Below are 62,327 nucleotides of genomic sequence, written 5' to 3'. Positions count from 1 at the left end.
TCTCCGTAACCTCAACAAGCATCGCAAAGACGGTTTCTTGTAAAGAAAAGCAAAGATCCGCAACTGATATCTCGGATGCTTTAATAAAAAGTTAATTTATTATAATTCTGGTGAATAATTCATTAATTTTATATAAATTCACTCTATAAAATATTACAAAAATATTACAAAAATAAGAGTGACAGTTTCAATAAAAGTTATTAATGGATTAATGAAATCAGTTCATATAGTAAAAAAAAACAGATTTAAATAACAAATAAAAAATTATTAAAAAGTAAAAAAAAACTTTCGATAAGTTTTTTATATTTTGCTTCCACGTAAGACAAAATTCCAGAGAAGGAGACGTCCATGCCTTTCACGGTGTACGGCAGATCAACTAAAACTTTACCCCTAAAGTTTTTTGTAAGTAATTTTCTAATAATAAAAAAAGAATATACTCTATAATATAGTTATTATATAAAATAATCACCATTAAAAAAGTTACTTTCTGAAAAAATTACTCCTCATTATTATATAAAACAAAATATTTAACTTAGAAATTAGTAAATAACCATATTATATATCAATGATTAAGTTTAGGTTAATAACTATTCAAAAATATATTCAAAAACAGGGAAGGTACAATTAATTAATTAATCAGTAAACTATAAACCAACTAAAAATAAGCAAATATAAATCAACACATATAAAAAAGATCCTGTAAACTTATAAAAATATTAAAAATTACTTTAAAATTTTATTTTAGCAGTATAAAATTTGCAAAAATATTTGATAAATGGTGTAAAATTAAAATCTTATACTTCTTTAAAAAGTTATTATAACTATACATTTCTAGTAAATCCAAAAGTTATAAATATTAATAAACTTAAAACAAAAGACAAACTTTTTTAAAAGATATCCATATATTTAATTATGCAACAAAAAATTTCTTTAAAAAGATGCTTTTATAATAAAAAATAATAATTTGAGAATATAAAAAACGAAAAAATATAAATTAAGGAATATGAAAATAATATAATTATATGGTAAAAAAAAATTTTTTATATATTTTTTAAAAAAGAAATGATTTCATGTTGAAAATATAATAAGAAGGTTTACTTTATATGCAAAAAAATTTGCTTAATCAAATAACAAAAATAAAAGTTTCTTCTAGTTTCTAAAAAGAATGGACAAAAAAATATTTTGAGTGTAAAAGTTCAAGTTTTTAATAAACATTAAAAAAAGGAAAATAAAAAAACAAACATAAATTAAAAGAAAATGTTAAAAACAATTTAAAATTTAAATAATTTCAATAAAAATTGGAAAAAAGAAAAAAAATAATTATTTTATAAAATTAAAAGAAATTAAGTTCGTATATAGTAATAAAAAAATCTTCACTTAACACAAAAAAATTAAATAAAATTGCTACTGCACGAAAAAATTAATTATAATTAATAATAAATAGCATGTTTGATAAAATTTTCAAAGCTTTCGTTGAGCAGATAAGCTCCACTGGAAAACCCAGCTTATTTAAAAATTTAAAAATGTAAATATAAAATATTCAAATTACCAAAAAAATAACTGATTTGATATTATCTTAAAATATAGTTTTATTATTGTAATGAATATTAAAATTATAAAAAATGCCATAATAATTATTTCCTGAATTAAAAAAAGAACATAAAAAGATTCGTTCGAACTTAGGAAAAATTCCTCAGTAAAAAAATCCGTAAGTGGAAGATCAAGTTAAAAGTAACGAAAACTCAAAAGTTATCAATATTTAAAAATTTATTTTAAATTAATACAAAATGAGACAAAAAAGATTTCAAAATTTAACAAGCAACATGATAAGTAAAAATAGGACAACTCTGCAACTTTTAATAGCTGGGCTGGAATATAACAAGAAAGAAAAAATAAATAAACTTTTGAAAAAAACTTTGTTATTTCTTTAATAGATGAGCTTAAATAATAGAAGATTAAAAGAATAAATAAACTCTTAAAAAACATTTGCGATTTTATAAAGTTAATCTCAAATAATTATAAATTAACAAAATAAAAGAGCTTTTTGAAAAAATTACAATTTAAACAATAAAAGAAACTTTGTTAGGTAAAAGATGCAACTTTGTAATTGCCAATCTCAAGTAATGAAAACTATTATGAAAAAAAAGATTTTTAAAAACAATTAAGAAAATTAGCTAAACAAAAATACTATTTAGAATAAAAACTGATCTCAAACAATTTAAGCACTGACCAAACATTAAAAAACTTTGTGATATATAAATAACTGATCTCGAGTAAATAAAGAGCTAAAAATTAAAAAAAAAGTTTGTTTCTTAGAAGCTGATTTCAAATAATAGATAATTATAAAAGTACAGAAACTTTTTAGCTTCCTGTTCAATATTGAAGCCCGGAGATGGATCGTTGGATAATCGTAAGATCCGAGCAAATCGGTCCAAACAATTCCCAACGGCGATGTCAATTGTCTCTCCAAAAATACGATAACGACTTTTTGAATAGGAAATAACCTAAATTATACAACGAAATAAAATTCGTTAAAAAAAAAAGTAACAATAATTGTAAAGCCCCCCACCCCTAAAAAATCTTATTTATTGATAACTTTTAAACAAAATAAAAACGGTAACTTAAAAAAATAATAACAAAAGTTTTCTGCTATACTTGTGTGTTTCCTCCAGAAACATATAATATTATTGGATTAAGAGCTCCAGTAACTTTTCTTCCCATTTCAATGTCTTATAAAAATATAAAATATAAAAAGTAAGACATTACTATAAATGTTCTAATAATTTTCATTTTTAATAGCACTCTAAAGTGCATAACATATAATCTAAAAAGAATAGAATTATAAAAAAACATAAACTTTTGGGGCTCTTAATATCGAGAACGGGATAAACTAAAAGCAAAAATAAGAGCTAGGAATGCCAAAAAAAAATATATATATAAAATATAAAATATAATTAAATAGGAAGAAAATACGTCCAATGCAATGATTAACAGCTACTATCGGCCTCTTCCATAGTTGGCTTAAAGTACGGACAACCACCGCAACAGAAACTAATGGGCCCCCCATGCCTGGGCCTTTAGTATAAGCTAAACAATCCAAGTCCTAAAAATTTAATAATAACTATATAAAAAGTAAAAATAGTAATATTATCAAATACATATTTAAACTTTTGGTTTTAGACCAGCTTGAGTTAAGCATTCCTTAGTTAATTGTAGTACTTTTTTCCTGTGATGCTTAGCTACATTTCTAGGTTGAAAACCTTCCCCCGGAGGAGTTATGTACCTTTCATAAAAAGTATTAATTAATTGATAATAATAAGTCGGTAAATATAAATTTTAAATAAATAAATAAAAAATTGAATAGGAAGACAATATTAAAAAGCTAATAAAACTTGAAAGTTTTTTAGTTTTATATTTAGAGAGACAAACGTTAGACGCATGTTTGCTAAAATAGCATTATCTTTAATAATGCCAACACCAAGCTTGTTAGCGCTCCCTTCAAAACCGATAACTATCGGCATTAAAAATATACAAACCAAAAGAATTTTTCTTCAAAAGTTATTTTCTATATCTATAGTGAGACGGTGGCATGCCTCAAATTAGTACTTCGGACAGCATGACATTCTTTCCTTTAATCTTTTCAATTAATTAATAAATGGCATTTCTTAAAGCTTGGCAAACTTTGATTATATGAGCTTTATAAAAATATAAAAGAGTACATATAACCTTAGACTAATTGATAGTATTTTTTCACTATTTGGTCTCTATATATTTATAAGCTTTGGACCCTAACTTATTTAAATTACAACAAAAATTTATATCGTATCACGTGGTGATAATAGCGTGTGCAGTATAACTGGTGGTAAATGAACTTCGCCTACCAACGCTCTACTGGCCGTTGACACAGACAGATGCGAAAACATTGGTGGAAATTTAAATAAAGGTCTCGATGGAAACCATCCTTTCTGCACTAGCTTCGGCGCAGCCGTGATGGCTCACAGATGCTCGCCTTTTCGCAATTGTAGAGATGAAATAAAATAAGATTGGATAAGATAGACAATTTATCGTAGGGTCTATGAGTGAAACTACCAAGTTCTATGGTGTATTTATGATTATATCTATCAAGTCGGTTTAAGCACATTTACAATAAATTTAGTAAATCCAGTTTAAGATTATGCAAAGTTAGGTTTTTTAAACATTGTTTAAGATCGTTAAATATGTTTAAAGTATTCTCTCCTCGTTATTCCGCTGTTTTCGTGGTTCACTGTAAATTATGTCAGTGTATTTAATTATTTATATCAGTTACGAGTTTTACAACCCTTAATACATGCAGTTAAACTAGCGAAACAAGTTTACTAATTTAGCCGAAGATACACAAATTAAAGATGATTTACCACCGAGAAAGGGCGTAGCGATATATGGGAAATAAAATTACCACGAACTATTAAGGCCCCGTGAATTAACTTTTTTATTGAATTTCTTTTAAATTTATTTATTATTTATTTATTAATGATGGTCCCTGATTCTCGATCGAGTTAGAAACTTCGAATACTCGAGCTCTCAATCGAGAGACAGGGTACAAATAGCATCCTGGGAAATCATGATTTTTTTACAGAAGCAAGAGAAAAAAGAAAACGTGCTTAAGCGCGTCACGTGGGCTGCGATAACGTGCCCCGTCCCCCATGGCCCGTGAATGAGCCCGCTCACCAGCAGGCGATTAGTGTGTCGGGGGAGCCTGTCATAAAGGATCACAGCACGGCGTTGGAATGACACTGTGTTAAAGGGCCCAGCTGAAGGCCCCGGCGAAGAGCATCATTTGTCACAAACCACGGCGCCTTTGTCAGAGCACGCAGCAATTTTGTCCTGTCGTACTTGAAGTAGTGCCAAACGCTACCGCAGTGGGGCCGTAGGTCCTAAGCAGCAGACGTAGACGCATATATTATCATTATTGGCTGGATGTAAGACAAATATACAATTGCCGTTTGTATCACAGAGAAAGCGTGCTCTTGCTGCAAAGTAAAGGATAAAGCGCCTTAATTGCTACCTTGACCTTCGCCACTACATAGCCCACGTGGGTCCGTCAGGAAAAATAAATTTGTTGTGGATGATGATGATGACGCCCAGGTATTTCGCTTGAGAACACCATGGAACCTTCACGCCATTAAAGGTTAAGGCCACCGACAAAGAGACACGTTTCTTTGAAATTAATATATAGCTTTGCTCTTCATCGCAGTTAGAGTAACAACCTTCCAAGCACGGCACCAGACAGGCAAGAGCGCAAGATAGCGCTGCAGACGCTTGCATAGCAAGGCGGGTGACTTCGAAGTGGCACATGCGGTCGTATCATCAGCCTAGAGGGCGATTTTCGTGTGGATGGACCGAGCGGCAAGGGCACGTCGCTCTTGTAAATTGCAAATGACAGGGGCGAGAGAAGCGACCTCTGAGGGGCCGCCGCTGTCATAGATCGAAGCGGTGACCGGGTATCTCCCACGCGCACGCGGAAGGCGCGACTATTTCAGAAATGATTTCAGCACGTTATATAAAGGCTATGAGGGATGGATAACGAGTGCAGTTGGTGCAGCTGACCTTCATGCGAAAAATTTGATTAAAATACCTTTTCAACGTCATGAAAGACAGCGCCTGTGACCTTCTTATCGGTTAAAAGCACGAGTGGTCCAGTTAAGTGGAGAAGCCGCTGGGTTCGTTGAGTGCCCTTTCCGGAATCCAAACTGAAAAAAAACTCCGGAAAAGCTTTTCCGAGCGTTCAAGGGCCTCTTTAAGACGGGGCAATAAAAACGAGTCTCTCTCTGTTTGCCAGTCGCTGACAGTAGACTGATGGGTCGGTAACTTGCTAGATGGTGATTCCGGCTTAAGTGTTTTTGGTAGCATCACATCGATCGCCGTCTTCCTTCCAACCGGTAAGGCGCCAAGGTGCATCGAAGATTTTATAAGGAGATAAAGATATATAAAAATAGTGCGTCTCCCTATTAATGGCATTTTATTCCGCATCCCATGAATGATGCCATTGGGACCAGGCGCTTTTTGTTTAGGTAGCGCTTTTTGTTTAGGTAGCGCTTCGACAATTTGCGTGCATCTCGTCAGCATTAGCGAGATTAAGGGGTTCGTAGTTAACGGTAAGGGGTAAAGCTCAGCGGAGGGAAGGCATCACCATTAGCAGTTAAGTGAGCAGCTGGGTACCTTTTGGATAGTAAGCACGCGTTGGCAAAAAGCGCAGCTTTATCATCATCATTCTCGACCACTATGTATTCTTCACGAAGGGGCGATAGTGGTGCAAGCCCCCGATTTATTTGGATCCTTTTAACAAATTTCCAAAAGAAGAAGCGACTGCTACCGCCTGATTCTGATGTACTATGCAGCGTGCTCTTCCATTTATTGTTAAAATGGGCCATTAGCCTTTTTTTAATACACCTGTAAAGTCGATTAAGCGAAAGTTTGTCTTCGACGCCCTGCGACAAACATGGCTATTCGAATAAGACTTCGAAGACTTCGACGTTGGCAAATAAGTGCCTTTGGATGTTAGGCAGGCGATAGGGGGCGCATGGGAGGGAAGAGGTTGGGGGGGGGGCACGTCACTTTACGAGTTGACGTGGAGGTTGGGTGAGCCATGTTCAGCGCGGTTTCGAAATGGACAACAGCAATCATTCAGCAGGGTGGCGTGGACGGTAATGGCGGACACGGCGGGATAGTGGTTTCTAAAAACTCAGCATATTTGTCCCAGTTCGTAAAAATGCGGGTGATAGACTTTCGGTGTGTGTCTTCTCGTCGCCTATTCCAGAATAACTGGAAGGTGATCGGAGGATAGCACTCGTGGAGCGCTTCAATTGCCGTTGTAAAAGCGTAAAACTTCTAGTTGATGGCGGTATTTAGTACATTCCATTGTGTCTGTAGTCCCCAAATTTATTGGTTGCTGGGGACTTAGCACACACAGCCCGTGCTCATCAGCATAGGCCTCAAGGTATGTGGACCATTCGAGTTAGCGGTTCGACTGTTCCATCAAAGGTGTTTGCAAATGAGATCCCCGCACAAAAACAGCAGAGAAGTCACTCGCAAAGATGGCCTCCAAATTCGGAGGGCAGGCGGTAATAGGCTTCCAAGGGAAGTGGTAGACAGCGATGACAGACACGCGCCCATGGTTCGGTCCTACATAGGGAAGTCCCCACCGCCTTGAGACCTTGTGGAACTGGCAGAGATATCGTGCGATGTAGAATGCACCGTTGTACCAAGACAGCCGCGCTCCCACCGCGAGCATCGACCCAGCCCTAACGCAGACGTAACAAAGTTGTTACAGGTTAAATGCGACGTTGGAAAGGAAAAGTTGCTCTCGTTCGAAGGCGCACACATCAGCTCTTTCTCGTAGCAGCAGCTCCTCAAGCTCGCAGCTTCTTGCTCTAAACACCATTCTCTCTCCAGAATAATAATCGAATATAGCGGCGCGTCTTTGATTTAGAAACCGTTGCAACCAGATTCGAGTCCTTTCACAGTTTCAAACAAGCTGGATAAATTCGTCGTTAAAATGACTAACAACTGCCGTACTACCGGCTATGGTTATTGCTGTTGCTTAATTATTTTTTTTCCGCTGTGGAAACGCAGCCAGGAGCTTTAGAAATTAACGGAACAGTGGATGAGACTTGAGGCGGTTTAGTCCTCAAACGAGACCCGTAAGAGACCCCCGGGGGTAAACGGTAATTAATATGTTTGTAGTGTTTTAAGACAAAGTGTACTTTGCGGGTCGGTTGGCTGCCCTTCTGCGGTTAGTATTTGCAGCCTTGATAATTAGCGGTAGTGCGCTTCACTGCATTTTTTTTTTTTTTTGCACAAGTAGCAGGTATATCTCGTGCTTTCGTGAATGGCGCTGTCAAGTGGCTTTCTCCACATTTAACGCATCGAGGAGCCGCAGCACAACAGCTTGCAGCGTGGTTAAAAGCTTTAGCAGCGGTGGCACTGACCAACGCGACTGCTCTTTCGAAGTTTTTCTATTTTAGATCTGAATAGGGGAAATAATCTTCACCTTTAAAAGTTTTGTCGCTCCGTTCTGGGCACATGCACCAGCACTAATGGTAAACGGTCACTTATTCCGCTCACCTTCGTCAGTGTCATCCGCGTGCATCTGTGTCACTCGGAGGGGTGTGATACCTTGCGTGCGCAGATCCACCTCGACAGTGGAGATATCAAGTTCGCCTTAAATGTGCCCCAAATCCAAAATAACTCTGTGGCTTGTCTTCAGGTAGTTGATATGTAAAGGATAATTGAATTCCTGAGCTCGCATGATCGCTGTTACAGAGCGGTCAACGTTAGCTGTCATTGGAAATATCCTCCAAGGCTGGCCGCTCTTGACTGTGGAATAATCACGCCGTTAGTTTGCAAATGTTGAATTAGTAAGGGGCACTTTTGTTTTCCGCAAAGGGTTATAGGAGGGATCTCTCTTTTACGAGATCCCGTTTCATTCGATCGGTCATTTTTTCTTAGGAGCAGCGCCGGAGACACTATCCATCTCGACGTCTACGCTATGATGTAACTTTTACGAACTTTTCCAAGTCTCCGCAGATTGTACTACTCTCACGGCTCTTATTTAAACTATTATAGGTTATTTTACCAAACATGATTATTACTAAAATTTTTACCACTATATAAATTATTTATACTAGTAGTACGTCGCTCTGGGCTATAGTATTAATTGAAACGCTATCAAGGCGGGGAATTAATACTAAAGCAATACCAAATACTATTACTACTAAAACTTAACCGTTAAGAGTTTCTTTTTTGGTTGACTCTAAGTTCTTGCTTTCTTTTAATATTTTAAAAGTCCGTGGCTGATCTAGAATTAGTAAAGCCAAGTAAACATTACCAGACGTCATCACAACAGGCTCCTTTCGTCTCTTAGACTTTAGTTTTTCCTGAGTATTTTTTATGTGCTCATTAAGTTTAATTTCTGGTGAGTCTAACTCTCTTCTGGTTATTCATTGACAGCTAATAAGTTAGCTTTCAAGATCGCAGCTCTTCTTCAGTAGAGGGCCTAATTTTTTAAAACAGATAGAACGTAGACAAGCAAATTTAGACAAAAAAAAAATTAATAATAAATAATATATGATATTATAAAAAGCTTTGGCAAGTCTCTTAGCTGTGAGTAAAAAGTAGCCGAGGTACAAACCACGGCAAGGGACCCGCGCCTTTATTCTTCTTTTAAATGCATTTCCAGCTCCCTTTTAAGTAGTTCTTATGGTTATGCGTGGATCTATGCGTTTACTGCTAACTTATAGCAATGGTAAACTTAACTTTCTTCTATATTAATCCCAGTCGTTAGTGAGTTTAGTATCCTAACCGCCAGTTTTCGTTCCTCCTTGGATCTGTTCTGATTTTGTTTGAAATAAAGTTATATAAATATGTTATTAAAAATTCTTTCATCTGGTTTAATAACACTAAATTATTAAAAGAAACGTTATATCTTTGGTTCGTTACCAGTTAGTAGCGTCGTATTTTGTTTGGGAACTGTAAAACCTTGCTCTCAACCTCAATAATTATGCGGAAAACAATTTTTAATATATAAAAATGCAATTTGAACTGTTATTTTTCATTCCTTTTATCGCATTGGAGATGTAAGTTGATTATAGTGTTATAAAGATTCATATGACTTTTACAATACTATTTAAAGAATTGGTCGACTATAAAACCGAAACTTTCTCGCTTTAAAAAGACGCTTCTTACCATTTTTAGTTTTTAAGGCTAGTAACAAACTTTTTTATAAAACTGAAGGTAGACCATTTTATTAAGTTAAACGTTAACTAAAATTACGAATGTAAAGGAACTCAAACTTTTAACTAATTGAAACACGAACACTTAATTATGAGCTACCGAGTAAACTCCCGTAAACTTATTATGATAAGCATGCCCTCTTTAAAAAGTTGCGCTACGGTCAAACTTACCGGACGGGTGGTAAAACTGCATTTTTTTGCTTTATACAAGACTAAACCTTGTTCCATAAAAACAAGCAATCTTCATTTCTAGCTTTTTATAACTCAGTTATGCAGGATACTATATAAAGAATTATTTAATAACGCGTTTTATTAAATAGTTTAACTATTATAAGAAACTGTGTTCGTTTTTTTTACATCAACGTTTTCTTCCGATTTTAGTCACTTTACTAGTTTTTAAGTCGCTAACCAATAGTTATCGGCAAGTTTTGGTGTCATAGAATTGCTATTGTGTTTTATCTAAGATATTACCAGTGTTATGTCTATTCTTATCGCTACTCTTTTAAGTAAAGTTAGCTTTTATATAATTAATGTAAAATGTTAACTTATTTACACTAAAGAGGTACATGAACTTTGTAAAGACCGTCTTCAGGTCATTAACATTGTATAGGTCATCAAAGTAAATTAAAGGCCGGCTGCCCGTAATTTTTGCTCTGATGATCTTTTCTAAGTATATTTTTTATAAAAATAGACAAGTATGTAGCTCAAATAAAACTTTTTACTGAGTATATGCCTATCAATAAACAAAACAGGCTACAACTTTATAATTACTTATAGTACATAATTTTATAAAAGAAAAGTTAAAGTTTCAATTAGGTAATAATTAGTTGTTTAAAAAATTCTTATACAGTTAAGCTAAATTTTAAAAGGATAAAACAACAGAGAACGCATGATATCATAAAAACTAAAGAAAGGGAATTTATTTATTTTTGGAACTAAATTAAAAACAACCATTTTTTGCCAGTAACGCTCCTATGCTTTGAGAAGTAAACATAAATATATTCTGAGCCCTAAAACATAATTTCTATAATAAAGCTTAAAATATAATAATAATAAAATATAGTTAAACTTATAAATAAAATTTTATTCTTTAGCGATATAGTGCAAAATGTGGCATAATTATTGCGCCGCTAATATTAAATTTTCGTTTGTTTATATTTTTCGACGGATAACGGATGAACCATTTCCAAATGCTTTAAAAAACACGTGCTTTTTTGACGAATTGTGTTACACACGCTGATCTCTACGATTAAAAATCAAAATTAAATTTTTTTTTTTTTCAAAACTCTTAACAAAATAAATATATATTATTAATTTCTTAAAATTATTAAAAAACTCAAGAGTTTCTAAATAATGTAGAGTTTTAAGGTAAAAAGAAGTCACGTTGCTAAGTTTTTTAAAAAATTAATTATTAATACCGCCAGAAATAATAATTTTTTTTAACAGTCTCCATACCAAAAAGACAGTTGGCAGAACGAAATTAACTAAGATCGCCTTAAAGCTAATTTTATAAACCTTTCAACTTTCAAAAAATTTAATACGGAATTTTCGCTCTACCTTGTTTTAAAATTAAACTCTACATTTAAAAAAAAAATTAAATATAAAAGGTTCTTAAAACTAATTATTTGCAGAAAAGAGCGAATATAAAGTCTTTACCAGGGCAAGCAGAACAAACTGTTGTCGTTTTCCGTGATTTACAAATCGAGCATGTGGTACGTTTTGAACCCGAATAACTTTTATCGCCTTTATTATGAACTTTTTTCATAGGAGTTGTGATTTCTTGCGGAATGTTATCTTCCGGCGGCAAAATTAATTCTTGTTGGGGGAAAATGTTTTTCAGAAGATCTTTGTTACGGTTATGTGCTGGTGAAACTGAATCAGTTAATAGTCTCGTTTGTCTGGAAATGGAAGCGAGGGGGATCTTTTCTTCTTGCGTCTTCAAGCCTTAAAAATTAAATATGTATTAAAAACAAGTTCGAATTTTTAATAAATTAAATATAAAAAATTATTAATTTGTTAGCTAAAAAAATTAAAAAGAAAGTTTAATAAATTCGCGCCATTGTAATAACTTTAAAAACGCTCGATCTAGTTAAGTATAGATTAAATATTTAAACTAAAAAATAATGAAACATACAAAAAATAAGTAAATCATGTATAATGAGTATTTCAATTTTTAATATATACATATTATTCAAAATAAAAACTTCTCTATAAATTAACGTAAACCAACTTAATAAATTATATTTTTATAATATAATTACCAATAAATGAACTTAATAATATACATTGAGATGATATATAGAGTCCACTTCACTAAGAATAAATAAAATTAAAACTTTTTAACTTTCTTTTATAATTAATTTATTGATTTATAATTAAATTAAGAAAAATTAAGAAATTTTATATATTTTTTCATTTTAACCTTTATAAAGATTAATAAAACTTTAATTATTAATTAATTTTCTAAAAAAATTAAAGCTTATAAAAGGTCTTTATAAATAACGTGAACGCTAGAAATAAACAAGCGCGTCAAAGATATTTTGTATAGCCTACTTTATTAAATTTAAAAAATAACCTACATGCAAAAATTCTCAAACTTAATAAAAGGAGACGTTAAATATAAAATAGAAGAAAATATACTAATAAACTCATCAAAAGAAAAGAAGTCAACCAAAAATTTCATTCGACAGTTTCCTATAGAAAAAAAGGTTAACTTAAAACTTAAAATGACTTAAAAGTGTTTAAGTAAACCTTCAAATTCCTTCCCAAAATGTGAAATTAAAAAAATTTCCATAAAATTTTCTAGTTCAAGTTTCTTTCTAAGATCAAGAAATTTCTTAGTTGAAAAAAATTCCACAAACGTTGCGTTTTCCTCGGTTTCACCTGTTTAAGGTTAAAAATTATATCTTTCATCCAACCCAAAATCGAAGCCGCTTTAAAGAATAATAATAATAATATAAATAATGTTTAATGTTGTGGTTCATAATTTTCATTTTTAACATTTAGGTTATTACGCAAAAAAATCCTTCGTGAGCAGGCCCTTTATTTGTTTATATAAATTTTTCAGTATATTTTAGCAGTTTCAAAAAAAAAAATTGTTAAAGTTTTATGAGCCAAAAATGTATAATATTAATAACTTTACCTAAATATATACATTGCTCAGTTTGTAGAAGAACGCTGATTATAGTTTTAGAAACTGCAAGCAGTTCGGACAGGTCGTTGACCAGTTTCGCAACAAATTTTTTTTTTGATATCGTGTCATCTAAAAAAAAAATCTAAATAACTACAAGGCCTTTAAAGTTTTTTAAAAAAATTGTTGAAAGATTGTTATTAAAGGAAATAAAATTTTCAAGTCTCGTGTAGACTTAGCAAAGAAATTTTAAAGTACTATTTTAACAACAGAAGACAACACGTTTTTATAACGAGCCGAGTTTAACTAATAAAAACCCCTGAAGCTGTAAGTGGTTTGTATAAGAAGGCATATCTCCATTATGATAACTTCAACCCGAAACTAGAAGAATGAGGACAGCCAAGCCCCAGTCGTCCCCCGTAAAACACCAGGCATATTTAACCTAGGCTGAGACCAAGCTACGCCAAGGTCAACTTTGTGGTTTTCCAATATTTTGCGACGGCGTAAAACTTGACGTACCCATACATATCTTTTGAATTCATCAAAGACAAATTAAGTTAACAATATTTGTAAAAAAGAAATATTGTCATCTCTATTTAAAAGAAATATTTTATATACTACTAAAAGACCATCGTTTGTTAGTACTGCAACGCAAGTAGAGTATATCTAATGGTACCGCCTCTATATACGAAATACATTCCTTTTACTGGCTTAAAAAAATATTTATTCGTTGTATTACTTAGGACATTGCAATCAACTGAGATTTAAAATTTTAGCACTATTTCCTTAAATATTATAAATATATAATAAAACATTTCTAAAAAATTGCAATTAAACGACAAAAGTGTGGTACCTTGGGTGGAGAATTCTCTTAACTTGATTTTAAGTTTGTCCCCCGCCAATGCGACTTTTCTCAATTTACTTAAGTAATATTATGTTTTAAAAGAGCACTAGTCTCTTTTAAAACCCTATAAATTTTTTAGTGGAGCTCGTACAGATAATAAATTAAAAACCAGAAAATATATTACACATTAAATATTAGTTTCTATCAAAACCGAAGTGTTGTACGTTGCCTGAGGCCTGCCTGGCCATATTAAAAGTTATATTACTTTTATAAATAAATAAGCTGGTTTTTAAGGTGTACGTGGCCGCTCTGCTATTTAAAAAATTTTTTTCTTTGTTTGAGGGACCATAGAAGATTTAGAATATTACTCTATAACGCAACTGTAAGCTAAAACTTTTAGTTACAATGACTTCAATAATAAGTTAAAAATAAACGTGTAGCTAATAAAAGGTAAATTATAAGAGGTGCCTTACGTGAACATATAATATAAGAGCCAGTTTAAATGATTAAATGATAATTATATGCGGAATGCAAGAAGTACTAAGGAAGCTTGAAACTACGTACTCGCCTAAAATAATATCCGTTAGGTAGAGTGCAATATAATTAAACGAAAGAGTTTTGGTTTATTTTTTCCATTATATTTCATTCAGTTGTTATAGTTTTAGTAACACAAGGATAAAAGTCTTTTTGCTCAAACCATGACAAATAAAAATGGTTTTACTTTTTATGGTATCACGTTGACAGTAATGTCTGCACCTTCAAAATTTTTATTATTACTTCATAATTTTCTACCAAGAAGTCCGTCTCGTTTAGAGAGGTTCAAGCTTCATTTTACCTTGCTTTACTGACAATTTTGGACTGACAAGTAATTTTGTGCTTTTATTATTTTTAAAACCGCTCACCAGAATTCCGTCTTTTCTCGAAAAGTATTTATCGTTTAAAAAATATTCCGTATTAGATGAGTATGTTTATTTTGGTAATGCCCTGATGACGAATGATAAGATCTCAAGTATGCCTCCCCTGTTTTAAATACTAACAATTAATAACTGCCTCAGTAGAGATAAGTTATAAAATTTTATAAGCAGTTTTACTAATTACTAGTAGGCATAATGTTACGTTAGGTTTGCACCATCTTTAGTAATAAAAAGATAACATTAATTTGTTTTTCTTTAATTACGCTAATGTGTACTATAATTTAAGAGAACGAGGTTAAATATGTTAAAATATATCTCTCATAGAGGAAAGAATAGATAAAAATTTATTTATTATAAAAATAAAAAAAAAAAATAATAGAAACAGTAGCAATAGACTAGTCAAAAGGTGAAGGCGCAATGAGGGGAATCCTCTATCTATTAAGAGCTTGTCCTAGGTTCAAATAGTAAACCGCCTTTGATATTCCAAATTAGGATTAACCTCTTCTGGAATGGAATCTTTGTCTGAGAAATAATTCCAATATTTAATTTGTATTAGGCCAATGTGCATTATAATTCCATATATGGTAACTATTATGTATTCTGTAAATTAGCCTTAATTGGGTTGTTATTATCTCAAAGTACGCGGCCATCAAAGACGCAAAAGATAGTCGGTCGGTGGGAATAGAGTCCAACGCGGCCTTGAGTATGTGCTTTAATGCTCTTAATCGCCAAGTCGCCACAACAGCTCTTAATCCCGGGTGTAACGAATTTACATATTTAACCTGTTAGAGTGCCCTTATTTAATTATTTCATTGACCAATAAATAAAAGTTAATTTATTTATCAAAATATGTATAGTATTCTCATGTTAGAATGCTTATAAAATCTTCAACTTTTAAACACTATATTATACTCCTAAAGTGGATGTGACAATGAATCTACTAAAATATCTCTAGTCAAAATGTTCAGCGTCGAGGGTACATCTGTAATAAGTGTATTAAAAGGAAGTGGCCCGCACGAGGGAAGGGGCCAGCAGCAATACTCCGGGGGCTAGGGCTTAATACTCAAGGCTACTTAGCGGTTTTCCGCCCCCCAAAGGGAGAGAGCCAGCGCCAAGTATTACCTCCGTTATTCCTCAGTTCAGTTATGCTATTTCCTCGACAGAATTACGGGTACCCTCGGCCCGGTCTGCTACTAACTGCTGGCGGAGAGCTCGTGTATATTTAATATTGTTTGATTTGATCGAGTGGGGCATGTTGTGCTCTTCAGGAAGCTTAAATATTTAAGAGTATATGGATTTATGATAACCTAAATTATTCTTATTTGGTTATTCACGATAAATAGTTCTCGAAAAGTAGTAAACCTGTAAAAGTGACAGTTAACAAAACACAGCAAGCAAGTTGTCCTTGAAGAAGACTTTTTAGAACCTAAGGCTCAATAAAAATAACAAACGCCGACAAAAGGGTAAATAGCTGGACAATAAAAAGGTTAAGAAGAGAACACACTGAAAAAAAAGTCGATCAGAAATTAGAAGTTTCATGGGAAACAAAGAAATAGAACTTAGGAGATCAAAGGTGGCCTTACAACAAGACTGTGGAAAATCTGACTTTCTACTAAACGGTTAATTATGCTGAATACGCGCACATCAAAACGTGCTATTTACAACTACGAAACTTATAAAATCTTTATTGCTTATAATATCGTGTATTAAAAACAATTTGAATATTAAGTTTGATAAATGACTTATTTTGGCGCTTGGTCGAGTCAACAAATTTGGATTACTCTGAGCTCTAGTCCTCCTTCGCTCATCCAGATTTTTAACTGGAGCCACGAATTCACTTACCACTGCAAAGATCACGACTTGCTAACGAAGTTCTCAAATTAAAAAGGATGATGTGCTACTCAACCAGTAGGATTCAAATATTAAATGAGGGCGCTTAGTAAATTACAAAATATATAATACTTGTTTTAGCTAAAATGCTTAATATGTTATTATAGGGTTATAACTAAATAGTATGCCTACCTATCAGAAAAGCTAAATTAGATAGTATTTTATGTATTTAAGGCTGGTATGAGTGATAGCAGAGATTCTGCGGAGTTGTTAGGACTCGACACCTTAGTGGCTGGCACTTCAAGAAAGTAACGCTTAATTTCCATTTTGTTTGTCAATCTATAATTCTGTTCTTACAGGGGCCATAAAAGATCTATTGCTAAAATATGACTTATACTTAGCAAACACAAAAAAATTGCGCTCTACTTATTATGGATGTAATACCTATAATCATAACTTTTCAAAGGATTTTAACGTGTTTTTTCCAGTTCTTAAAAGCTTAGCTCCTACAGATTAACTATCATCCCTTTCACATAACACAAAAAGAGAAAAGCAAGATGAAGTTCACTAAATTAACTTGCGACAACACCAAGGGACTGAAGCCTCTAGTCACCATAGTCTAATGGAAACACACACAATTAAATCTAGGAAGCCATGAGTTTGCACGCCAAGTATTCACGCCTTCCCTTTTTTGGGGGCATTGGTTACCCCTTTTAACAATCTCTTGCCAACCGCAGAACCCACTTATATCTGTGATGGTTCTTTACCTTTTATAAATTGATGGTAAGGACACTCTTATACAAATGTCTAAAAAAGACTAAGACTACGCATTTGGTAGCCGAGGTTCTTATCGGCGTTTTCCACAACCTAGAGATTTGTTGAGTGGTATAATGACTTTTCAAAACCAAACTAATTAACTGGAATAAAGCTTCATCCTTAATACATTTTTGCAACCTTGGGAGGAGCACATGTTCTGCGACTTTTCCTAGGCAGATAAGTTAGCTTATGGAGGATAATATTTAGTGTATTGGCTTGGGCTAAGTGTTTAGGTTTAAAAACTAATTCAGTCTGTTTTCATAAAGGAAATAGCTATAACCAAAAAGTTAATTATAGAGCTTTTGCAGGGTACTTAATTGCAGTAAGCATTAGGTTTTTAAGAGTTTTTATCAAAATATAATTGGGACCTACGCTAGCCTCCAAATGGATGATGGGCCTGAAGAGCGGTAAACAAGCGGTTAGGTAAAGTTCTATCTGAGTTTGTGTTCTTCACCTTCAGTACTGGTGTCGTGTATCTTGGAACAAAATTTTAGCAAAGGCGTTAAATTTTCAGTGTAGGTGTAGGCGGCCTCTTCGCTATTCATTATAGGACATTTTTACATTCCTTTTCCTGGTTAAAAACTGTTTTGTCAATTTCCACAACATGTCGGAAATGGTTTTCAATTAAAATTTTTCATTAAGCTTCAAAAGGTTTGTATGTAATCTTTCAACAACAGTACTGATCTTTGAAAAGGCCAAGTTATCACTAGGGATTGCGATACCATATATTGCCTGTTTAACGGCGTCTTTAAATATACCCAAAAGACTTAATAAAGAAGTTTTTGGAGAGAGAAACCATGTCAAACCCAGTTAAACAAGATGATTAGAGAATAACTTTTTCTACTTCTTAGATTATCCAGAAAATCACCTCCAACTTATAGTAAGACTAAATGGACGATAATTCCTAAAGGGTTGCGATGCGGTAACATATTTTTTTTATAAAGCTATAACCAGTACGTACACAAATCCTCGAAGTGATAGTTGTGAAATTGAAAAAAGGGAATAGTTATATGCCGTGCTTTTCCTGCCAATAGTATTGTTGCTTCTGCTGCTTCTAAAACGCTTTATAGTATAGGGCTCCGCTAATTAATAGGGGTGTCAACCTATTACTTCCCCAAGTCTTTTCATCCTGCTTCTTATATGGATACTTAAAAGAAGTTACAATGTTTACAGATTTAGCTTACCTACTTTTAGTCCGTATGCAAAGTTCTCTTATACCTCGCCATTCAAAAAATAGTAAAAAATGAGTGTGACGTTAAAGTAAGGTCAAAAGTAGTCTAAAGGTTTCAGAAGTTCTCTTTATTAAAATTTATGAAAAGATAAAGCAAAAGAATATAGGTAGTAAGTAATAAAAAAGGCAAAAAAAAGGTATGATAATAAATAATATTATAAAGTTTTTTTGGTGTCCCTGTTGCTCGATAGAGTCGTAAAGGAAGACTGAATTTACGAGTCCTCAACAGGATGACAGCGCGCTCATTAGCTTTAAGCGTGTGTTAAAGCAATCTATATATGTATTCTTAAAAAATAATTCTACCTCTAACCCATATTTATAGAGTCCATTACGCCGCCGGCGATAGCGTGTGCCGGTTCAGGTTCCGTGGTCGACCTCATCAGTTAGTAATCGATTGGAGAACTATTTTTATGGAAAAGCCTGGTGGTATTTATACTAAAAACCGGATCTGAAGCACAAATTAAAATTAATTTCGCCAATAAGCAATACCTTTTTTTCCATTATATTAGTTTCTTAAATAATTACCTTATATAGTAATTTTTTGTCATAATAATAAAACTAATTTGAAGAACCACAATTTCGGTATCGCGATTAATGAAATTCTTTTTTATTTATTTGGGAAATTAGTTTTAATTTACTTTTGTAGTATGATCTTTGTTATCTCATCCTATCAAACATTTCTAAAAATTAATTTTTTTTAGGTACCATTCATTTCTTAGATATGGACGTTGGGATTTTTGCGATTTCTAATGGAGTTGGCGAGTCGCCAAATAGGATGTAAGGTACTTCAAATTTAAGCTCGGCTGTTTTGACGAGTGGTTATTATATGTTTATCTTCCAGGCATTTAAAAGTTACTTAATTCCATTTTGGTAGTCTTCAAAGGTTTAGGAGTCTACAATTTCCTCAGGTAAGCGCACTTTATGTGGTAATCTAGTTATTGTAACAGAATCCGTTTAATGCTAATAACATAGTAATCCCATAGCAGACCACTATATGGTGGAGTCATAACAATTGCATTATCCTTAATTGCTTCTTTAGTTACTTAAATACATCCATTTTATTTCGTATATATTGAAAAGGAAAGATAAAGGGGTCACTCACCCAAAGCACGAGAAAGTGCCCCAAGGAGAATTCTACTAGCGTGGTTAGGTTTTATTCAATTTTTTTTTTGCGTTGGCAACGTTCTGATGAACCAAATGTAATAAAAAAAATTTTTTAGCGCAATTGTAAAGTGCAAGCCCTTTAAAATTTCTTCTATCTCATTTCACGGGGAAGAATACTGTTACATTCCTCTCCGTCGTCAAAAGTAACACCGCAAAGGTTTCTTTTGACTTTCCATTAACTTCAAAGTGTCCTTTAACCCTTTGATTTTCATAATGGCCTCTAGTAATGTCAGGTAAAGAATCCTCGTTTCTCTCTTCATTGATCATTTTGTTACTGGAGGACGTTTCAGTCATTCCTCCAGGTCTCAATTCATTGTTAACTAAAAAATCAGCTTCTTCCGTTTGGCTTTCACTGGCGCTGTACGAGGCTTCCGTCGAAAAGTTACTTTCGTGGCCCTCTGTTTCCGTGGTAAGTATTTCTTTAATACTCGAAACTCCTTTGAAGTTTCTGCTGTTAACTAGCCGTCTAGAGGATAAATAATAAATTCTATAAAAGTTTCAACCAGCGTTTGAAGTTGGCCCTAACAAAGTTCCTTTACTGACACGACTGGAGAGTTTACCAGGTTGAAGGTTATAATAGTACACCATAGACGCAAGTACTTTTAACCTATCCAAATTCGGAACTAAGACATAAACTTCTTTCCTAGCAAGTGAAGGCATGTTAAGGAGGTTTGCGACATGGTTCATTACTTCGACCCAAAAATGATTAGCCAGTCTTGCCCCTTCCAGCATTACCTTGGACATAAAGTTCAGTAATTCATTAAATCTTTCTGTAAGGGTATTGTGCGAGGGTGTGTCTGGTGCTGTGTAGGTGGGGTCAATGCACCTTATCTTGCACATATGGATCCAATTCCTTGATGTGAATTCCCCGCCATTATCTCTATGAATCCATGTTACGGCTACCGATTTCCTATAGTTTTATCTCCCATTTTGGCGTAAGCCTCAATCTTTCCTAAAAAGAGAGCCCAAACGAATCGAGTGCGTCTATGCACGATGGTTACAGTTCATTTTAATTCATTAAGCGAAGAAGGGTGTGGGCCATGCAAGACGGCATCTAGTTCTTCGCATGTATTCAAATGTGGATAATCCTGTTTATCTTTCCTTCAGACTTTAATCTTCTGAATATTGATTTCTAAGCAAGAAATGCACCTAAGGTCCTCATGAATGTTGCTGCACTTCGAGTTCGCGCCTTTCAAAATTTTGGAAAGTTTTCTTGAACCCAAATGACCTAAATTCTGTGCCACTCCACCTTAGATTTGGCTAAATTCACAAATCTGTGGCAGTATTATATATTCCGGCGTTCCCTCTTCTAGCAATTGTCTTAGTTTGTGAATCTGGTAATAAATTGGGGTTGGTTAGTAATATCGCTTTTTCTTTGTCAACTATAGTAACTGTTCCAGAATCACAAAATTTCCCAACGCTGATAAGGTTATTAGAGCATTCGGGTATAATTAAAGCTTTTCCGTCTTTAAGATGCCTTCTCCGTAAGATATTATGCTATTTTTTAAGCTTTTAAACGCTTCTTTAGAAGTTTTGAAGTTCTGCACCATCCTTTTGCTTCGAAATATAGGGCAACTGGGACCGAAAGTTAAAGTAGCGTCGGGCATAGGTAATGTGGGGTAATCGCTATTCTAATTGTAGGGCACTAATAAAAAGGACTCGGTTGGTTTTAAATGAACAGTCTCCAGGCGTAGTGCACTTATAACTGTGGTGTGGTAAGTAGTTTTGCATTGTCTTTTGACGTGACCAAATTTCAGCAAGTTTTGTCTTTGAAAAAACGTAGGTCCTCGTTATAGGCCGATTTTCCGGCATCCGCCGCATATATATAAGTATCTTGGTAAACAGCACTATTTAGTTAAGTAGCCAAACGACCACGCTCAAGGCGAACCGAATGGCAAATAAATTTCAGCGCAATCATACACTTAGCATAGAACTCGTTGTTTAGCCAAATTCTATGCTATTTATATAATTGCACTAGCGGCTCCGGAACAGTGCGACAGTGTTGTTTGTCATCACTCATTACTAAAACAGTCCTTTCGTTGCTTTCGGTGGCACTTTCTTGCATAGAACAATAGCTTGAATTAGCAACTTAGCTATCAGCTCCTAATGAATAAAGCTTAAGGTTAATTAGCCCATTCGCTTTAAAAGTTACGAAGCCCATAAGTCAATCATGTAACTACGTTTTTAGTTAACGAACACCAAGGCACCAGGCACACGGCATATTGCTAGTGATAATTTGCACCATAAGGTAGAGGTAATTTGGCATCTGCCAAGGGGCCTAAGCTACAGACACATTTTTACCCTTTTTAATAGTTCTTTCGAACAGTGCGTAACACAGCCAGCGACTCTCTGGAGTGACATAGACCTCTCGACTCAGAGCTCATATCATGAAGGTACCATAGTCACGATTCTTCGGGTTCCTTAGTTAATTAGCCAATTCTGCTACCAACAAGTTTTAGTATAAAATAGTATACTAACCATGATTTGCTAAGAAAATTAATTAACAAACAGAGAACTTTCTGAAACACCGTCGATAACCCCTCGAAATAGTGGAGGGAGATGACCAGATACGAAATATGCCTCCTTGCATGTGTCCTTCCGTCATTTGTATGGCACCCAATCAGCAACCCTAGATCGAAACCATCGGGAAGCCTTAAAGAATAATGCGCATGTAGACTCAATTTTTTATATAGGGCCAAACTTGTTTGAACGCTTTACGACATGAGCCTAGGGACCACAAGCAAAGCACGCGCCCTGGAAGAGTGTATAGTATTGAACGAAAGCCAAAAGATAAAAGATAACGCTTACAACCCAAGGTACCTCAGCCTTAAAGCACCTAATCTTCCCACCAAGAATCCGACCTACCTATTTGAAGCCTAAAAGCTTAACTTTAAGTCATGACCTTTGAAATAGCATAGATCTCTGGGATCAAAGTCCAAAAGCATCACAAACTCCTGCACTGATAAAAATAAGCTGGGCGCAGGAGAGAAAGTGAGCCTCGAAGGAAAGTTAATTAGTTATTATTTCATATGGAGTTTTGCGGAGCTTAATTATTCTAAATCGCTCCAAAAGTATCAAAAGGAGTATCAATATCCAGTAACATAAGGATAGCAAATTGGATAGAGATAAAGTACTCACCGGTAAGTAGTACCATTACATATGCCTCATTTCTTAATAACACACCAAAACCTAAGCCTTCGTAGGAAATTAATTACAACTGACACAGTACTCAACATAACTTCAAAGTAGCCTAACTTAACTTTAGTCGATTAAAGAGTACATGTATCTAATATGCAGATGCAATACTGTAACAGTAGCAGGTAAACTACATCTAAAATTGCCCAAAACCATTAGTAGTAGTAACGAAGCACCTTTTTCCACGTCAAAGTATGTTTCGAGCCTAGCAAGGCACTAGAAATTCAGCAAACATGTAGATACCATGAAAGTAATGTCGTTTACGTGTCACTCATAACAAGAAACCTTGGATAACCATAGCTTTCGTCCGTAACTAATCGCTTCTGTTAAGTTACCTATATTTAAGTTACTCAACCACCCTTTGGACCCGGCTGTGGGCTCGAAATCTTACTTGGGGCTTCCATATTAGGGATTTCAAGGAACCCTTCGTTAAAGGGACAGCTTTTTATTTCTTTTCTTATTTGCATTAATCGAGGCCATTTCTCTGTTTAGTTTCATTATAGCTTTATTAATTTTATTTGTATTCTAACCTAAGTGGATAACTAAAGTAACATGGTAAAATAACAATACAGTTTTAGACATCAGTCTACAGCCAGACGTAATATAGTAGGCATCTTGGTTTATACGTGAGCAAAATCAGCAAAAGCCTGCTTCGAATTGGGTCATGCTAACGGAGATCGAAATGTAATCAACAACGTGCGGTGTGAAATGGGACTGTAAACTTTACCATTAGTTGACGTTGGACTAATGCACTAACACAGTAGTTACTCAAATAGTCGGATAAGATTCTAGTCTACTTCTATGGTTGAGCACAGTATAATACAAAATGATAAAACTTTATGTATAAGCTACGATACTCTTATTATAGTTGTACTTAGTAAAAATACCGTAATCTAGATTGAGGTCCTGAACTCAGTCCTACAAATAAACTTAGTCAATAAAGATGAGAGGACCTTAATTCTTACTTGTTAGGTCTGGGCGGATGAGCATGTTAGTACTTTCTTTCATGCCTTGGTTTTGTTTCTTAGCGGTAGACAAAAGTAGGCCTCCAACATGATCATTAGGAAGTATGTTTTATTCTATTGATCTATCTGACTTTTATCTAGGTGGAACCTTACCTCCTGTTGATATAGTCTTAGTAAGGACCTACAGTTAAAACTTTGGAAGCATCTAAAAATTCTACTTAAACTACCTAATTATTTGTTAGAGTCAAATAACTTTAACTTCAATAGTTGGTTAACTTTAGTCAAGTAGTTAAATAATAACAAGGCTAGTAACTCCCTAAGTCAGTAAGCTTGGTCTAAACTGGTGTGGTAATTCAACCTCGAGAATTAGAGCGAACCACGCTGTATATATCTACATTAGCCAAGTTGTTCAAAATCAGCGTAACAACCTAAATCAGCTATTTGGTGGTATTAATACTAACCTCATTAATGTGATAGAGTTGACTAATAACTAACACGGTTAAACCAAAGAAAACAGTTGCCAGAGAACAATTGCAAGCTACCCAAAAATTGCATGTCTACTCGCTACGTACCAGTTTCCTTTCATTTTCAATCAACGAGCCGGTGTTCTCCCATCATTTAACTTTGCTACCTTAATTTGAGGGGGGCGTTAACTAGTAGTACTAAGGAAATTATCATGCCAAATTACATAAATTTTATTGGTTATAACACTTAATTGAGCTTCCAAAAAAAAGAACTCTTCTCTGTGCTTTCATTTAGCGGGTCCGTCTTTTAGCAAAGTAGTGAATCATTTTTCTCATCAGGTCGCTATTGTAAACTGCCTGAAGCCGTACTGACCTAACGAATCTCGTGGTAGGTCCATCCAGAAACGGAATGCATGTCCAAAGCTACCTAAATGAGGCTAATTTGCTGTTATAGTAAACAAACACTATAAATGACTGAAGTAAAGCAATGAAATCTTCTAATGGAATCGCTAACTCCTAGTGAAATTTGTTTTAACCAGTAATTGCTTAATTCCCTTGTACTGGCTAGTAAAGTCACCATGCGAGGTAACCCTAGTCTAACCTTATGGAAACCTTATCATAAAGATCAAAGGGGAAGTAGTATGTCAATTATAAAATGTTCCCTATAGCGTTACTTACCTTTTTATATTGTACTTAGTTCTAATTAAGCTAGAGTTTAGAGCAATGATTGAAGAATAATTCACTTTACATTGGTTGTAATAGATAAATTTGTTCAAAAAGCCTCTTTCCTTATTATCTTAATTATGGTGCTTACCTGTACGAAGCACCCTTTATGAACTAATCAATGAGCTTCTTCATCCTATTAACACTATTTAAGCAGGTTACCCAGCCACAGAGTGGCGAATTCTCTAACAGAGAATCTTGCTCAACACTATCAAGATCAGAGGATTGCTCCTATCTCGTTTCTCTAACTTAAACTAGTAAAATACCAAACCTAACACTGGCTCACACCAAAGCTCTGACTACTGAAGGTACGTAGCTGGAGTAGAAAGAATACTAGCCAGTACCGCTTATTCTCGTAATTGTAACTGTAACTGTAAAGACCTGATAATAAATAACGAATAAAACCATAGCCATATAGCTACCAATGGTATGAAAGTCTTGTACCGTATCCTGCTACAATTCTACTAAATCATAGTACTAAGTTCCAACTCTAGCATAAATTTAATATTTATAAACATAGCCAGCACGGAAGGTCAAAGAATTAATTAGGTTAAAGTGATACCCAAGTTAAGTGGAAGTGATTTTATTCTAGTACGGGTAACTATAGGGTTTTATCGAGCCATTTACAAATCAAGCGAGTTACTCAAGTAGGACTTATGTTGACTAGAATTGAACTAGTGTCAGACCCTTCCCTCCAACAGCGGATGAAATAAACTACACATCTCCAACACTGTATTTCCATAACGTCAGGGGTGAGACTCCTTTCAACTTCCCTATTAAATTCAAAACTAAGTTAACCATGTTTTAGGTCTCTTTTTCATAGCTCAGTACTAAGACTATTGTAAAAAAGCTAAAAACTCATCAAGTATTTTAGAAATTTTTTTAAAATACGTTAAGCCAATAAAAAACTATTCCCTAGGAAAAGTTTATCGAAAAAGGTAAAAATGAAAGTTATGTTTCTTCTCGCAAACTGTTCTATTAAATCCGCGGTCATAGCTTGCTTGAGCTAAAAAATTAATCTTCTAGCTACTTTTAGTGCAATTATGATTTTCCTCTTGTTTTTGGAAAATGTAGCCTTCAATGTACGCTACTCTGTATTTAAGTTTACGTCTTGTAACCTCTGAGAAGGCAGGCCTCTGCGAGTTTCCTAAATGTTTTGAATTTCAGGGTTCCACCCAAAGTGCACTTTTCTTTTAGCCTTCCAGGAGGCGCCTTCCGGCAAGCCACTCAAAAATCGGTTAAATTTTATGGTATCAGAAAAACAGTAACCACTAGCGTGAGCTTCTAAGCGATCAGTTAAACAGTGAATCTACCAAAAATTCTGAGACACTTTCTTCTGGTTTCATTTTTACGTCCAAAAACTCCTTTTTAAGCGCCGGTTTTGTTGAAGACAATTTAATGTTTAGAAAAGACTTAATTATTTTCTCAATAAATTTGCTTCGTTAATAGTCACGCCTTTTTTTGGTTCTCTCTCCTCTTTTCTCTCGTTACTTGCCTTACAACTGAAAACAAACTTTCGCCTATACTACCTATTATTGTACCCCACGCCAGCGCTTCCTTTGTCAATAAATTAGGGACATAAAGGATTTCCGTCGCTTCCTTTCTGCTTAAATAAGATCTGATTTGAAGTTCCCAGTTTCGATAGCTTTCGTAAGTTTTCAATTTATTAACTGCTGTAAACCCCATTTTATGGCAATACTACTTATTACTTTAAACTACTATCAAGACTTATTAAACTATTACTTCTTAAATTGGTAGAGCTAGGAACTCTTGCTCTGTCACTAATATTCCCTTTTAACTAGATGCTTACTAACTAGATAATTTAATCGAATATTAGGAAGAACAACCTATAAATAGTCAATATATATTTACGTGCTAATACTGTAGAATAGAATCAGGTTCTAGAGATTTATTAGTTGAGAAGCTATTGATAACTGATTGTGCTTCTTCGAAGCTTGTGTGATCCTTTAGCGGTGCTTGCTTACTAGAGGAGGATAAGAGTGTGTGAGGGTAGTTGTCCTGTTTGAAAAAATTGTTAAGGGTGGGTACTGGTACAGGAGACACTGCGCAAAGACTTCCCCTTTCTCTTTATCGTCGTAAACAGCCCCGGTTTCCGGCTTTAATGGGAATGTGCTATTTATGGCGATTCCCACACCGATTTAATGAATTGCCAATAAGGACGAGGGGCTGTTGTTATATCCTAGATCAGAAAGGATTTTCTCCCATTCTCGGTTCTGACGCGCGTAAGGCGGCTTTTTTTTGACAAGGTTGTTTAGGAATTTTTATCTTCAGAAGCAAGTTAACGCAAACTTCCTCTTTTGCTGTTTTCTGGATTGAAGATTTGTTCATAGTGGTTAAGGTCTTTTGGTATGATTGAATGTTCGCGCTTTCAAAGTTAGCTACTAAAATAGTGACAAGTGCGGATGATCAGATCTCGACGGGTTGCCTTTAAGTTTTTGTCTAGAGATTCTTAAAAAGTTTCCAACTGGTGAATCTACGTAATAAAGGCGGAGGGCCAACTTCTGGGGAGCCTATTTCGAGAGCTACAGGTAGAGGATCTGAGGAGGAGTCATAAAATACCGTCTGCTTAACTTCGAACAAATATTTTTTATAACTGCAATGTCTAATATATCAGCAGTATCCCACTTAGGAATGCGTGTTAAGTTTGTTAGACCCAAAACAATTAACCCCTTATCTTCGGCGTACTTGTAGAGAATATTTCTCCAGTAGGATCCCCTATTCTGCTATTCCATACTACTTTTTGCAGTTCAGATCGCCACATAGAATTACGGGGTCATGACAGCTCATAACGAAATCCTTTCCGTTATTTACTAAAGTCTTCCGGAGATTTATATGCAACCAGAAACAATAGCTTCATCGCCTTGACTATATAGATTTATTTTAATTGCAATTGTCTCGATGAAAGTTAACTGATTAAATAAAATCTCTGAATGGGCATGTTGTCTTCTGACCAGTACTGCTACACCTCCTTTTGGAGAGTAAATTCTGTCCTTACGGTATACTAAAGATATTTCCGGGTTTTAGGTGTGTTTCGCTCACAAGAAATTTATCGATTATTTCTTAAATAAAAAACTATTCCAACTTCTCTCTTTTGCACCGCAGGCCATCAACGTCCAGAATAAAATATGAATGTACTTCAGTGAGTTTTGCAGACAGTCATAACGAATTCAGAAGTTCATTAAGCAATTTGGCTATAGTAAAAGTACTTTTTAAATTTAATTGGTTATTCATAACTTTGCCTCCATTGCTGACCCTCTCTTTCGTTGAAGAGGTGGAAATAATTTAGTTAAGGGGTGCTCCTGGTGGAGGTACAGTAGTGGTGAGTGTAGATTGCATTATTCTTAAGTATGTGCTTTTCAGATAATATATACATACCCTATAGTCTGCAGTGTGATTGTCATGACAGTCAGCACATTTTGGTGAAGCCTCCGGCGCATTTGCGGACTGAGGTGCAGTATTTTGAGTTATGGCCGAAAAACTGATAGCGATGGCAATGACCAATCCTGGTGCTGTGACTCAGGCTTTCCACAGAGATTAAGAGATGACAAACAGATGTAACTTTCTAAATTAATACTTCAGATTTCCGTAGATGCACTAGAACATGTGGAATCGGTTTCTTTTCGTCTCTAATACTTTTCATTGGAGCGACTATTAATGGGTGGAATCCCTGTGGTCGTAGATGTTTATCGAACTCTTCGAAGTCCAATTCTGGAAATATATCTCTTAAAAGTACTCTAAATGCTCGCCCTTCAGGTGGTTGGTAGGAGTAAAATTCATTATCTCTGTCAATGAGAAGCTTAGCTTTTCGAAAGTTGTCAGAACTTGAGAGGAAAACTTTAATGCCATTTCAAGTATCCCTTGAGGTAACGTTGTTAATGTTACTGTTTGATAGAGGGAAACTACTCCTGGCCATTAATGCTTTTCACTTATAACTATGGGAGGGATGTTTACTTCTGGGGATATGTTAGTAGCATTGTCGCTGGTGGTGGTTTTGATACTATTTTTGGAAGTGTTGCCACTATAGTTACTGCCCCTAGTAGTGAGAGTATAACTGTTATTATTATTACTAGATTCCTCACTACTTTTGTTATCAGTATTATACTTATTACCATCGTTACTGTTACTATATTTGTTATTACAGCCACTATTTTTATTATAGTTATTACCATTAGTAGTGATTTCAATCTTACTATTAATGATAGCAACTTCGACTTCATCTACAGGTAAGAGCTCTGAAAACTTATTAGAATTGGGATTTCTAAAGCTAAAGAACCACCCTTTCGTTTATTCGAAGCATTAAAACAGGAGTTGTTTACTTTACTTTCAATTTCGGAAATCTTTTTGTTTGCAAAATTTAGTTTTGTTGTTAGTTCTTCAATGTTAGTTGATAACTTGACCACTACCTCAGGGAGTAGTGGGATGACATGGCAGTTCGTTCCCCCTAGTGATAAATATATAAAGAGGTAAGATATTTATAGCAAAAAATCCTTAGTGAAATGTAGAGGTGCACAGGTCACATCCAAAAACAGCAAGAGGGCTGCGCATAAAAGAAGAGTTCTCTCTTTATTTTATTTTTATTAATGACATGACAGTTCCTGATTATCAATCGAGTTAGAAACTTCGAATACTCGAGCCCTCAATTCGGAGTGATCGCAGATAGAGTACAAATAGCATTCAGGGGAGTCATAATTTTTTTATACATAAGCAAGAGAAAAAAAAAGGTGCTTAAGCGCGTCACGTGGGCTGCGATAAGGCGCCCCGTTCCCCATGGCCCGTAAATGAGTCCGCTCACCAGCAGGCGATTAGTGGCGGGGGAGCCTGTCATAAAGGTCACGGCACGGCGTTGGAATGACCCTTTTTAAAAGGCCCAGCTGAAGGCCCCGGTAAAGAGCTCATTTGTCACAAACCACGGCGCCTTTTTCAGAGCACGCAGCAATTTTGTTCTGTCGTACTTGAAGTAGCGCCAACGCTATCGCAGTGGAGTCGTAGGTCCTAAGCAGCAGACGCATGTATCATTATTGGCTGGTTGTAAGACAAATACAATTGCCGTTTGTATCACAGAGAAAGCGTACTCTTGCTGCCAAGTAAAGGATAAAGCGCCATAGTTGCTACCTTGACCTTCGCCACTACATAGTCCATGTGGGGCCGCCAGGAAAAATAAATTTGTTGTGGATGATGATTCCCAGGTATTTCGCTTGAGAACAACATGGAACCTTCGCACCATAAAATGTTGAGGGCACCAACAAAGGGATACATTTCTTTGAAATTAATATAGCTTTTTTTGCTCTTCATCGCAGTTATAGTAACAACCTTCCAAGCGCGGCACGAGAAAGGCAAGGGCGCAAGATAGCGCTGCAGACGCTTGCATTTATACTAAAAAGTTTAACTAATCTATGCAACTGTGATATGCGCTCTATAATAAGTTTACCGTTATTAAATAAATTATTCTAGAATATGCTCTACAATAAAGAACGAATTTGAAGTCATCAGGGGCTTACTGGATAAATTAAACCTTTTAGGTTTCTGGATAAAAGACCACTTTAAATTAGTTAAATATAGTGAACGACTGAAAAAAACTAAATTTCTTTAAGTACTTCCTAATAGCAATTATGGGCAACCTTTTAGCAGAACGTACATATAAATCGAAAGCTCATAGAAAAGATAAGCTTAAAAAGTCGTAATATCAGCTATGTTTTTAATGATAACCATGAAACAGCAACCACAGACTCGATGGTAAGACTGTGAGAACTCAATTTTTAAGATATTATTTAAAAATATAAGAAAAGTTATATATTTTTTTTAAAAAAAATATCGTAAAACATTATACAAGCGGTCGGTTTTATTGTTAGATACTGCATAGCGTATACCGGAAAAAGCTTATAGCAGTGGAACTGGGGATGCTAGTAAAAATCTTTTAACCTTAACTTAGGAGCGGGTATCACATTAAAGAAACAAAAATTATCATAAACACTATAAACCCTAAAAAAAAAGGCTATTGGAAATAAGTGAGCAGGTGCCTACTTTGAGTGCTAAAAAATGTTAATCAAAATATCTTAATATTAAAAAAATATACACAAACACTACCATATACATAAAAACATACACATACACTCAAACAAGAGTAAACAACACAGGAATAATGAATTAAAGACAAACCAATTACATAAGCTAATATTTCTAAAATAAACACTATCTACAATATTTTAGCAGGAATTATGTAACCAAATATTATGTATACAAATAGGCTAATTATCGATTGAATTTATCTATCAAACAAAAACCGAATTAAACATTTCATTTTAAGAATCTCAAATAAAGTTTAAACAAGCCTTTATTAGTAGAGATTCTTTGTTTAATTTTTTGTAAAGGTAAATCGCTTGATTTCCTTTGGTGAAAACTCCCAACTTTTTGTTCTCGCCCTCATCGTTGTTAGTGTTGTTACTTTATAAAGGTCAAAAGTAAACAAATTTGATACAATATAAAGTAGTCAACTTTAATTATAGGCAAGATAGAGCTTATGAAAAGGTTGCTATTTAGGAGCAACTACCAACATTGAGTAATCCAAGAGCTATGAATGGGTATTTGTGTTACTGAGAACAAGACTAATGGCACACTCGGATAATGGCATGATGTACTTGGACATATATATGGCAATTTAAAGAATTTTATTAGAATTTATGAGGACGAGGTTTTATTTACGCGACTATCGAAGCCGAGAGTGCGGGAATCGAACCTACGGATTTGAGTATGCCCTCCAATGCTCATAACTGCCGAGTTACGACGTCAACTCTCCGCCCCGGTAGGATGGTTTTATGTATTTAACCTGTTAAATTTCTATAAAGGCATAGTGTAAATATAGCAACTAATAACAAGTGTACCTACCCCATAAATTAAATAAAAAACCTAAATACAAAGACTATTTAGGATCTACCCTGGCTAAATGCCGGGAAGCTCTAGATGAAGCTTTAATCTTCTTGAAAATCGTTGGTAGCAGTGTCGAACTTGTGTACCCTTAAAAGAACAAATCGCGCCCAACTGGCGTTTTCTTTAGAGTTGCGGTTACTTTTAACAGCACAGGGTTGGTTGGGCATGCTAAGATGTGTTTGAAAAGTTTTTAGATAACTTGTTAAAGGTATTCCAGCGAAATTGAACCGAGTTTACAGTAGCCTCTTCAAACATGTAAGCAGGAAGTGGAATGATAAGCTAATCCTTCACGACTCCAAACACACTCTACGCAGCCTACTGATGGAGCACTTCAAGAGATTTTAAAGGAAATGACTTAGGCAATAGCGCGCGAAGCTAACTTTTATAATAGTTTTTATGCAAAAACATAAATTATTCTGAGGTATTTCAAAATAATGTGTATTCCGGCTGCTGGGAAAATTTCATAAAGTCATCTCAAAGGTTAGCAAGTTAAATGATCTGACGTAGAAAAAGACTAGGGGGAGTATTTGATGTCCCGTTGAGGAAGGGTATACGGACGTGTGATATAACGACAAGTGATGTCCAACCCCGTTTTTGAGCACGTGATTTGTAAGAGTTAGCTCCAATACATGTATGTACTACTCACGAGAAAGGCTTAGTGGGCTCAACGGGTAACAACCTAGACAAAAAAAAAGGAGAGAAAAGGGAAAATCTGCGTCCTTCATGTGGTATTTAATAATTTTCCACTATCCCTCAGCCTTCATTTTCCGATAGTTACACAAAAAATATGTCGACTTGAAATTTTGAGAGTGACCCCATATTAGACAAGCGGCTTACTTCTGGCCCTTTAATGATACTTTTGAAGACTGTGTTCATGTATGTGACCAACTCTGGAAATGAAGATCACAGAAATTCTTTTGAAAGTCTAAGTGTAAGTTATTATTTACCTTTGACATATAGTTTAAACCCTACTTTTATAAGATCTCACGAGACAGACCCGAAACAACTGGGTTGGCGCAACCTAAAAATAAGCTGGAGAAAAGGTGTTCTACGAGGGATTCTCAGTGGAAAATGAGAGCTAGAGCGGTTTCTGGTGTGGTGCCATTAATTGACATTAATAATAAGAAACGTTTTTACACTGCTGCCTTTATTTTGATGACGGTGATATGAGCCAACTTCCGAACATTAAAAATATTAGTACATCAAATAATAGTAGAGGGCATACGTTGTCCAAGATTGGCCGAGAGACTTTAAAGCTAGAAAAGTGGGAACATCAAAGAAGGGACGTAAAGCTTTAGATAGACAGGAGCTCACTCGAACGGCAGTTCGGCGTTCTGTCACTTTACTGTGCTGTTAAGTATACACCTTAAAGGGCACCGCTGCGTTTGTGGCTTCCTACTGTATTGGGAGATAATTCTCACGGATAGAATTGATTACTATGGTCGCCATCCTAAGAGGAAAAAAGGCTACTTCATACGAGCATCTTACTTGGCATTCTAATGAAGGCCCGTTAAGGAGCTTTTAAGAACCGCAAGTGAGAAATAGGTGTTTCCAGTGGGCTTACTAGTTTGATGAGCAGGTCTACTAAATTTACTAAATGCTTTAAATGTTATCGTAACCTGTACAACTCTAAGGTTAATACTTTTCACAAGTCTAGTGTTGTGGGAACCTCTTTATCTTTTTAAAATCTAATGCTAAGGCGTAGGCGTACCTGCTAGTAGTACCTTACCTTTGGAATCAGCATATAATTGACTTTTTTAATAAATTGGTGCAGGGCGAGGATTGCCCTTTAATCTACAACCTTCCATTTTACAAGTGCTTTGGTCAGAAAATGCCGGAAGGCTATGAATTAAACAACAGAATAGAACTCTACGACCGAGAACCATGAAAGATCCCATAAGGGCAATATTATATTAATTTTAAAGGAGCCGGATGTTACATACGAAAAATGCTTAAATCCTCTTTGAGCTCTGCAGGACACAAAATAAGCACGACTTTTATGGTAGACAACATCGTATTTTAACTTAAAATGGTTATTATGTAACAAGGCGCGAAAATTATTTACAGTTATTTTAATGGAAGAAACTAATATGACTAAAAGCTTTAAATATAAAAACCTTTGACGCTAACCACACATAGGAGTTTAACAAAAAATCTAGCTCTGCTCCATTTTTTTTATGAAAGGACGCCCTATAGTATGGGAGAAAGGAAATTAATTTTTGGGAGCTCTTTTTCCGAACGTCACTGGGTACTTGGCAATAGTCAAGAGTATTAAGAAGGCAAAATAAAATGCCGTATTGAAGAAAGAGATGCACGTTCAAATCACTTTTATGTATACCAACTGTAATCAACTTACAATAAAAGCGTTTATTATATATCAAAAGTAAAATTATGAAATACTTCTTTTTTGGCGAGATGTTAGTTGGTTTTTAGTTTACTTATCTTACCTTTTATAACTGAACATGGGTATATGTATATATACTACAGATATGAGGCAAGTGGTTAAGGGAGAGACAGACAAAAAGAGATCGCTACTGCACGTTTTATATAAGTCGAACATTCCAAAACGTTCTTTCATATATTAATAAAAACTCTTGCTTAAAAAAAGGTGGTTTGCGTTGTAAAATACTTATCTGAATCTTTTGTACGGAGTTATTGAATCACTCAGTTACTTTTGAAACCAAGCCTGTTATAAAGTTCTATAATGATAAAAAGCTCAAAAAAAATGGTGCACTCGAGTAACAAATTGTAGAGTAACTAACATTAGATAGAAGGAACTACCTTTAAGCAAGGTAGCAAAGAACGTAGAGCTAGATCGTCGGAAAAAGGAAACTAAACGGGGAAGGTGAGGATACTAAGATCATAGAAATAGGATTAAGAAGATCAAGGGCAATAACCGAGAACAACAGAACCTAAGATACGTAAAATTAGCGCTTTATTATAAAAAATCTAGCAAAACCCGTTCCTTCCGAGAAGAACACGTTTAACTTATATACCCGCGAGAGAAGGAGAGAAAATTTTTTATTGCGTACCTCATTACAACTAACTAAGGTTAAAATTTATGATAGGTACTTTTTGGCGTTAACTATATTAAAACCCCGGATATTATAATTTTAAAATGAGCGGATTAATCTAATATGGCATTAAAAAGCACTGATACGATACTGTTGCCATGAGAGTTACCTTTAGTTTAGTTTTTTTAGTTATTCTTATTGAATTTCTTTTACAATGTTGATTAGTTTTTCTTCTCAATCAGCCTTTCGTTCTCTCTTCGTGCCTTTGTAGTTATGATAGTTGGCTTAAAAATGTACGGAACGTTAGTCAGTTAAGTATTAATTGCAAGAATTGTATATAATTATAAGATTTATTATTTTATTGGAGGTCGTTCTTTAGTAAAAGTGTTAACACACAACTCGTTGATTTTTTGACATTAATTTTATAGTTATTAATTATTTTAATTATTTTTAATTCATAGTTAAATGCCCAGTATACTTTTAACTTTTAAATCTTTTTACTCTAACGATAGAGAAAATTCTTTATCGACTTTCTTTTAAAATTACGTAAAGTACAATATTTCCACCAAGATAAAATGAAAATTAACTAAATCATTAATACTATTACGTTACTAACCATTCCTTATATGCAAAAATCGAATAAATCATAAGAATATCTTTCAAACTATGAGGCATTATGATAATATTAGATGTAGTTAAAAAAACCCTTATTGGGTAAGCTATTGGAAAACTACATGGTTAGACTAAAATGATCTTTATAAAAAAATTTAATATAATTATTTCAATAGGAAAATAACTATTTTAATAAACTTCTCTCTCTCTCTAATCATCTTTAAATTTATAAATCTAGTATTACAGATAGTATAAATGGTTACAAACAAAATTTACAAGATATGAATTTAATCATTGAACTAAAGAGGAGCGGTAATTTTGATTAGTTAAAAAAGCGTTCTTCAATTATCTACTATAGAAAACTTCGCATGAAACCCACAGCCCCACTCTGAATTGCAATTTTATTTATTTACCATTCACGACGTGAAGGAGCCTGTTTTATGTAAAACAAATATACAAACAATAATTTTTTATGTTATTACATTAACTTAATCGTGTTTATAAAATAAAATTTAGGTAAAATTATGTTGTGTTGCTCTTATTTCTCATCCTTCTTTGCATTGGTAAAATATAGTAATTAGTAATATTTTTAACTCTAATTCTGGTTTCTCAGATAATGATAAATACTTAACTTAATTATTTAAGTAATTTTATAGAAAATTTAAGCAAGATAAATTACTATTAAACTTTAGCTAAACTTTACTTATCACTTTTGTGATTAATACAAAGAAGTCTTAGTAACATACACAACTAAAAAGTTAACTTTTTTACTTTTATTACTGAAATTTTTTTTGTAAAGGTATGGAATTTTTAAAATCTGATAAACTTTGAAAAATCTCAAATGAAACTTATTTTTTACAAAGATTGAGATGAACTACGCGCCAAAGTTTTTTGTTAAATTTTTACAAACAACTAGCTTATAATTTTTAGTTAGGCTAGAAAATATCAAACGGTTAAAATACATACAAAAATTTAACCAAATTGATCGCAACAAAATTGGTTTTATTTCGGGTTCGTTTCATTTTTATTTATAAATAATTTTTACTGCATTTCTATAAAATATAGTTTTAATATCGAAGTTAACTATTTTTTTAAAACTTTGAATGCTTTAATAAGTTATTTCTTAGAGTTCCAGGCTAAAAAAGCATTTCTTGCCGAGTCACGGCTACCTCCGGGAACTTTGCGTCGCATTTGGTACTTATATATACAAATTTTTAATTTAAATTTTGATTTACAAAATTACTCAAAAAGTTTTTATATATCTTCTAAGTTAAGTTTTGTTATAGGATAAATTCTAAAAAAAAATTTTTAGTAACTTTTTAAGGTAACCTTGAGATATTCTGCAAGGCAGAATTTAAGATACTTTAATAAAGTTTGTATAATAATTTAGGTGAGTTCGATGGTAAGACTTAGATTCACAGAACTTTTAAAGTTGTCATATAAACCTAAGAGACAGGACACATTCACGAATAGCCTTCAATTTTTAAAATTTGTGAATTTTTTAGACTTGACTACAATATTAAAGTTTGGACGATCGCCACAAATAAAGCGTATTAGTTTTATAGGATAGACGTTCTTATAAAAGGTAGAAGGTGAATCTGCAAAAAACATTGCAATTTCATTTCCATTTAAATCTCAATATTTATCAATAGAACTTGTATTATTAAGTTATTTTCTATTATTTAACTTTTATTAATAAGAATAAAGTATCTTATACTTTATGAACCTTTTTTGTAGAGCATTTACCGAAAAATAAGCATTTATAAAAAATATATTGATATTGTTGCCGCCTACCAGAATCATTTGACCCCACACTATTTAGCCGCTATGGGTACGCTTGAGGCATTTATTGCTTCCTAAGATACTTTTTAGCGAGAGCGCTTCTACTTGAAAAACTTTGTAAAATATGTGTTAAATTAGTAAAGTTTTTATAGTTAAAAAAAGTTTAATCGCGTAATTTTTGAACTATATTCAAATATTTTTGCCTGGCCACAATAGCTATATATTTAAAATCCTTTAGTATATTTTCAGTTGGTTTTAATTGATGAGTATAATTGAAAACTATTAGGTTCACAAGTTAAGTTCTTGTCGTACATGATATATTAATATATGAAATATTTATTGGTTATTCTACTCAGTACTTTAAAAAAAATAGCTAACTTCTAATCGCTAAACATTAAGACCCTCTCGTTGATGCATCAGGAGGGTTGTAGTACTGATTAGGTTTGTAGTGCACAATTAACTAAACGAATTAAAAAATAATACTTTTAACCTCTTTTATAAAATATTGTATTTATATAGACAATTAAATATTATTAACTTGTGTGGATGTATTTAAATTGGTGATGTTTTTGTTATACATGGTTAGCGTATTATACCGCTCTGCCTCCTATATTATAGATTTTGGTGGTTATAAATAGTGCTTACTGCTAATGATTTAAAACGACTGTATAAAAGGCATGCTATTTTCAATAGAAATAAAAAAAAATAGGGTTTATTAAACCCTATTAAACAACTTAATGCAGGGAACTTTCTGATCAAAACCAGGACGGAAAGCTTGACTGCGAGGAGTTTGTTATCGGGATGCATCTGACCGAATCTTATGCTAAAGGCCATGTGATTCCAGATCACGTGCCAGATCAGCCTTTAGCAAAGTTTAATTATAAACCCCGTGTATTTTTAAAATTGTTTGTAAAGTTCGATAAATAGAGTTTCGCATCGGGAAAGTAAAACTTTTGGTTTTTATAAGGTAAAAATTTGGAGTAAAGAAAAATTTTCATTAAAGTAGAAAAAATTAATTCCAATTTTTTTTTTCTTAGACTACACGATAAACTTCCTTTGCACTAAATATATTTATTACAACATATTCTTTTTGCGTAAAAAGCCTTCAGCTTATGAATATGGGAAAAGTCAAAAAGACGAATTAGTGTATAAAAGGAAAGAGAAGGAAGAATTGGATCGTAAGAGGAATGAAGAACTTGAAAAGGTTTTCAATAAAATAAATACAAGTAACACTTAAAGCTATCACTAACTACTTCGCCGTAAATAAAAGGACTATTATTTTTTTTTACACATTTAAACTCTTATTTTAGTCAATTTTTTTATTCTAACCTAAAAGTTGCAACGGCGCTGTTTTTTTACTATTTTATCAATAAATTAAGTATTGTTGCTTTGGGGTGGCCAATTTTTGTGTTTCAATAATATTTTTTCACCCTTCTTTATTATTTTGTGAGATTCGGGAACTTTCCAAAAATAAACAGAGTGATGCTATTAAGTATAAGCAAGAGCTACGGGCCCAAATGGAAAAAGCAGCTAATGAGCTTTATAAAAAACGAGTATATATTAATATAATAATTTCTTTGTTATTCAGTTATTATTCATGTGTTTTATATATTATTATTTATATATTTTTCATAGTATTATTTTACTTTTGTTTAATATAAAATATACGTAGAAGTTATATTTTTGGCTAGTTTTGATAAAAAAATTAATCAAATTTCTACAAATTTTATTGCAAAATACAAAGTTGATCGTGCCCAGAATTTTGTCAGACATAGTAGGCGGTCTTTATTATTGTCCGCAAACCATTTACTTACTTTTTTTTTTAAATAAATGGTAGTATTTATGTCGTCATTATTAGCTGCGGAAAAATGAGCTGAATGAAAGGCGAAGCAAACTGAACGACCTTATTTGGTGTCACCATGCAAGACTCGCCCAATTGAATGCTCAATTTGAAATGTAGTTTAGCCAATACCAGCACGTTTTTACTAGCTTAGGAATTCTAAGCCGCGTGCTTTAGTTTTTCGTTTTTCTTATGAATTTTTAGTGCACTGCAACTTTTTTTTAAGGTATTTATTTATTTAATGAAAGGGCAACTTTAAGAAAAAAGGAATTAAAAAAAATACTACAACTTTCCGCCGAGGAAAGCTTTATCAAAACAAACGAAGCTCTCGCCTTAAGAAGTAAAGTTCGCGCACTGGAAGTTTTGGTAGGACTGAAGCATATACAACTTTATTTTGGTTGTTGATGTTTTACTAATCAATCAGGTTCAAGGGCTACGCAAAGACTATAATTCTTCTGAAGATCAACTTCAACAGCTTGTTAAAGACGAACAAAAACTCTCACGTGAGAAGCTTGACGCTCGAAAGTTTGTTTTACTGTTAAATATTAACCTATATTTTTTATAAAATTATAAAACGTGTTTTTACGTGAAAAAAAACCAGCACGAATTAGTATTTTCATATTTTTATAAGCAACACGCAAGTGCAGACCGACAGCGCTATCAAAGAGCTTATCATGGAGGCGCATGCCCACCTCGCAGAAATTAAGATTCTTGAAAAGCGAATAGCACGCGACAGGATCGATATCTCTGAAAAAAGGTCCAATCAGCTTGCTGAAAAAATTATTGTTGTTGTTTCCGCTATAATTAATTTATATTATCATTTATTATAATTATTATTATTATTATTATTATAAAGAATTGTACTCGGAAGGATGCAAACAGAGTTAAAAAGAAACCAAGAAGAAGTCTATGAGAGTCTTATTAAGCGCTCTAAATTGGATTTTGAGCGAGTAGCTTTAATCCGCTCAAGAAAAGTTAGTATACAGATATATTATAAATAATGTTCGAGTTGTAAAAAGTATGATAATAATAATAAATATAAATATAAATATAAAAATTTATAATAAACTTATTTAGAACGTTGAAAAAGTTTTAAAGGATCAACAACAAAAACTACAAAGAGAGTATGAGTCACGTGAAATGGAAAAAGAGCAAATGAAACGTTTAGGTTTCATTTTTATTAAATTTTAATATTAGTACTAATATTATTATACCTCAGCGCAAGCAAAAGACCATCTATCCCTCAGAGAAGAATCAATAAAAGCTGAGCAAGAAATAAAAATAAAAGAAAAGCAAGATGGTTTTCATTTCTATGTACACAATAGCTATCACTATTATTATTATGCCTTTTTGTAGAAGAGAATGAAAAACATAGACAACGTGAAGAAGCACAACAAGCCGAAAGTTCACGACATCTAAAGCTCGAACAGCAGCGATATATAAAAGAAAAACAACAACAACTGAATTTTAACGTATTATTCCTATTGATGGAATATGTAGTAAAATTCATTGATAATTATTTGTTGGGTTGTTTATTAAGGAAAAAAAATTAGTCGAAACCGGATCAACTGCGCTTCGTATTACATTATTAATATCATTATTATTATATTTATTATTATTACTTTGTTATTAATGTTATATAAATATTATTAGCATACATTGCTCTTTACGAGTACCAATCTACCAATAAAAGCGACTTGTGCTTCAAAGAAGGAGGTGTGCATTATTTTAACCAATAAGCTTCAATGTTGGGCTTATTTCAACAAATCAGCTTTTATATTTATTAAACAAAATTATATATTACTATTATTCTTCTTTGTACTTTTTTATATATATTTTAATATGATGATACGCATTATTTCATTAACAAACTGAAAGATTTAATAGTTGTCACTGACCAAACTGATAATGATTGGTGGTACGGATACAATAAAGACCAATCCGGAACTTTCCCTTCAAGTAATAATCCGCATTGTCATCGTTATTATTTTTATTAAAAAGGGGAATAAAATATAAAAATGTTTTTCATTTTACATTCAGCATATTTTATTGTAATGAAAGTCATTTCCTTACGATAAAAAAAATAAATTTTGTAAGAGATAATAAATAAACTTTTTTATTCGAATGAACTTATTGGTGTATTTAGACTACGTTGATGCTTTGGAAAACTTCGAAACGATTCGCCACATTCGCCCGGCGGGTGAAGATGCTCTTATTGGCGGTTGCCTTTTCTTATATCATCATTATTATAATAATATTATCATTTGTACTGTTTTCATGGTTATTGTTTTTTAAATCAGACAAACAAACTTTTCCACCGGATGATCCAAACCTTTATGAAGCCGTTTATTCATATTCTTCAACGGAACCCGGTTTTCATTATTTCTATGATTTCTTATGTTTACACTTATAAAATTCCCTTATTATATTTCTGTTAAAAATATTTTTTGAATGTTTATACAGAAAACTTAGTATTTTTTATTGGGTATTACATCAAAAAACATTTTTACTTATTCTTGCTGCTCTAAAACTTTGTTTTATTCATATTGAACTTTAATCTTTTACTTTCTATATTTTTCACTATTTTTCTTGCAACTTCCTTTATTTTGGCACATAATCGTGAATGTTTTGATAAATTTATAGGCCACTCAGCTAATTACTAGTCGGTTAACAAAAATTATCACTAATATAGCTTTTGTTTATAACTTTTTATGCGCTGATTGGTGATTGCATTCAGTAACTTCGCACTGGCTGATTTTAGCATTCTCACAACTTTATATACACTCAACAAGTAAAAAAGCGCCTTAACCAACAAACCGTGTACTTTTGATGTAAAAAATGTGTTGATCGTTGGGTAACTGCTAAACTCTATTAACTCTGAGTTTATACTTACATTCAACTTTTAAAGTCAAAATTCTTTTGTAAGCCAATAAAAGTAAATCATGCTCTTTTTTACAGTTTATTGGTCTATATATAGACGATTTAAATTTTTCGAATGGTGATCTTATCCGTGTCACTGACCAAAGTGATCGTGATTGGTGGTACGGAGAATGTCGGGATGAAAAAGGAATGTTTCCTTCCAGCTACGTGAAACAGGTGTCGCCTAAACCCCTGCCCTTCGACACGTGCTCAGAGATGAGAGGTTGACCACTGAACTATTAACTTAAACTTCATTATTTTACTGCTCTTTTTCTCGTCATAGAAAATTTAAGCCACTCACAACCAATAAAACTTGCAAGTACAGAAGTGTACATGTGCTCTTTTTTCTCGTTTTTTCACTATTTACCAGAAAACACGTGTTCATTTTTAATACATTTAACAATTAACCACAATGCAGGACAGTTAAAATTGTTTTATTTTTTTATAACCAGTAAACTATAAGTAAATTTTAAATTTCATAATTAATTAAGAAATAATAGTATATATCTACTAAAATAAAAATATAATGGTAAATATAAAATAAACTGAGTAAATTTAATCAATTAATAAACATTCGAGGCTTAAAACGAATTCATTTTACTAAATTTTAATATCAGAATTCCCCCAACCAGTGTTTCTGTTTTGGACAACCGTTTACCTTTTAGCCAATCAAAATTTGATACTCGTAATTTTTGATGTGTTTTTCATTAATTTTTTGATTTTATTTTTCTATTGTTTTCACTTTTTATTAGAGCCAGAATTTTTTTCTTTAGAAGAAAGCAAACGTGAAATTATTATTGCCAAAGTTATTAAAAAGTTGACTAACCGTTTTTTAAATAATACACTTTTTTTGTACAACTAAATTTTTCACTATAATATTTGTAACTTTTTAATATAAAATAGTTTTGAACCGGATGAACCGATGCAATTAAAACTTCAAATTGGTGAGATTTATTAATAATGGTAATGATAATAATTATTACGATAATAATAAGGTGACTGTATAATTGTGACGGACATGGAAGATTTCGAATGGTGGGCGGGAAGATTAATAACTGAAGAGCAAAGTTACTTTTTTTTCCCGCCAATAACTGACCTACAGTATAGAAGTTTTAAAAGAAATAGAAAAAGGCGCGCTCGGGTGGTTCCCTAAGTCATGCGTGGAAGTTTTACAAAAGAAACCAGCGGGTTCTTTCGCGTCGCTTGTGTTCCCTATAAATTTAATATTTTTCTATAGAAGACATGTCATTGGTGAATCCCCTATTACAAGTACAAGCCGTTTGCGCTTACTCCTCCCAACGCCCCAATGAGCTTTCCTTTTCTTCGGGAACCATCATTGAAGTTATCGCTCAAAGTGGCCCCCATTGGTGGAAAGGTAGCCTTCCATTTAATTCAGAAAGCCCATTAACTTCGCCGCTATTGGACCAGGTCGTATTGAGGGTCAATGCGGGTATTTCCCGCCCTCTTACGTTCGGCCTGTGGAAGCATCTTCTTCGTCTTTACAAAGTAAAAGGGTCTCATTTTTTATATTTATAATTAGTAAAGTTTTTCATTACTTCTTTGAAATTTTATTTATATATATTTATTTTTTAAAAGAGTTCTAAAGTTTGCTCGTGGAATGATATTTTTGGTTCAGCAATATTATCAACGCTCTCCGCTGAAGAACTCAAACGTCAAAAGTCAATATACGAACTTATTGAAACGGAAGCGACGTATGTGTCCGACTTAAAGGCTGTCCTGGAGGTTAAAAAACTTTCTCAATACATATTTTTTTATGAATAATAATAGTGGTAATAATTATAGGTTTTTTATTACCCAATGAAGGAAGCTAAAATTTTATCAGAGCAAATGTTGGATGATATTTTTCTAAGTTGGAAAGAACTTCTTGAAGTAAATGAAGGTGCATTATTATTATTATTATTATTATTATTATTATTATTATTATTATTATTATTATTATTATTATTATTATTATTATTATTATTATTATTATTATTATTATTATTATTATTATTATTACTATTACTATTATTATTATTATTATTACTATTATTACAAGAACTTTACGATGCTCTCAAAAAAGCCCAGCAAGAGGGCCATATGGTCGTACATAATGTCGGTGTTATTCTTTGTGAAGCGGTAAAGTTTACATCCTATTTTTAGATAAAATGGTAAATCCAGTGTCTTAAAAACTACTAATTATGTTTAACTGGTACCAGCTAAAAAATTTTGGTATGTATAATAGCTAAAAAAGATGGATTGCTACGGAAAGTATTGCAAACGGCATGATGCTTTCCTGAATTTTTTATTTAACCAATCAGGTGATTAGTCTTATATTTTGAAGAAGTTAACCTTTTTACTTATTAGCAGATACTAATGTTATATATAATATACATTTTACTTATATAAAGTAGGGCTTTTATATTAAACTATGTTAGTACTTTTGCTATATATGGTTTTTCTTGCATTTAAACGCTCTTTATTGGCAGAGTACATCTATTTCATATACTTTATTGAATGATTTATATTTGAAATGTTTTTGCTACGCTCTATTCTACTCATATATACTATAGACCCGAAAATTCGAGAATTTATCGAGCAATGTGAAAAAAATTCCCATTTCGACTCTTTAGGTTCATAATATTATTTATAATAACAATGCTATTTTAATAAAGCAAAGAGTATTGCTTTCTCCCTTCCAAAGACCAATAAAATATAAAATCTGAGGTTTAAAAAAATTCTACTATTGTAAACCATTAGTCAGTACAAGAGAAAACCTTTAAATAGTAATGGCAAAAAAAAGATGCAGGAAATATTAAAGGCTTGTGACTTTTTAATAAACTCATAAGTTTGAGTTGCACAAAAAGAGTGAATGCAAATATAAATGTGTTGGTTTACATTAGTAATAAGAGTACTAGTATTAAAGCTAAGAAAAAGTTAAACTTGTATATTAATAGTTTTTATAAAAGGTTTTTTATTTATAATGAAAGATTTGAAGTAAAAAAGCTTCAAGTTAAGTGTTTTCATTAGTTATTGAGGTCTAACTTATTTTTTAATCAAATATAACATGTTTAACCCGTGTGCTGCGGTATTAGTTTGATCGTTGTAATTATAGCTAAAGTCTAAAGCAGTAATCCAATGCGTTTTAAATATTATAGTTTCGTTTTATATATTAATTGTTTAGCTTGTAAGTCGCTGTGTTTTAGCGTTATTACTCCGAATTTGTCAAAGATATTACTCTCCGGGGCCAATAAATTTTGAAAAAAAACTAATTTTTTTATAATTTCTTGCTTTGATGAAGGTATAACAGAGGCAAGATGCAATTTTTATTAATATATGATTTTTTGTAAGAGTCTACCAGTTTATAATATATTATAATTATCATACTTGAGAAGAATAACTGGCTAAACCTGTTTACAAAAGAAAAATATTATACTTGTTTATATTTTGACAACTTGCAGTAGTCTACGTAGTGGCATTAGAGATACTATGATTCCCTTCTTTGTTAGTGAGTCACAAAGCAACAAAGGAAGAAAATTTAAAGCAGAGCTGATTTAACTAATTATTAACAACCACTACCTATTAAAATATAATCTATTATAATAGTGGGGCCTCTTTAAAGTTTCCCTATTTTCTTTCTTTCTGTACTATTTTATTCTGGCCAATTTTTTTTAATAAACGAAATATACTGGCACACATAAAATTTGATATTGCGGATATTTGATCAAGGCATTCTAAAAGTTGAGCATTTATTTTAAAATCCAAATCTTTATTTTTATTATATCCACTCTGCATTAATACTAATAAAACGTCTTTCATTTTTATATATTAAATCATATATAAGTACGACATACTGATATCATTGGAATTAAATTCTGGTACTACCATTATTTTTATCAGGCTTGTCTGCCAGTTTGCTTTTACCAGTGCAGCGGATTTGCAGATATCCACTTTTATTGCGAAAAGTGTTTTTTTCTTTAATATATTCGTGGCGTTGATGGAGAATGATGTGATTTCTATCAATTTTTGAAGATTTCAACCGAAACAGGAGAGGGCCACTCAGAGTACCTGGACTGCTTGAAAGCTCTGCGAATGAGCGAAGCGTTAACGTCTAAAATCAACGAAGAAGTCAAGACTCATGAGAATGAAAAAAGAGCCAAAGAAATAGAAAAAAAACTCTCTCCCGCCAATCCACTCCCCGTACGTCCTTCTTACGTATTTAAAAAGTTCTTATAAGATTTTACTGTCACTTATAGAAGAAGGAACCTTGCGAGTCTCCGCGGAGAGTCGTTCATCAAGGCGATCTTTCTAAAAAGGGAAAAGGTTCACTTTTTTATTATAAAAAAAAATTATAAATTTTTTTAATCTTTCTTTTTTTAATAAATTTATAATAGACTTTCACGTGGTTTTGTTTAATGACTTCTTACTGCTTACTAATAAACCGAAAAAACATTTGCGAAAGAAATACCCGAGGGAAAACCTCGTGGTATACAAATCACCTATACCAATTAGCGAGCTTTCTCTGTTAGACGACTCCAATACCATTAAGACAAGTAAGTATGAAGATTATTGGTTGCTTGATAAATTTTACTTTAGCATTGGCTCAAATAAACAAAAGGCATCCATTTTGTAGTCCGCTGGAAGGGCAAGTCCTACAACTTTAAAGCCGCCAGCAAGGACGCAAAGTATCGTAAGTACTCACTAAAGTTCTTCAATAGTTTTTTTTTCTATTTTATTATATTTCTTTGAACTTTTAAGATTATGAAAAAAAATATATGTCAAAAGTTTTTAAACAATTTTTTTTGAAAAAAAATTGTTTCCAACTAGAAAAATATAATTTCCTTAACTAAACACCTTATGAAATAATGTATACTTTCTAATATAATAACAAAGAATGGATATCCGCTTTGAAGGAAACAATAGCAAATATATCGAAGCAGTAATGCGCGCACGAATAAAGCGAAAAATAAAAATTTTTACAATATATAACATTTATTGTTATCATAAAAAGTTAATAAAATTTATTACTATTCGCTCAATTTTTGGTGGGAACGTTTGTGTTTCAAAATTTCAATAGCAGAAAAGTTGTACTCCGAATCGCAAAGAGTGCAAAAATAAAAATTTCTTCTAACATTGGTTGTTTCCGAGTTTCCACTAGTAACCGAGACTTTCGATTCGTCCTCGGTAGTATTTGCGAGCCCGAATTGGTCAAAAGTAGAGTCAAGACAGTTTTTTAAATGCACCAAGAATTTCTGCGTTAACGAAAAATGAAATAAAAATTAATAATAAAAATAGACATTAAACCTGTAACGAACTGCGAGTCTCCGCGAGGCAGAGAGAGCAGCGCCATGTGGTTTCTTTTTCCACGTGATTTTTTACTTTTTCTTCACGTGCTTCTTTTTGGTCTAAGGGGTCTTCTTTACTTTCGTCTAGAGTTTCTTTTCTAAAAAGATGACCAGTGTCTGTCCACGCCACCTGATAATAATGAATAATAAAGAAGGAATACAAATTTTATACAAAGTTATAATATCTGATAAACTTTACAATTATGTACTTATAAAATTCTTATACAAACATTTTTTTTTAATGAACCGACTCTACAAAAGTCGCTGAGCGCAAGTCCTAGGCCTTTTAGTGATAATAAGTAATAAAAATATAATGAATTATAAGTTTAATACTAATAATAATAAAAGATAAGCGGTAATTAAAAAAAATATAATTTGAAATTAATGTAAGTTACTATTAATAATAACAAAAAGTTCATTATAATTGGTGTTATATATACCCTCGCCGTTTCCTTGGCGAGGGGAAATACATTTATTAGTGCCTTCTTCTAGATCTAGAAATTCCTCCAGTTCTGACTGTTTAACTTTTACAAACTGTTGATAATTATAACGAGAGTAATAATAATGATGAAGATAATAATAAACTTTATGAGTTATTTTTAAGGAGAGGAATTGAAAAATAGCAGAAGTAAGCTTTGCTTTCACTCCTTCTGAAGTTTCATTATTTTTAGGAAAATTGGCCATGTGATCTTCCGCGTGCTCGATCCCACAAAAGTTTTTATAAAACTCGACAAGTTCCCTTGAAAGTTTCGTTTTAATCTAATTGGTTTTTTTAAATAATACTTTATAAAAATAAAAAATAATGAAAGGTCTCAGCCAATAAAAAAAGGAACTGATCGCCCGTTTACTGCAACCACCAATAAAAAAGGCGTTTTCAAAAAGTTTACCGAAGCAACTGGCTTATGTTTAGCGCCTGAAAGAGGTGCTGGGGAAGACAATGAGGGCTCCATTGACTTGAGCTTTTTCAATAATGAATTTAATAATAATGGTAATGATAAATTCTTAAGACCTTTTGTGAAAGCAATTCATTCCACCAATAGCGAATACGAACAACTAGCACGAAAAAAAAATTAATAAGGCTTCGAAAGTTAATACACGAATAAAAAAAATCTACAAAAAAAATAAAACCCCCAAAACTTTAATGGCCAATAAACTTTCTTAAAAGTTTTTTTAAAAAAGGAATTCAAAAAAAACCCAACAAAAGAAGCGCCTCTGCCGTCTTGTAACTTTCCTTTATAGTCAATCCAAGCCAAGAGTCGATAAGAAGGTGCTGGCATGTGGCATCAGCCTCAATACTTCTGGCGAACATGAGCAAATAGTGGAAACTATAATAATGATGAATACAAATAAAAATATATAGATTAAAAAAAGCATGCCTGGGAATACGCACGCAGTTGATCAAATAAGGTTTTTTAGTTTCCTTGAAGAAAAGTATAAAACAATATATTTTATAAAAAGGTTTCAATAAAACAATGATAAGAATAAAAATACTTTCATATAAAATATAACACAGGTAGGAAAAAATAAACACCAATAAGGACATATAACACAGAAAGTCTTTAATGGTTGGCCCACTCTGATCGATATATTCCGGTTTTGAGTAAAAGACGCTCGTTGGATGAAGGACTAACAAAGGCTTCAGTTGGGAATGGTAGACCTATACATAATTAGTATTCTATTGGTTAATAATAGTATATAGACTTTTTATTGTATATATTATCACTATTTTTTCATAAAGTTTGTAAGAATTTTAGTTTTATATTCTTATAAAAAGCGATAATCATTGGAAATCATCAACTTATTTAGTATTCATTATTTTTTATTATTCTTCATTCCATTATATAATGCGCATTTTTATTATTAACCAATTCAGTTGGACGTCGCACACGATTTGCGGAGTCGGGCACAGCAATATGAGGGTAAAGGCCGCACACCAAGATAAGTTGGAGCAGAAATATTTCTTTTTCTTCAAGTGTTTGCATAGTATTATTCTGAAAATAATAATAATAATAATAATAATAATAATAATAATAAAAGTTTCGAACGTCTTTAGCCAATGGCCCGTTCAATTCATTGTTCGATAACAACTTTGAGCTACTTTCCGAATCGCCCGGCTACAGATTTTGGCATAAAGTTAAACAGCAGAAAGTATGAACAGGTACTTTATATAATATAGACTACCCAAGAAACTTAATTATTGCACCAATGCAGAGATGGTTAGTTGACGAAACTTATTATTATTATCCTTTTATTATTTATTTTTATTTAAAAGATTTCAATAATTACTTTTTTTATATTAATTTTTTTTAATGGAAACTTTTATATAATTTACAAAAATATTAAAAAAAAAATCCTTATTACATGTCACAATTTTTTATTTATAAAAAAAACTTTTACTATTTTAATAATACTAAAAACTCATAAATTTAAGCATTTTTATTCATATAAAAACTTACTTTTAAGTAAAGCTCATCCTCATCATCTTTATATATATATATATATATATAATTTAAAAAAAAGTAAAAAAAAAAAACTTTCATAAAATTATTTGTGTATTATAAAAGTTTAATTACGTTTTCTTTTGCGAGAACTTATTGTTTTCTTGTATCGCTTTTCTTTAAGAACTTCCCTTTAAATAATAATAAGGATAATAATAATAGTAATAATAATAATGATAACGTTGTGTTTAAATTATAATGAATGAGTTTATTATCTATAAGAATATCTTCAAACTGTTTTATCAACTTTGAAACTTCGTAAAACCTTTGTTCTTCCTTTTTTATAATAATAAAAAAATAAAAATAGTACAAGGTTTACATTATTTAAAAATATGCTTCTAAAAAATGACTTATAAAAAGAAGTTTTTCTTAAAAAATAAAATAAAGTTGTTTGTTGAATAAAATAATTATAAAATATTTTTATTAATAAAAAAAAATTATAATAAAAAAGAAAACTGAATTAAAAAATATTATATAAAAGTTACAAACTTTATTCCTTTTAGAAAATAATATAAAAAAAATTTATATAAATTTCATTGAATACACAGAAACGGAAAAAAAAATAATGATCATAAATTTAAAATATTTGAAAAAATTTTTTAAATATTTTTACTATCGAATGTTTACGACACCAAAGTTTTGACTGCTCTTTAGATTCAGATTTCACCTTCATAATAATAATTACAGAAAATAACAATAATAACGGAAATAATAAATAATATTAAAAATAATGATAATAATACTACTTTGAGCCATTCATTATAAGCGCTGTACAAAGTAAACGCATCGCCGTGTTTCGAATCAAACTTGTGTCTAAACTCGTAAGCTTCGCTTTGGCTTGCCATAAAAATAATGAAATTAATATAACTAATAGTAAAAAAGAATAGAAGTAAACCTATCAATGTGTTTGGTAATAAATGGTGACTGGACGGACAACAGAGCAGCTATGGAAACTGTTGGCTTAATGATATCCAATACCTTTCATAATAATAATGATAGTAATGATAGTAATTATAGTAATGAAAAGGTTTTACTGTAGCAAAAATAAGCATTTTTCCAAGCGGAATACTAATTGGTAGCTTTGACAATACTTTTCCTAACACAGTCACGTGTTCCGTCACCTCATGAATTGCTTCATTCTTGAACGAAATTTATTATTTATTATATATTATTACTTATTATTATTACTATTTATTATTATTTACTATTTCTTATTTATTATTATTTATTTATTTACTATTATTATTACTATTTCATTAAAACCTTTTTTAAATAATCTAATCCCAATTCTATATCATCTTTGTTGGGAGGCTCGATGAAATCAAAAGTACGCGGGTCAGTATTCGTCATTACTTTTATCTATTCATTATTATTGGTATTACAATTAATTATGATTATGAATATGCATGTGACTATTTTTAAAGTTCTTCATGAAATATAAAACCAAACTCGCAGTAAACTTTAACACCAAAAAATAGTAGTGTTGTGATACTTTCTTATGATAAGAAATAGGTGTAGCTCATTCCACGTGGTGTACACGTGTAGGCGACAACAGAATAATATACAAAAATATTCATTAAAAAAATTGACTAAATGCTAAAGTTCAAATTATATGCAATGTGTTACACTTTAAAAATAAAAAAAAAATTATCCAATGGAAACTTTATGCCTAAAGCTACCAATACTGTGTATACATCTCGTTATACTTTTCTATACCAACATTTATTAAATATAAACAAGCTTAAAGCTACCATTAGCATTGCGCTATACTTTATTAAATTTGTGTAAATTCAGTAAATTTTGTGAAACGGCTATCACTGTTTACTACAAGCTAAAGTTATTTATTTATTATTTTTAAAAGCACTATAAACGAAGACGTTAAAAAAAATGAAAATATTTTTAATTCATTAAATTTCATAATAATACTGAAGTAATTATAAAAATGAAAAAAAAACAATATTTTAGATTATTATGAAACCAGTAAAAACTTTTTAAAAAAAATATTAATTTCTCGAAAAAGGTCAACATAATAACTCTTAGCTAATAAGAAAATGATATTAAGTAAATAATTTTAATGAAATTAATCGCCTGAAGAAGCATAGAAACAATCGGAACACGTTGAATTTCCGGAGTCGAGTAGCGGCTGAATGCTTGATAGTCGTTGTTATCGTACAAACGAAAGCAAACTCCTGTTTAAAGTATAAGAAAATATAATGAATTAATAATAAATAATAACAAAAAAGAGTAAAAAATACAATAAAGAACTAAAAACAATAAAATATAAATTCATTATATAATAAACAAATAAATCTTTTTATCAACATATAAATTCTGAACTTTTCTTAAGAAAAATAATGAAAAATATAGATAAGAAAAAAAATTCCTTTTTCAAAAAATATAATGAATTATTTGAAAAAATAATAAAATCCACTAAATTTCTACTTATTCATTATAATTTATAAAATAAAAAAGAGCCGAAAAAAGAGTTTAACTTTCCTTTTTCTACTTAATGGTGAATACTAACATAATTTAATAATTTGCAGTATAAGTAATAATTATATTCACTAAAATTTCTGTTTATTCATGATAATTTAAAAAACATACAAAGAAATAGCGGTCCTAAATTTTTTCTTTACATTTTTTACTTAATAGTGGATACTAATATAATAATAATATTACTAAATTTTTTGCTTATTTATTATAATTTATAATACAAAATATATTAAGAATGAGGCTCAAAAAATTGTAAATTTTTTTTTACTTAATAGCAGACACTAACAGTAGTGATAATATTGAATTCATATAGAAAAAGTAACTATTTTTCACTCCTGCAAAATTTCATTATATTTTCTTATGGTATTATCATTACTAAAATTACTTTTCAATATTTTTTTTATTAGTACAACTGTTACAAATAATCACGTATTATAAATTTTTTTTTAGGCATTATCAATATTGAAAAATAGTTCACATTATTTTTTCTGATATAACAATAAGTTATTAATATATTTCTTTATTAGTATTGTCATAGAAAAATTTTCATTACATTATTATATTCATTGTCACCGAAAAAAAAACATTTTTAATTTTTATAAAAGTATAATTTTTTTATTCATTGTTACTTATTATAAATATTTATTATTGTTACAAAAAGTTATTTATTGTATTCTTTTTCAGTACAGTATATTCATTATTATTACTAATAATTATTATCATTGTTGTTATAGAAAAATATTTATTGTATTCTTTTTCAGTAACAAATTAATTATATTATTATTTATTATAATTATTTACTTTTATTGTTACAGAAAAATATTTATTGTATCCCCTTCCAGTACAAAATATATTCATTATTTATTATAATAATTGACTATTATTCTTACAGAAATAAATTTATAATCTTTTTCAGTAAATTTGTTACAAAAAACAATATCATAATTTTTTTTGATTATAATATTGCAAATATATTTTTATTATATATACTTAATAAAATTGTTACAAAAAGTATTTAGTTTAACACTTTTTTTAATAAAAGTTCATAACTTTTTTTTATTAGTATTATTGTTAATGAAAAATATTTTTTAAAAATTTTATTTATTTCCTTGTTATTCGTGCGAAATAGGCTGCATAATTTACAAACCAGAAGCTTACTTTTCCATTTACACTTTTACTGGTAAACTATAAATGTTGGTCAATGAAGTTTAGTGACGTTATTTGAGCGGAGGGGAGTATAAGCAAGATTTCACAAAAAATAGACCATTTATAAATATTTATTTTCTTGATAGCAATAAAAAATAAATTATAAAATAGTTATAATAAATTGGTAAAAGTTTTATCTTAATAATTATGTATTTCTTTTTCATTTTATTTTTTCAACTTTGGAACAAAAGTAATTACTTTTTTCAAATATAATAATAAATGAAGTATGAAAAATTCCCCAACAAAAACTTATTAAAATATAGTATACCTGCTATGTGACTCTGTAATATCGCCAAAAAAATACTTTATATGCACCACTTGCACATGTTAGTGATTGCTTATGAAAACTTAAACCTCTAATTATGATTGGCGCCTTCTACACCAAAAGCACACTTGGCAAACTTTTTAAAAATAATATTTTTAAGGCCGTCAAAATGGATCTAACAAATTTTTTTTCATTATTACTTATGCTGTTCCTTTAACTCATAATTTCCTTTAAATTTTTTTCTTATAAGCGAACTTCCAGCGTAAAGTTTCATTATATGTTTTTTAAATAAAAGCTACTAACCAAACGGCGTTTCTCAAAATTTTTTAAACTTTTTTCAATATTATTTCCATAAAAGTAGTAAATAAATATAGTTTAGCCAATAACAAGGCGTAAAAAGTAGTATAAAAAAACCGTAGGCCTTTGCTTTACCCAATGAAACTTAAGGTTTTTTAACCAATACTATTCTTGCTAACAGATTTTACTAAAAAATGTTTTTTATTTAAGAATAACCAATAAAATAAAAATAATTTTAATAAAAGTCATAAACTGCAAACTAAGGAAAAGCAATAAAACTTTCATTAATATAATTGTATTTATTATAATAAACTTTTTATTAAGTAGTAAAAAGTTAATAAGAATAATTAGAAAAATAGTTAATGTTTATATAAACTTTTACTATTAGAGCAGTTTATTTTACTTATTTTATATATAATATCTACTTTTACTTATTAATAAAAAAAATAGTGATAATAATAATAATGACCCGGCCCAGTCCGTCCTGCCCGCCCTTTTCTTTGCTCTGCGCTGGCCTGGCTAATCCAGTACTCCGTTAAGCGCTGCATGTTAACTTTACTGTCATACGCCATTTCCTTTACCTGAAAAATAGTGACAAATAATAATAATGAAGATGGTGACAATAATAATAATGAAACTTTTCCGGAATCAATAACAAAACGAATGCCGTCAATCGTAATAGAAGTTTCAGCAATATTAGTGGAGATTATGCACTTCCGCTTCCCTTCAGGAGCGCTTTCAAACACTTTATCTATAATTATTTAATAATTATTATTACTATTAACTCATTATTATTTTATTATTACTATATAAAACAAAAGTTGGACAATAAAATATATAAAAAAAGTATATATAATGACACTTAATACTACACTAAAATTTAAGGTTTTTATATTTTTACGAATGAAATGAATGCTCATTAATAAACCCACTTGATATCTACAGGAGTGGAATGCTAGTGGCTGGGTACGACAAAGTGCAACAATTAGTCCTCTAATAACAATAAATTTTAGCAAATGAAGGGATCGGCTATCAAATTTAAGCCAATCCTTAAAATTAACTGCCTGTTATTGGCTGCAATGCCCCTTATCCCCATAGAAAATTTTATGAAGACTTAAACGAATTGCCAGCTGAACAGCTTCTAGCCGGCTTTTAAGAGCAGTAACTTTTTATAGGTACTAAAGTTTCCTACTCGGGCAAGTTACAAGGCCATTAGCTGAAAAAGAACTATTTATAACCAATGAGATACTGTCTTTTTTAGTATATAACCAATCACCTTACATATTTAAAAATAACTACAAAAAATGTAAGCATTTAAAAAAAATTATTTTTAAAACTTTAAATTTAAAAAATTGTAATAAAATATTTTTAAACAAATAAGCAATAAAAAAAGTAAAGGAAAAGAAAATAATGAATAATAATAATAATGAAAGAGCAAAACCCTGTTCAGCAAAACTCAGTAGAGAATGCAAAGGTAAAACAATCCACTGTTGGCTTTTTTCAGCAAATTTAGTGACCTCCTATTAAAATTTATATAATTACAAATAATAACTTAATAAAATATAAACCAATGAAAAGTATAATAGAAATTATGAAAGGCATATAGAGGATATAATAAAGAAATATAAATAATTTTCTATTATTCAAGTTTACAGAGAAATAAATAACAAAAGTTAGATATACAAAAAACTTCATTAATAATATTGAATAATAATAAATATATGAATTAAAGAAAATAAAAAAATGTATTAATAAAAGTATAGTAATAATAATAAACTTCAAACAAGGAATGTATTTCAGCCACGCCGCTCATAAACACTAAGACGTCCCCTGCATTTTTTCATTTCATTAATTTTAGTGAAAATTCTTCAGCATTACAGATAAATACGTGCCAACCTCTTTCTGTGATTGGATACGTTTGATCAATTTCTTCGAGGAGGCGGATGTACGGCCCTTTTTAATTTAAAATAATAATAATAAGAACACGTGTGTCCAGTTTTTTATGAAAATAATAAATAATAATACGTGTGTCCAATTTTTTCTCGACGATCTCCATTGGTGCTTCACTCGGTTTATAACGAACTTCAATATCATACAACCGGCCAGGTACCTTTTCAAGAAAAATAAAGAAAAAAACTAGTATTAGTAATAAAACTGAAAACAGTACTAAAGTTTATATATATGTCTAAAGGCTACCAAAAAGTACTCGACGGTACTAATTTCAGTACCCACATGATTTTAAATGTTATTTTTTAATAAATTATTCTAATAAAAAATAGTGAAGGTGATTGGAGAATCAAGCGACAGTCTATAGCAAGTTAGCAGCGATTCGCTAACAGGAAAGGCCTGAACTTATTATCTACTAATGAAAACATTGAAAAAAATTTAAGCTATACAAAAGGCTGATACATAATTACATAGAAGGGCCCAATTAAACTTATGGGAGCAAATAAATAAAAGTTCATATAAAATTCGAAAAACAAATTTTAAAAGATCCACTAAAACAGTGAAAATTACATTAAATAGTGAAGCAATAGTAACTTTTCACCACTAGAACCTCGAAAGATTGCAAAAAAGTGACCAAAACCAATAAAATTGCGGACATGATTGTATAACCCAATTAGAAACTCAGATACGAATTGCAAAGGCCCACTGGCTTAAAAGGCCCCAACAAGATACACAAACTACCAATAAGCTGACAGCTTCTTTGATGTAAAAGCTCACTCACAAAAAAAGTTATAAAAGTACTTAATAAGTCGAAAAAAACATAAAATATACAGAAAGAAAGATTATTAAATATATAATAAATACAGTAAATATTGTAAAGAATTTGTCTCAGGTTTTTTTGGCCAGCCAATTATTTTTGTTAAAATCACGCGGACTCGTAAATTACTATATTTTTTGGATAAATAATATAATCAAAATATATAAAGTCAAAGAAAGTGCCGTACAATACTCTTATTGGCTGAACAATATAAGCTGTCACCAACCTTATACGCCCCTTTACCAAAATATACAATAGTGCTAGGCCATCTCATTGGATAGTAAAAAAGAACTTCATAAATTATTACGAAATTATTAATAAAACTCTACACTTCATAGAATGAAGTTCTTTAAAGAATAGTAAATTTTATAAGAAAAAAATGATTGAACGCGCTAAAAAAAACCTGAATAATAGGTGAGCTCTGGAAATATAATGAAAATAAATCAATATTAATAGTGGCGGACATTAATATGAGCTTCAAGTCCGCCCGTTTGCACTATTTATTATGAAAAAATATTAAAAAAAATAAGTACATAATAAAATAAGCAAAATGATAAATATTTAAAGATACTTATTAAAAATATAATAAGTAATTAAAAAGATAAGCATAACATTTATGTATACAATATTACTACTTTTTTAGTTTATATATAAATTTTATAGTAATAACAAACTTTTTAATAAATAAAACTTTTGTTAAAAAAATAAAAGGTATATTCTTAATTATAAGTAAATATATAAAAAAGCAAAATTTTTAAGTATATATTATTATTTCTTAATATGATAAGAAAAAAGGAAAAGTTGTCATAGTGAAACTAAGTAAATAAAAAATAATATAAGCAAAATTTTAAGTATATAATGTTAAAGAAAAATAGGAAAAGTTTTCATAATAAAAATAATAATAACCAATAAAAAAATATAATACAAAGTAAAATAAAAATAAGCAAAAGTATAATTAAATATAACTAATTATAAAAATAAAAAAAGCATTAAATAAAAAGTTATCATAATTATTATTGATTTATTTTTCATAATAAAATAATGAAACTTTTATATGAATTTTTTTGGTATGACATTATTAATAACATTTATTTTTAATATTTAAAAGGTTTTTTTGTTTTCTGTTTATTTTTTTTTATTAATAGTAATAACTTTTTCTTATTTATTATTTAAAAAAATTATTTTTCGTATAATAATAATAAAAATAACTAAAATTTACTGTAAAAGTTCTATTATTTCTATTTTTTGGTATATACTTTTTAATGATAACAATAACTTTAATAAAAAAATTTTATTATTTTCTTTTGTTTATTAATGATAAAAATAACTTTTATGAATTATATTTAATGAAAATACAATGCAACAAAAGTTACGATAATTATAAATAATAAACAATAATTATAATTCTGTAAAAAATCCAACGAGTAAACTTTTCATCATTCCCAGTAAAAAGTCGCAGTAAATATTTCTCTCATGCACCTGAAAAAAAAAGTTGAGACGCATAAAAATTAGTGATGTGTATAATTATAATTATAAATAAATATACAAAAATATAATAAATAATAATAATATGAAAAAGCATATATTGATACACAGAAATAATGATAATAAAATATAGATTGATACATAAAAATAAATAATTATAATAAATATATGATGATATATGCAAATACAAATAACAATGGTATACAAAAATTAATAATAATATATATTGATACACAAAAAATAAATAATAATTAATAAAAATATAAATATAAGAAAGTATATATTAAAAAAATTAAAATGAATACTAATAAAAAATAAAAAAATATATCGATAAATAAATAAAAAATAGTAAAAATAATAATAAAATGTACTTCATCCATAATCACAAGCTCGTATTTTGATAAAAGCGGATCGGAAGCGAGTTGCCGAAGTAATAACCCTAAAAATAATTATAATAAGTAAACAGTCTATAAGAACTAGAAAAGAATAATAAGAAAATATTATATGAAAAGTTAAAAATAAGTATATATTATAGAAAAGGTACAAAAACTAAAGAATAAGAAGAAAATAATATATTAGAATAATAAAAAATATTATAATAATAAGAAAATATCATTTTAAAAGTATAAAAAAAATAATAATAAGTAAATATTATATAGAAGATATAAAGAAATTAATAATAATAAGTAAATTTTATGTAAAAGTATAATAATAAGTAAATATCATATAAAAGTATACGAATAATAATAAGTAAATATTAGAGAAGAGTATCATAATAGTACGTCATTCATAAAAATTTAAAAAAGCTATTTTTAAATAAGTGTTATGATGCTAATAATAATTATTATTTATAACGAAGTAAAAATAATAAATATATATTTGATAAAAATTATGATAAAATACAATAATAAAACTAGAAATGTTGAAAATAATAGTTCACAATAATTATTGTACTAAATATATTGGAAAATATTATATAAATATAAGCGTAACAATTTAGAATAATAATAAAATAAAAAAAGCAAATAATAAACTGAAATTGAATAATTAGAAAAAATGATGGCTCAAAAAACTACGTCATTGACTAAAAAAATTTTTACTATTTTCCATTGGTTAACGCATTAAGAGACACAAAAAAGTTGGTTATAAATTATACTTTTATTAGTAAAAGTTTGTTTCTTTTCCCAGTTACTTATGGAATATAGTATTATTTATAATATATATAAAGAAAAAAATTTATTACCAAATGGTTGATAATAATAAGTATATCCATAAAAATAATGAATAATAATTATTAGTATATTATAGAAAGAAATTTATTAACAAATAGTATATAATAATAAATATATTCACAAAAAATTATAAATAGTAATTATTATTATATAGAAAGAAATTTATCAACAAATGGTAATAATAAATACATTCATAATTATTATAATAATTATTTTATTATGGTATATAAAAAAATTCTTAACGAATTGTAAATAATAATAAATATATTATAAAAAATAATGAAAACACATTAATATATATATATTTATAAACAAATAGTAAATAATTATTAATATATTCAAAAAATAATGAATAATTATTATAATTAACATTCCATTATTATTGTATATAAAAAAAACTTTCTTAACAAATAGTAAGTAACCATAAATATAGTAAGAAAGAATAATGAATTATCATTTCATTATTATTAAACCTTCAGTTAAAAAAAGGATCTTCGTTTTTCGAGTTTTCGAGGTATCAAATCGAATCTGGTAAGCGATTTCGGTATCGTAAACATTTAAAGTTTCTAAAATATTTTAGTTAATAACTTTATCTATAAACTACCAATCATATTACCAAATGAGACTCTTTTAGCCAATGAAATGCAAGCAATTCGTCTTGGCTGAGTGCAAGCAATTCCTGTGTACCTGACGAATCGATATTGGTAGACTTTACAAAAAGTTTATACATAATAAATGTTGAATCTATTTGTTCACCAAAAGTACCATAAAACTTCCATATTAAGAAATGTTGGGATAATAAAAAAGTTTTTTAAGTTATATATATAAACGAAGAGTCCCTGCATTTAATTTTAATTTTAACTATGCGTTCTCCTGCTTTCTGAAAAATCATTACTTTGTTGAGTTTTTTCATGAATTTTTTGTCAAGTTTATAATTAGACAATATAAAAAAATTTTAACTTCGGTATTATAGTAACACTTTATAAAGGAGTTAATGATTGGCCAATAATTATATTAAATAATAAATAAAATGAAAAGGCCATAGAAAAGTTCGAATAATAAATACTTCAAACTTTTTATGCAGAAAACGAGTTACTAGTATATTAGTTTTTTATGAATCAAACTCTTTATTATTTATATTATCATTACTTTCATTATTTATATTGTTGTGACCCATATAATTTGTATTATTATTACTTTTGGTATTTATATTATTACTGTTGTTAAATAGCGCAAACTTATAATAAACTTTTACCCCATTTCTAAAAGATACTGTGGGACTTGTGTCGATTTTCCTGCGCCCGTGTCCGCCGCAATAATAGTGACCTTTAATAATAATAATAATAATAATAAATAAATAAATAATAATAATAAAACCTGATTGGTGGAGACAGCGGTTTTTATAGCCTCACGAAAAGCAGCAATTGGCAAAGAAGCCTGCGAACGTCGAAGAGTCTTCAACTGTTTAAAGTTTCTCATCTTTTTTTTTTATTTATAAAATACAAAAGAATTGTTTTATTATTACTAAAAGTGTATTCTTTACAAACAATAATATTAAAGTTTTTCTTAGTTTAATAAAAAAGTTATCAGACATAAATATATATCAAAAAAAAATTAAAAAGTTGTTACTGTATGTTAAATAAAAACTTAATATTAAAAATTATATATAAAGTTGTATTAAATAAATAAAAGAAAACTAATATAGTAATCAGTAAAATTCAAACATTATTAATAAAAAAGATAATAAAAGTTAAACAAAATATTATAAGAAAAGTAACAAAAAAGATAAAAAAAAGATAGTAATAAATAGTAAATATATAATTATCATATATAAGATAAAGTATTACTAAAGTACAACACAAAACTGATGAAGAAAAAAATTTATAGTATTAGTTGTAGATGTGCATATAAAGTTTTTATATATATTAAATTGTAAACTTATGAAAAATAATGAGAAGTAAAATAAAAAAATATTAAAAATATTTATATAAAAACTAATGAATTACTATAAACAGAATTACCCAACAAAAAATTTTGTATTATGTAAAACAGAAACTGTAGAATAGAATGAAAAGTATGTTCATTAAAAAAATAGATTACGATTTTTTATTAATAAAAATTAAATATTTATGATAAAAAATTAGCAAATATGAAAAAAATTGAAAAAAAAAGTATAAGCATAATGAAAAGTTTTTCAATAAAAATACTGAAACATAAAAGTTTATTATAAAAATAAAACAAATATAAAAATATTTCAGAAAAAACATATAGATAATAATAAATATATTAATTATTTAATAGAATTTTAGTAAAAAATAAGAATTATAACTTTTATAATAAAATACTGAAACATTAGATTTTTATCTAAACAATAAAACAAATATTAGAAAATATCAATAAAACTATAAATAATTCAAAAAATATTATTTTTTTAGAAAGTTTTAGTTAAAATTATTATAATGAAAGTTTATAATAAAAATACCTAAACAAAAATCTATTAGAAGAAATAAAACAAATATTAAAAATATCAAAAAAAGAGCATAATAAATAGAATTCCAAAAAAATAATTTATTATAAAAAGTAA

General features: G+C 30.6%; 4 protein-coding genes across 5 annotated transcripts; 1 reads left to right on the top strand and 3 right to left on the bottom strand.

Annotated features, from left to right (window-relative positions):
* Positions 1 to 6: 6 nt before the first annotated feature.
* LOC135120146 (tRNA N6-adenosine threonylcarbamoyltransferase-like) lies at positions 7 to 3,535 on the bottom strand (the record flags this gene model as incomplete). The annotated part of the gene is made up of 7 exons (XM_064044470.1): positions 3,430 to 3,535; positions 3,169 to 3,283; positions 2,974 to 3,103; positions 2,656 to 2,729; positions 2,359 to 2,504; positions 287 to 390; positions 7 to 78 (listed from the first exon to the last, which is right to left on the bottom strand). Coding segments are annotated over exons 1-7 (733 nt in total), but the record flags the coding sequence as incomplete, so codon positions are not given.
* Positions 3,536 to 10,899: 7,364 nt separating this feature from the next.
* Positions 10,900 to 13,294, bottom strand: LOC135120145 (uncharacterized). Its single transcript, XM_064044469.1, has 6 exons — positions 13,218 to 13,294; positions 12,913 to 13,032; positions 12,522 to 12,653; positions 12,411 to 12,464; positions 11,427 to 11,714; positions 10,900 to 11,013 (listed from the first exon to the last, which is right to left on the bottom strand). The coding sequence occupies exons 1-6, from the start codon at positions 13,258 to 13,260 to the stop codon at positions 10,907 to 10,909; spliced, it is 744 nt and encodes a 247-aa protein (XP_063900539.1). The 5' UTR covers positions 13,261 to 13,294; the 3' UTR covers positions 10,900 to 10,906.
* Positions 13,295 to 36,469: 23,175 nt separating this feature from the next.
* Positions 36,470 to 47,122, top strand: LOC135120143 (intersectin-2-like). Of its 2 annotated transcripts, XM_064044465.1 has the most exons (40): positions 36,470 to 36,503; positions 36,552 to 36,628; positions 36,745 to 36,811; positions 38,143 to 38,271; positions 38,327 to 38,366; positions 38,502 to 38,603; positions 38,851 to 38,952; positions 39,258 to 39,355; positions 39,488 to 39,605; positions 39,664 to 39,764; positions 39,871 to 39,996; positions 40,096 to 40,213; positions 40,317 to 40,407; positions 40,459 to 40,539; positions 40,596 to 40,711; positions 40,780 to 40,816; positions 40,893 to 40,955; positions 41,118 to 41,198; positions 41,386 to 41,460; positions 41,540 to 41,611; positions 42,217 to 42,381; positions 42,442 to 42,493; positions 42,776 to 42,843; positions 42,911 to 42,974; positions 43,062 to 43,102; positions 43,154 to 43,225; positions 43,278 to 43,346; positions 43,396 to 43,533; positions 43,587 to 43,672; positions 43,755 to 43,901; positions 43,962 to 44,058; positions 44,218 to 44,297; positions 44,404 to 44,479; positions 44,732 to 44,791; positions 46,059 to 46,123; positions 46,191 to 46,358; positions 46,415 to 46,481; positions 46,553 to 46,711; positions 46,777 to 46,848; positions 47,052 to 47,122. In XM_064044465.1, the coding sequence occupies exons 1-40, from the start codon at positions 36,487 to 36,489 to the stop codon at positions 47,099 to 47,101; spliced, it is 3,507 nt and encodes a 1,168-aa protein (XP_063900535.1). In that variant the 5' UTR covers positions 36,470 to 36,486; the 3' UTR covers positions 47,102 to 47,122. The 2 variants fall into 2 exon arrangements, with proteins under 2 accessions (XP_063900535.1, XP_063900537.1); XM_064044467.1 differs by lacking the exons at positions 44,732 to 44,791; positions 46,059 to 46,123; positions 46,191 to 46,358; ... (2 more) ...; positions 46,777 to 46,848; positions 47,052 to 47,122 and having other exon boundaries at positions 44,218 to 44,329; positions 44,404 to 44,460.
* A 63-nt stretch (positions 47,123 to 47,185) lies between these two features.
* Positions 47,186 to 61,222, bottom strand: LOC135120144 (probable ATP-dependent RNA helicase DHX34). The gene is made up of 34 exons (XM_064044468.1): positions 61,121 to 61,222; positions 60,999 to 61,069; positions 60,360 to 60,430; positions 60,217 to 60,309; positions 58,883 to 58,950; positions 58,449 to 58,505; positions 57,430 to 57,522; positions 56,288 to 56,372; positions 56,159 to 56,215; positions 56,040 to 56,092; positions 55,704 to 55,782; positions 54,901 to 55,013; positions 54,732 to 54,843; positions 52,090 to 52,190; positions 51,265 to 51,360; positions 51,036 to 51,140; positions 50,897 to 50,979; positions 50,748 to 50,838; positions 50,615 to 50,668; positions 50,183 to 50,277; positions 50,077 to 50,132; positions 49,960 to 49,985; positions 49,549 to 49,617; positions 49,369 to 49,494; positions 49,035 to 49,160; positions 48,880 to 48,923; positions 48,698 to 48,828; positions 48,513 to 48,556; positions 48,391 to 48,462; positions 48,089 to 48,262; positions 47,944 to 48,037; positions 47,734 to 47,786; positions 47,463 to 47,633; positions 47,186 to 47,410 (listed from the first exon to the last, which is right to left on the bottom strand). The coding sequence occupies exons 1-34, from the start codon at positions 61,220 to 61,222 to the stop codon at positions 47,186 to 47,188; spliced, it is 3,090 nt and encodes a 1,029-aa protein (XP_063900538.1).
* Between the last annotated feature and the right edge of the window lie 1,105 nt (positions 61,223 to 62,327).

The sequence above is a fragment of the Zophobas morio genome, unplaced genomic scaffold (genome assembly GCF_036711695.1).
Source record: "Zophobas morio isolate AGI-343-1 ecotype UQ-CSIRO unplaced genomic scaffold, CSIRO_AGI_Zmor_V1 ptg000349l, whole genome shotgun sequence".
In the NCBI taxonomy this organism is placed as follows: Eukaryota; Metazoa; Arthropoda; class Insecta; order Coleoptera; family Tenebrionidae; genus Zophobas; species Zophobas morio.
The sequence above is the reverse complement of the archived record's forward strand: the minus strand, read 5'-3'. Positions and strand labels throughout refer to the sequence as shown.

Bases quoted from the DNA above. Each gene is read 5' to 3' on its own strand.
- LOC135120144 (XM_064044468.1), bottom strand. From the start codon at position 61,222: ATGAGAAACTTTAAACAGTTGAAGACTCTTCGACGTTCGCAGGCTTCT. The intron at 56,093-56,158 runs GTTGGCACGTAT...GAAAAAATGCAG, and splicing joins GTATCCAATCACAGAAAGAG to GGGACGTCTTAGTGTTTATG. The intron at 47,787-47,943 runs GTATATATAACA...TATCACTAAAAG, and splicing joins TCGCCAAGGAAACGGCGAGG to GCCTAGGACTTGCGCTCAGC.
- LOC135120143 (XM_064044465.1), top strand. The intron at 39,997-40,095 runs GTCCAATCAGCT...ATTATTATAAAG, and splicing joins ATCGATATCTCTGAAAAAAG to AATTGTACTCGGAAGGATGC. The intron at 46,712-46,776 runs GTAAGTATGAAG...AATAAACAAAAG, and splicing joins CTCCAATACCATTAAGACAA to GCATCCATTTTGTAGTCCGC.
- LOC135120145 (XM_064044469.1), bottom strand. From the start codon at position 13,260: ATGGAGATATGCCTTCTTATACAAACCACTTACAGCTTCAGGG. The intron at 12,654-12,912 runs GTAAAGTTATTA...AACCTTAAACAG, and splicing joins TGAGCAATGTATATATTTAG to GTGAAACCGAGGAAAACGCA. The intron at 11,715-12,410 runs GTATATTTTCTT...TTAATTTTTAAG, and splicing joins TTCTTTTGATGAGTTTATTA to GCTTGAAGACGCAAGAAGAA.